At 38.7% G+C, this 71,446-nt stretch overlaps 4 protein-coding genes across 9 annotated transcripts in view; 2 read left to right on the top strand and 2 right to left on the bottom strand.

The window, feature by feature from the left end:
- The window catches only part of rab34b (RAB34, member RAS oncogene family b), an 8,578-nt gene extending 7,318 nt beyond the window's left edge, over positions 1 to 1,260 (top strand). For all 4 annotated transcript variants that reach the window (XM_007554215.2, XM_007554223.2, XM_007554231.2 and 1 more), the window contains one exon: positions 327 to 1,260. In XM_007554215.2, coding sequence (XP_007554277.1) covers positions 327 to 385 — 59 coding nt within the window. In that variant the 3' untranslated portion in view covers positions 386 to 1,260. The remainder of the gene's footprint in view (positions 1 to 326) is intronic.
- A 552-nt stretch (positions 1,261 to 1,812) lies between these two features.
- supt6h (SPT6 homolog, histone chaperone and transcription elongation factor) lies at positions 1,813 to 18,511 on the bottom strand. 2 transcript variants are annotated; one of them, XM_016672667.1, is made up of 38 exons: positions 18,374 to 18,511; positions 18,071 to 18,195; positions 15,764 to 15,918; positions 15,520 to 15,693; positions 14,295 to 14,368; positions 14,016 to 14,193; positions 13,851 to 13,932; positions 13,438 to 13,693; positions 13,247 to 13,348; positions 12,823 to 12,936; positions 12,633 to 12,722; positions 12,270 to 12,412; positions 11,996 to 12,141; positions 11,800 to 11,907; positions 11,435 to 11,715; positions 11,196 to 11,350; positions 10,277 to 10,472; positions 9,998 to 10,137; positions 9,756 to 9,873; positions 9,583 to 9,659; positions 9,067 to 9,202; positions 8,801 to 8,938; positions 8,390 to 8,557; positions 8,176 to 8,303; positions 7,847 to 8,054; positions 7,601 to 7,748; positions 7,350 to 7,492; positions 7,127 to 7,267; positions 6,799 to 6,994; positions 6,576 to 6,721; positions 6,332 to 6,424; positions 6,130 to 6,243; positions 5,909 to 6,033; positions 5,490 to 5,602; positions 5,327 to 5,404; positions 4,438 to 4,616; positions 3,812 to 4,089; positions 1,813 to 3,405 (listed from the first exon to the last, which is right to left on the bottom strand). In XM_016672667.1, the coding sequence occupies exons 1-38, from the start codon at positions 18,407 to 18,409 to the stop codon at positions 3,210 to 3,212; spliced, it is 5,478 nt and encodes a 1,825-aa protein (XP_016528153.1). In that variant the 5' UTR covers positions 18,410 to 18,511; the 3' UTR covers positions 1,813 to 3,209. The 2 variants fall into 2 exon arrangements, with proteins under 2 accessions (XP_016528153.1, XP_007554258.1); XM_007554196.2 differs by lacking the exons at positions 18,071 to 18,195; positions 18,374 to 18,511 and adding an exon at positions 17,402 to 17,531.
- sdf2 (stromal cell-derived factor 2) lies at positions 18,423 to 23,766 on the top strand. The gene is made up of 3 exons (XM_007554185.2): positions 18,423 to 18,697; positions 20,583 to 20,779; positions 22,877 to 23,766. Exons 1-3 carry the CDS (start codon positions 18,514 to 18,516, stop codon positions 23,174 to 23,176), a joined length of 681 nt encoding a protein of 226 aa, XP_007554247.1. The 5' UTR covers positions 18,423 to 18,513; the 3' UTR covers positions 23,177 to 23,766.
- Positions 23,767 to 30,299: 6,533 nt separating this feature from the next.
- Positions 30,300 to 68,005, bottom strand: caln2 (calneuron 2). Of its 2 annotated transcripts, none has more exons than XM_016672659.1 (6): positions 67,173 to 68,005; positions 57,681 to 57,805; positions 48,163 to 48,306; positions 45,727 to 45,839; positions 36,817 to 36,970; positions 30,300 to 30,709 (listed from the first exon to the last, which is right to left on the bottom strand). In XM_016672659.1, the coding sequence occupies exons 2-6, from the start codon at positions 57,796 to 57,798 to the stop codon at positions 30,582 to 30,584; spliced, it is 657 nt and encodes a 218-aa protein (XP_016528145.1). In that variant the 5' UTR covers positions 57,799 to 57,805; positions 67,173 to 68,005; the 3' UTR covers positions 30,300 to 30,581. The 2 variants fall into 2 exon arrangements, with proteins under 2 accessions (XP_016528145.1, XP_007554226.1); XM_007554164.2 differs by lacking the exon at positions 67,173 to 68,005 and adding an exon at positions 65,450 to 65,689.
- Between the last annotated feature and the right edge of the window lie 3,441 nt (positions 68,006 to 71,446).

Here is a 71,446-nt window from a genome sequence, read left to right as displayed (position 1 = left end):
ATATCTTCCACTTTAAGCTCTAAAGTGGAAGATATTTTAAATATTCAAAATAAAATGACAACAAAAAACTATAAATTAAATTGCAATTCAAAAAATATTAATCATCAGATTGGAAATGATCTATTATTTTAGGTTGAAGTCATTTTCTTCCACGTCATCCATTATTATTTCCATTTCCTGTGCAACTGATTGTGTTTTTCCATCTATTTGTTGTCGGTAACCTGGCATTAACATGCATGCAGCTGGAAAACAAATTCTTGATTTGATTCATTTGATATTTGTGAGAAATTTGAAGATTTTCTGATGTGTATTTCTGTTGCACACAGGGATCACAGACAGCTCAGAAACCAATCATAAACAAAAGAAGAAGGCCAACTGTTGCTGAGAAAGCCTGATCTCACTGGTTCCTAAGCTGGAGCCAAACTGGTGTGGATCCCCTGAGCTGGGCTGTCAGAAGTAGCGGCAGCTCAGCAGGCTGTCTCTGCAGGATCCAGGAAACCGCTTGAGAAAATATTTGTCATGATCCAAGTTGTAGCTCCAACATAATGCCTCCTATTGAGCCTGTAAACAAGTCTGTTAGCAGAATGACTCAAACTGTGTTTCTCAGGAATGTTTAGTGCTGACCAGATCTGCAACAAGTAATTCTTTGTCGTATTCAGGATTATAAAGATAATTTTCCCAAAGCCGCAGCAGCACTTCACAAGAACATCGTCTGTGTGAACCAACATTTTATCCCGTTAGGAGAGGATTTGTCTGAATATCGTTCTCTGTATCTCTTCCTCCCTGCTGACCTCTGGTCATGTGTCTCTGCTCTTGCTAATGTGATGCATACATCGGATCAAATGACCACCGTCATTCCCATCATGCCTCTCTCCGCTCCGAGACAAGCGCTCATATGATCTGGGAGTGGAAGGATTGTTTGGTGGGAGAGTCTCAGAAAGCGGAAAGGAAAGCTTCATCTTCATCTTCATAAACTATCCTGCTGGACATTTAATTCCAAAATGATTCAAACTTCTGGTTGATTTAGAGGTTGGAAGGCCTCCTTGCCATTACCCTAATCTACAGAGTTTCTCTTCCAGGCTTTGACTGAGCCACTCCCATGTTAATATTTCTTCCAGGTAAAATTATCAACTCATAATACAGCAGGAGTATGAATAATTTTGGGCTTAACTGGATATCTTTGGAGAAAGTATTGAAATGTTTTTGTAATTCATTGAACACTTAAAAATGTAAGTTAATAAATCACTTGATAACATGAAATGTCAGATTTAAGGATTTATTATATTTAAAATGTCTTATACCAGAGATATTAAAGGGGAAAATGTTGTGCCTCCCCCAATCAGTCCCTCTAGAGACTAGCGGCAGCAACAATGGATCCGTGTATCTGCTGAGCTCATCACAGGAGCTACTTCTCAATCCAACGAAGGTAAAAATGTTGCTAAAGGCTTAACGGAGAAACGTTGTTGTGTTGGAAAAAGCAGGCGCTTCTTAAAGAGAGAACCCCAATTATAAGTCAAAATTATTTGAAATTAACTTCATGATTGAAAAAAATGGTACTTTGTGCCTGGAAAAATTCATTTAAATTTTGTTTCGGCTCATTGGTTTTACGCTAAGAATTACTAACACCGATAAGTTAATATTTGCAAACCCCAAGAATCAAGTGTGTTTGCTCTTCTGCTAATATTTCCATTACTGGTTCCATGAAAGTATCACTGAATACTTCAGTTAAAATGATTGCACCAAACGTATTGAAACTTTAATCCCATCTCCAGAGGTTCTGTGTTTTTAATTAGGCATGAACAAGACAGAGAGTTTACTATGAACACTTTTATTAAAGAGATATCAGGTAGAAAAGGTCATCAGCAGAATCAAAGACGACATTTCTCTACCAGAACCAACTGCTGCTGACAACCAACCAGTCCCTCAGGTTCAGTGTCGTAACCTGGCAACTCAAACCAAGTCTGCTTACTTAAAAACATTATTTTAAAAGAAAATGCATCTCATGAAACCATGATACGTTGCACAACGCAGATTTAAGCACACCATTACAAACCAGTGCTGCTTGCTTGTACTGTGGGACACAGACACGAGTCAAGAGGGAAGCAGAGCGGCCTTGAAATGCCAAAAAGACGATCACAGAATGTGTTTTTTTTTTATATTATATTCATTCTACTGAAATAAATGCGTGCAGTTCTGAATATCACAGAGTTGGGAATACGAACAGAGTAGGCAGGAATCTGTCTGATCGGATCTTCTTCCAGTAGTGTTGCAAAAACTAAATCATCCGCTGAAGCATCGTGACTTCACAGCTGCAGGTGTGAAACATTTTGCTGATGCCGTCTCGTGACGGGTTAGAGTGGAAAACGTAACTCTGGGTAAAGTGAAACCGCAAACATTTAAAATGCATCGAGTTTGGGTAAACTTGAAGACGTGTCACTGACAAAACTAGGATTTTGTCAAACATCTCAGTTTCCTATTAAAAAAATCAACAAGTTTTAAAACAAAAAGGTAACTAAGGGGAGCCACTGCTTCCAGAGGCGTGTTGCTCATGTTCACATCAGGGGATTTCTGCCAAAGTCAGCTGATAACACAATTAGCATTAGCCCACGTCTGTCCTTCAGAAACCACGCTCTGCTAACTCGCTATCAGTCTGTTCAGTTATGTTTGTGTTTATTTTGACAGATGTGACGAGCAGAGTCTTAAAGTTCAAAGAAAAAAATAAGTCTTTATTCATACTGACGCATTTCCGTACAAATATTAAATTTCCTGATTGGCTTGGCAAAGCGTTGTTTTGGCAACTGCTTTCAAAACTCCACATGTCGACGCTTCCCTTCTGCCAAAACCGCTCAAAGATCAAACTAAAAGCAGAACCAAAGATAGGACAGCTTGTCTGTCAGTGTCTGTGCAGGTCCATTTCCCAAATGTAACTCAAACTTCAAGTATTTCTTTTTTTATATATATATTTTTGTACTACTTTTCTGCATGACATGCAAAAACGCTTTGCAGCCAGAGGAGATTGGCAAAAGGAGAGGACATAAACACCTGGCATGAGATGACAGCAGGAAATGAGGTGGCATGAATGTTGACACCATGTCGACTGCTGCATGAATACATGAACGGAATAAAGGGTGAAAGGTCATCCAGGTGAGGCAGTACAAAGGGTGAAGTAGAGGGGGGTGAGGGGGTGCAGCAACGCCCCCCTCTGTGTCCTATCGGTCCATTTCGTCCAGCAGGGGCGTGGCGTCTCCGGCGAGCGACATGGGCGTGCTCTCGATCATGGGGCTGGGCGAAGGCCGCGGCGTCATCCTCTGGGTCTTCTTCCTGTCCTCTGCTTCCTTCTCCTTCAGCCACTGTTCGGCCATCTTGCCCCAGTCGACCGCCGAGGAGGAGGCGCTGCTGCTCGGCCTGTAGGGGAGGAGAGAGAGGGATGTCAGGACTGGAGGTTCCCCACCGCCACCTAGTGGCAGAACGCCAACACAGTCAGAAAAGCATCCGTTCAGAACAGGGACGCAAGGTATCGATTAATGATTTAATCTAAAGTTCATTGATGTATAGATCAACTAATGATTAATTGCCAAGCTGAGTTTTCTCTTGAATGAAGACGGTGTGTACGTGTGAGTAATTTCCTAGACGGCTACTTTTTACTTTTACTTGAGTAACAAAATGTTGATGTAGTGCTACTCTTGAATGACTGCTTCGCCTCTGGTTATTAATTCATCAGTTGGGAAAAATTTTAATCTAACAAACCACTGATTGATAATCATTGATTAACTGTTGAGGACAAAATAAGTGTTTCAGCAGATGAGCTCACTTTGGCTGCTGTGGCGTCGTCGGCGGCTGCTGCTGCTGCGGCGTTCCTCTGCGGGACGAGGAGGAGGACGACGGCGTAACGGAGGCGTGGCCGTGGTGGCTGCTGGCGGAGCCGTGGTGGCTGGGATGTGGCAGGTGTGGGTGGGCATGTACGTGTGAGGACTGGGGGGTGGAGCCCGGATACTGGGGGGTGCCGAGGGGCTGCTGGCTCGGCGTTGTGTAGGAGTAACTGGGCGTCATCATGGGCGTCGCCATGGGCTGCTGCGGCGTAGCAAACACCTGCGAGGAAACAAAGGCCTCAGAATTAAATGCTTTGATATGTGTGGCTGAAGTGCAGCTGTAATTGACTCAAAATGACTTGGCTTCAGTCTGAAATAAAGTCTTAGCTTCCACAACTGATCACTGATGTCTTACTGCTAATGTTTCACTTACTCTTGGTAATGCTGTACCTAAACAGAAGGTGACATTTATCCTGAGCTGCAGCGATTTTCTCTAAGTCTCCTGTTTCACTAACACCACAAGAGCTCAGGTCGTCTTGTATCTTTCATCACCACAAATAGACTGCTGCGTCCTCTAGAAATCATGAAATGAAGCTTTATTCGGTCTGATTTAAGCCCCAACAGTTACATGATAAGCAGAGGAGCTGCCTCCCCCTCCTCCTGTGCTGCCGCCGTAGCCATACTGGCTGGAGCCCCACTGTGCAGGGGTGGCGTTGGGGTTCTGGCCCTGGCCCGTCACCGCGGCGATGGCGTTGAACATCTGGGAAGTCATGTTGCGTGGGAGGGCGTTGACGGCTCGCGTTAAGTCTGAGGAGGAAGGAGGGACAGAGTTCGTAAAATTCAATCACTTCTTCGAGCTTTTCCAGCATCATTCTCTGGAGGAAATACAAATGAATTATTCGCTATTATATGGTTTTATTTATTATTGTTATTGTGATAGTATTCTATATTCTAGGGTAAACAAAAACAAAAAGAATAGTTTGGAAAAGTCTATTCCACTTGCATCGTATAGATCTGACTGAACTAAGAACTAATTCAACAAATAAAATCCCCTAATTTCAGTAACGTTGTTTAACGTTAAAATATAAACCAACTTTTATCCCGATTACACAAATCAATTGAGCCATTAGAAATAATAAATATTCATGATGTTACAATAAACAACCTTCGTGCTCAAATTAGATGCTTAGCAAAGTATTTAAAGTTAAAAAAGAAAATGTAGCTTCTATTCAATCTGCTAGTTCTGTCAAAACAAGAAAAGACAGATTTAACTCTAGAAAGCATTAAAAAATGTATCCATGTATCATTAGTGTATGAAAATGTTTCCAAATTTAGGCTTTTAATCAAACTGTACAGTTTGAATATCAAGCACTTTCAAGGACTTCACGCAGAAATCAAGCACTTTCCAACCCTTGAAAACATTTTCAAGGATTTCAAGCACCTGCCCGAACCCTGGGGGGAATATGTTGCACTAAAAAAATGCACCAGGATTTTAGTGTGGAGGAATCTGGACTCACCTGCGATGTTAATATTGGCTGGCGTTGCGTTGAGAGATGCAGGGGTTCTGGTTCTGCTGCTGTTGGTGGGAGTGATACCTTTGAAGGGGGAGAAAATGTCAGACCTCTGCGGTGCTTTAACGGAGTTATGAGGCTCTTTCAGTGGAAGTTACTGCTTTAATACCTGGCACCGGCTCCTGATAGTGGTCCTTGAACCATCGAAAGAGTCCGTTCACCGTGGGAAATATCTGGGAACGGTAGCGGAAACCATCTGGGGTGATGGTCACATACTCAACCCTACAGGCAGAAGGGAAAAACAAGGACATTTAGCTTGTTAACAGTTTATTTCACATGATTTTTTTCCATTTTCTTTTCTTTTGCCCCAATTAAAATAGTTCAGATTATTGTTTTATTTCTTATTACTAAAAGATGACTTAATTTAGAGGTAAAGTTAAAAGCTGCTTTCTGCCTGAAGTTCTGTGGAGGAGAATCCACCTCAAACAGTAACTTTTTATCAGAATCTGCCCGTCTCTAAAAGAAAACTCAGTGTTCTTCGTAAAACCATTTCACTAAGCCGTTATTACAACGAGACATTCGACCTACCGAGGTTTTCCACGAGGCTGGTAGCCCAAAATAAACTTTCCTGGCAGTTCTTTGCAGGCTGAAATAAAGTAAGGAATGAAAGTCGGCTTCTCTCGCTTCGTCCTGATCAATAATTCCTCCATTTTCTATCAAAGACACAACAAAACAAACGGCATGAGAAGACAGAGGACTACAAATGAATGGCAATCTAAAGACAACAGAAAAAAGAAATGGATGTACACCTCCTTATTTCCTCCGTTGCAGTCCTGGAAGTATTTATGTCCCAACAGATCTCGTGCAAACGAGGCCATCGGCTGAATGTACCGAGCTGTAATTTCATCTAGATCTTCAAACTCCTGCAGAGCGGAGCAACAAGTCGTCTTTAAAAGACGTGGCAACCGCAGAAATATTTCCGAACGTTAAATGTGAAGTAAAATAACTCACTTCAGTATTGATCCAGAGTGTGTGGCCCAAGCTGAAAGCATTTTCTTTACCTTCTTCCCTCACATCCACGTGCTGGTAGATGCCGTCAGCCACCTAAAAAAAAAACACAAACATGCAGAGTGGAGACAAATTAAACAATAATGGATTAATAACAGTAATCCGAAGTTTATTTTGAGTTTTATGTTTTCTTTTTGTACCAGCTGAATTATTTCCCCCTCCCCATGTTCCTGCCTGTCTCGCTTACTTTCCAGGTGACGGTCAGGTGGTTCTCCCCTTTGCTGCTGGGCCTGATGATCAGGTCTCCCTGGTCCAGCGTCTCCATCATCTTCTCTGCTTGGCTGAAACTGATGTTGTGGAAGTTGGGGTGGGCGATCACACGCTTTATGTAAGCTGAGGGGAGAAACCAGAAGTGCATTCGTAAGGAGCTCGACTGCACGTGTGTTTGAACTGTTTTTGTTTATACTGACGTGTGCGCTGCTGCTTCTTTTTGAGCTCCTCATCCAGCTTCTGGTCCTCGGCCTCCGTGTCAAAGTCGTAGTAGCTGTCCTTGGGAAGCTTCCACTCGTTGTTCTTGTCCATCAGATCTGAGGTGCGGCATGTGAGGTCAACGCTGAACTTCTCGATGTCGATCTTCATGATCCTGCAGTGAACCGTCATGCCCACCTGAGGCAACAGACAAACATTTTTTTTTTTAATCACAGAAGTTAAAGGTTTATAGGACTGGGAGAGGAGTTCTTTTTTTGCAGGTGAAGTAAACAAAAGAAAAAAAAGTCAGCAAATCAAGCACGGATTCACCTTGACCCTCTCCTCGGGGTGTTTCACCACTTTGTCGCTCAGAAATTTGGTGGGAATGAATCCCTGGACGCCGTTATCTAACCTGCTCCGAACCCCGATGGCCTGACCGGGACAGGAGCCGCTGTCAAAGTGGTTCCACACCTAAACAAAGACAAAATGTCAGGAATAAAGACGACTCTCAGCTCTGAGAGTTCATTCTGTTTCCTTTTAGCGGCTCTGGTACCTCACTCAGCTCGGGGAAATTGTCCTGCTGGCAGAAGGGACACTGCCACAGGCCTGTGGCGTCGTTCCGGATGGCCTGGTCGTAGCTCTCCCCCTGAGGCCGCCGGTGAGCTATACCGGTCACTATACTCGTTATTAGCTTACCTGAAAGAAAAAGGGTGCAGAAATGTGAACAATGCAACATATTTTCACCTGTGGGGTTTAGGATTTCTACTGCAAAGAGGTCTGTGAATGTTGGGAGTCTATGTATACCGATATAAAAGGTCTCTGGGGTTTCCTTGGTGAGCAGATTGAAGACCTCCTCTGTGTTGGGAACTCTGTAAGGAACCCGAAGGTCTTTGTACCTGCAGCTCAGCTCTGCTCGGATGTCATACAGTGTGATTCCCTTGTTGCCGTAGCCCTACAGGGAGAGGAAAGAAGCAGAAAGAGACCGCCCGCCTCCTCAGCTTCATTTCACTCTGACGTCTTCACCGTCTGAGCATCTTCTCTCACACTGACCTGTCTCTCCAGCTCCTCAGCGAAGGCGTCCAGGTCCAGATCCTTGAGGCGTTCCGGGTTTTCCAGGATCTCCTCCAGAGCTCCGGCCGGGTTCGCATCTTCTGCAGACTCGTCGTACTCGAGGGCATCGACGGCCATCTTGCGAGCCCACTCGTACGTCTCGGGGTGGACCCGAGAGCCGTCCAGCACTTCTATGTAGGAGTCCGTACTGCCGTGAGTTTCAGAGAGAAGATGTCGATTAAAAAAAAGAAAAACTGGTGCAACGATATGCCGTAGATGTCAACGTTTCAAACAGTTTATTGTTATAAATCCCACGTTTATGCACCGACCTGTCGCCCAGTGATGCCGTGTCGATCTTGATGAAACCAGCGCAGTTGATGAAAACTTTGGGTCCCATGTGGCACATCGTGACCAGCTGCGTTCTGTTCTCCAGACGAGTGTTGTTCTGCTTTAAGATCTGCTCAGATAAACACAGATGGTCCGCGGACAGAAAATGATGAAGAAATGTTTGATTTTAATCGAGATGACCAGTGAAATCCTGACCTTGAGGAGGTGGGCTCCCTTCCTTGGCCCCAGACCGCAGACATACTGGACCAGGCTCTGAGTGTGGGGATGGGCAATCGCTCGGTTCACATCCACACCGACCTCGTTGACCCGGTTGATGAATTCACAGTAGAGAGCGTTAAGCAAATCCTCCTTCACCACATGTTCCTAAGGAAGAGCAAACATTCACCAATATGTGCTTTAGGTGTTTGACATAAAATGATGAGCATAAAAAATGCTTGATCATAAATCTGGTTTTATTTGGAAGTAAATAAAAACCAAAACCAAAATGAAAACAACTTTTAGAAAGCTTGAAGTCAGTGCTGTCCAACCGAGTTGAAATGAGTATTTTTGTCACTTTAATCCTTTAATGTGATTAAAGTTCATGAATCAGCCTCCGGGGCGTCTCACCTGCAGCGGGTGTAACTTGAGGCAGAGAATGTCTTCATCGGTGCTGCAGACCTGAGCGTATTCTATCAGGGGATCCTGGATCTTCCTGGCGACGGAGACAGCTTGTCGCAGTAAGGGAGGGTAATCTCTGAAATCATTCTGCAAAAATAAGAAGGTTCTGATGAAAACCAGCAATACAACTGTAAAAAAAAACAACAAAAAAACCTGATGGTTAAAATGTTGCATAAAACTCAGTCTACAGGATTAATCAAGAATCAAGAATTTACCTCCGACTTCTTGCTGTTCATGTACAGCGTGGCCAGTTCGTTGTCCACCAGCTCCACCCCGACGGCCGGCAGAGAAGACTCCTGCTCCAGCTCACTGATGGTCCTCTTGATGTCCTCCATGATCATCTGAGCATCTCTGCACAGGAGGCTCATATTTAGCCTCTTAGATCCGTCATAACTTCTAATAAATCTGATAATTTCCTAAAGTGCACTCAGTGTTTCCTGCTCAGTTATGTTTAGCTGGCGTGGGTAAAATAAACATCACAGTGTAGAAGAGATGTGGAGCTGCTATGACTTATAACTGCAGATCCACATAAAGGATGTGAAATTAAACTACTATGGAGGATGCAGTTGAACAAAACTCTGTACTGAAATGTTAGGAACAACAATTTATTTGGCCACAAAAGCATGTTAAGTGTTGAAAATGATAAATCTTTAATACTTTGTTGAAAATCCTTCATCCCTATAATATCAGTATCAATAGACACCGATATAATAAAATAACCAATTTCTCACCGATTCTCCCCAGCAACAGCCACCACATGAGGTTTCTTGCTGGAAAGAAACCTCTTCAGATTTTCAACGTCATGAGCCTGTAGGTGATGGAGACAACAGAAAAAATATTTCAAAAAGACACTCAGAGACCAAATCTGAACATCTAAAACCGACACTAATTTCTATTTATGAACCTTTTTCTCTCTCTCATCCTCCCTGAAGGCATTCCTCCTCTTCATGAAGTATGGCAAGCGCAGGAAGTCCACCACCTCTCCATCCCCGTTGATCAAAGCACAGAATACTGGAGTGTCTCTGTCAGAGGAAGCAGAAATCTTTAAAGCTCTTCCAAAAGCAAACGCTACATGATTTTCTATCTTCAAACTTGACTTGCATTGTATGAATTTCAGCAAAAGATAAGTAACTGTCGGACACCGACCTGCTGGGAGCGTAGGCCACACCCAGCACACGGATGCCTTTCCCCTGGCTCTCGTCCATCAGGTCATCATCCTCCTCCACCTGCTGGTCGGGCCGGTAAGGAGCCACTTTCAGCCAGTTATACAACCGGCGGCAGCAGGACTTTAAAAACAAATGAGAAACAAGTTATTTAACAATCATTTCAGAAAAATAGATCAGCAAGAAGTTTGCCTTGGTGGCAATCGGATGTAAAACTGTGGTGAATGTTAAAAAGCTTATTGTGGATTGTCTGAGGCGTTACCTTGACGATGCTCTCTTTAGCCTCAGCGATCAGTTTGCTCTTGAGCTCCTTGGCCATCTGGGGGTAAAGGAACTGGTTGAGCGCTCGCTCGATGGCGAGCGTTCGCTGCCTGTTCCACTCCTGCACCTGGTGGCTGAACTCGTCCCTGTAGTAAAACTGCTTGATCTCATCGAAGTAGGTCTGGTCTCCAGCATAACTACAAAACAGAAGAAACACGGGCGTGGGGAGAGAACGTGAGCTTCAGCTCATCGTTACCGAGCTTCAGCTCATCGTTACCGAGCTCCAGCTCATCGTTACCGAGCTCCAGCTCATCGTTACCGAGCTCCAGCTCATCGTTACCGAGCTTCAGCTCATCGTTATCGAGCTTCAGCTCATCGTTACCGAGCTTCAGCTCATCGTTAACGAACTTCAGCTCATCCATACTGAGCTTCAGCTCATCCATACTGAGCTTCAGCTCATCCATACTGAGCTTCAGCTCATCGTTACTGACTTTAAAGCTATGAAGTTTACCAGGAGAGATGAGTTAGGAAACCAACTGCTGCTTAAAAACTCAGAGTTTAGAATTTTATTAACCTCTGTATTTCCCTCTATAAGTTCAGTAACGTTGCAGGTAATGTACAAAAAACTGAAGTAGAGCTAATAAACCGATGTCAAAGTAGTGTATGTTTTTAAAACAAAAGGAAAAAGATAAAGTTCTCCATTTTTTTCAAATGAAAAGTCATAAATGTGTAACATGAAAGTCAGAAACATTTGGTTGAGCAGATTCTTCAGCTCTGACGCCTTCACACAACGCTCACATTTAAACAGAGAGTAAGTTACATAAAAACAAACGCTGTTTGCTAACTCTGATAAGGTGAATTTATTAAACTGGATTTTAAGTAGGGGTATCAGAGTAAAGGGGAAGTTATGGTTAACTTACCCTTTGACCCCTATTAGATCTATGCAGATATCAATGGAAAGAAGACCCTCGTCCTCTGCCAGGCACATCTTCAGGAACTGATCCCCATTCAGCTCTTTCACAGGTTTATTCTTCAGATATTTAAAGGAATATGCAAAATGAGCTTCGTCTACCTCCTGTTGGACAGAAAACAAGACGAGTTAGGAAACTGTTTTTCCCCACATGTCCACATCTAGAGCTCATTCTGCTCGTTCTCGTACCTTTTTGCCTTTCTTTGTAGGCTTGGTGTTGATCTTGGCTCTCTCCTGGAACGTCTGACGGAGAACGTGCCTGACCAGCGGCTCTCGGGCAATCTGCATGGCCACCATGTACCGGGTCCCTTCCAGCACCGCCTCGGGAGTCGAGAACTGACTGCAGAGGTAATCTTTGGCCAGCTCCAGCGGCTCGGCGGGGAACTGCTCCGTCTCGTGGCGTTGGTAACTGTCTCGCAGATTCTCTCCGAACTGCTCTGGGGTCAATCCGAACTTTTTAGCCAGGCCGTCTGGTGGAAATACGGACACAGAAATATAACGGTGTTGCTCTGACTTAACACTTGGTGGGATGTGTAGCAGGAAAAGTGACGAACCGAGTCCAACACTTTGACAGATGCTGTACATATCCCTACGAGACGCCAGCTTCAGGTCTGGACCTTTCTGCTCCTCCTCCTCTTCGACCTCATACTCCTCTTCCTCTCCTAAAATTATAGAAGGTCAGAACATGGCCAAAAAGGTTTTAACTCACCAGGAAATAATAAATTGGTTTTCTCGCGTAATCCTGCTTACCGTCTTCTGACACTTCTTTGATTTTCTTGAGCTTCTTCTTCTTGGATTTTGCTGCGTTCTGCATCTTCGGGATGTCTCGGCCGTAGTAGAGCAAAAAGTGATTGTAAACGTCGCTCAGCTCTTCCAGAGTCTGCACGTCCTTCAGCCTTTAAAATGTGATAAAAGATGTTTGAGTTTACCAGAACTGAGAGGCAGACACAAATACATTTAAAACATAAACTTTATTGTGCCGCTGCGTGTTTTCCTGTGCAGTCCAGTCAGAAACAAGCCGTACCGCTCCATGTCGGCTGTGTCCAGAGGGCGGATGCCGTCTGCCAGCGGTTTGTCCGGGTCTGCAGATATCTGCTCAAACTGGAAGGACTGCATCTTCTGGAACAGACGGGTCAGGTTCTGCTTCCGGGTTTTCAGCTGCGTCCACTGATCAGAGGAAGGAAAATTAAAAAGTCAATAACAGATTGAAGACTTTCTTCATCCAGTTTTTGGTAGAGAGAGAAAAGAGAAAAACAATAAAGCATGCAAACGGAAATTAAAAATTATATTTATAATCAAGCTTATTTAGAAGCAACGTGTACAGTATAGTTGTTTAAGTGTTGAACTTGTGATAAATTGCTTTGAGAGAAGCTGGTTGTTAGAATACCTTCTCATCCCACTGCCACACCTTCCACAGGTCGTTGATGTTCAGCTCTGGCTCTACATATTCCTTTCTGTAGAAAGCTATGAATGGAACCTGGAGAAAAGGTTTCAATATAAAACACATCTGTCAGGTTCTAGATTCAAACATGGAAACAACTCATTAATGAGTTGAAGTTTCATGAAACCCACCGCACCTCAAACTGCTGATTTCTCATGAAGTTCAGGGCCTCTTTGATTTTGGCAATGGTGCTGGGTCCTTTCCTGCTGAAGTTTGTTGTGGTTCCTCTATCAAGGTAGTCGGTGCTTTCCTTTAATGGTCATCAAAACAGAAAGAACATTAATATTTTTGTGATCAAGAAGCTTGAAAGTGAGACCCAAAAAGTGGACTAAACAGGGATGAAGTCTTTAGATTCTGACTCTATGATAATTTTGAATAAAAATACCACAACATCACAAAATGTAAAAATAAAATCTACAACAAAAAATGCAGGTTCTGTCTTCCAGCTTTTCTGTTTATATAACTTGTTGGATTTAATCAAATAGAGGTAGCAGAGCTCCTCTACATCTTGATTCCGATAACCAGTCTGTGCTTAATGAGGCCTGGAACGAAACCAGTACCTGCATGGAGATGGTCAGAGTGGAGAACCCGTGTCTGAAGATCCACTCTGCTTCTTCCTCCAACTCATCATCCTCAGCAGGTTTAACAGGGATTGAACGCAACTGCAGAGCAGAGCAGCAGCAGATCCAGCAACAGCGCCAAGCTCAACATGGAAAACCGGGTTTACACAAACAGAACCGGCAGCACAGACCTGGAACCTCTCTGGCATGTCAGTGGAGCGGATCTCGTTGTCCTGGTCGGTCATGTGACTGCTCTCCAGCTCGCTGGGCTCATACAGCTCAAAGATGCTCTTCCTCCCCGGCCTCCTCTTGGTCTGCTTCTTGGGCCGGTCCCAGCCCTCTTCGTCTTGATCCTCCTCTTCCTCTTCACCCTGGTCATAGGCGTCTGCGTCAAAGTCGGCAAAGTCAAAGTCTCCGCCAAAAATCTCCTGGGCCTCCTGGAGGGCTCTGGAAAACAAAAAGAGGAATCTGTTTTTAGGGATTCCTGACGTCGACCTTCCACACTGATGGATTCATTTCTTAGAGAAAACATAAAAAGACACAAAAGTGTCTTGCTGGAAACATTTTCAGGACAATAAATTTCAGCAGAAATCTGGGAACTCACGCGTCTGTGTATCCTGAGAACTTCTTTCCCCTCTTCTTGGTGATGGGCTGTCCATCATCATCCACAATAAAATCATCTATATCTGTGGGTCAAGCACACACTCGCATTAACACATCGAGAGTTACAACATTAATTACAGGATTTCTTTTAGATCTTTTTGCCAACCTGACTCTTCATCTTCGCCCTCTTCTTCCTCGTCTGCTTGTTGAATGGGTTCGTCGACGGCTTCGCCGTCCTCCAGCTCTCCCTCACCGTCAACATGGAAAATCTCATCCGCGATCAAGTCTTTCTCATCATCATCTTCGTCGTCGTCCAGCATTTTAACGCGGTCATATTTCTTCTTCTATAAAACAAGCCGATAAGAGATTGAAAAAGGAGGCAACGAATGAGCGGAAACGTCATGTGTTCGACGCTGAACAGGAGGAAAATATTTAATTTTCTTACCCTCCTTTTCACTTTGACACCAAGATTTTCCTCAATCAAGTCAAGATCATCGTCGTCCAGGCAGTCATCGTAAGCTAGGACAAAAAAAACAAGAAAAAGGTTTGGCAACAGAGACGAGATGAATTTACAGAGCTATGACAATAAATAAACAAATTATTTGTACTTCAACATCTTGTGTTTATTGTGACATAAAAATATTGTCATTTCAGCTGGAAAACTAAAAAACATCTTCAACGTTTTTAATTTGTTGTTCGGCCACAAACTAAGAATCATTTTTAGCCATTCCTACCCTGAACCTTACTGCGCAAACTTCCCAATAAATCCCATCTGAATATATATTTGGATCCATTTCTGAAAAAGGAAAACATGAAGGTAGATTTTTTTAAAATCCATTTAAGCAAACCTTTGTTTCTCTGGATTTAAAGTAGAAGAAACTTGAGCAAAGAGAGAAGATTTAAAGGAAGAGATTTAATTTTTTTCCCTCAAGATGATAAATTTTTCCAAAACAATATTAAAACTTTTGTCAATTTCTGTGCAGGTTTCATTTGAAGTTTACATCATGTAATAAAAAAAAAACAAAAAACATTTGGTTAGTGAACGCTTGTTCATTAAAGCAAAGGATTCATCAGCAGCCAAAAAATATTTCTAACATGAAGTGAAAAGCTCGGCCCTTTCTGCTTGACTCTCACATGCAGGGTGTGTGACTTTGCCACTTTTAAATAAATAACGACCATTGTCAACAGAATGTGTAAAATTACACATTATTAAGTCATTTTAGACTTTTACCAACATTTGCCACTCCAAAACAGCTCTAAAGTCTGGAGCAGCAGTTTTTTTAATGATCTGATTTGTGTTGTATTTTCTTTCAGCAGTGTATTCAGAACTGGCAGCTCAAAACTGGAAAGAACAAGTTGCTCAAACACTTACTGTATGTCATTCTCAATCTAAATACATCTGATGATATTTGCAGCAGTATAGCTAACAATGCCTTTGTGGTTTAATCACTGTACCAAATCGAACACAATGATAAAAAAACAGAGCTAAATAGTAAAGTATATTTCCATTCAAATATCAGAATCGGAACCACAAAATCTTGATCAGACCATCTCTGCTGTAATCCATGTAATAACACAGTTAGAAGACATTTATTACATCTACAAAAAATTTAATAATAGTTTCATTAGAGATATTAGACACCGTTACAATAAACATCAAGTAAACTTACTCCGCTTTTTCCGCCAATGTTTTACTTCCTCCTCTGAGTCGCTTCCTCCACCACTGTTGCTTTTCTCGGCCTCTTCTTCCCCCTCTCCCTCCTCATCATCGTCGTCGTCAATTAGTCCACGTAAATTTCCGTGCTCATCCTGCTCCTCTGGGTTCTCAACATCCTCTTCTTCATCTGTTGTGAAATGAGGAATGAGAAAACCGAAAGCCCTCAAAGGTTTCGAGCAAAAGCTTTCACATCTTACCATCTTCCTCCAAGAACCTCTGGGTCTTCTTAGGTTTCAGGTCGCTCTCTTCAAACTCCTCCTCTGATTCCTCGGCCTCGCTATCAATGAAGTCTGACATGGCTGCGGTGGCTGGGAAAACGCACAACGCTGTGGGACGACGACTTCCCTGACACCTAAACGTGCATCAGAGTCGACAAGAGGTTCTCATGTCATGTTTCAATGATTTTATTTGAACATTTTAACACATTAATGTGTAACACAATCCAACTGCTTTTATGTGAAACAGGAATGCAACAATTATCCCTACCGCAGTGATAATATAATTAATTGCAGAATTTATTGGCAAAGTTTAAGAGGTTTTGCTTTAAATTTGACATTATGGCTGACGTTTGATGTTTTTGAGCCTGAAAATAACAGATAAATTAATCAGATAACTTTGAGCCAGAGGACCAGTTGTGTGTTGCTACAGACGTGGAAGGGTTTGTACTATATAATCCTTTCACCCCCCAAAAAACTGTTTACTGCAGGATATTCTCCGGGATCTTATTAAAATAACTTAGACTCAGGAAAAGGCCAGCAACTGCTGGTTATATTGAAAATGGCTCAAAAAGATAGTTTCAAAACTACTAAAATGTTCACTGTTAAAATCCGTTTTGGTAAGATGTGAGATAATCTTACAGCGTAATGAAGAGTTTTCTTTGACTGCATCAAGCAGAGTCCTGCACATTTATCTTTCATGTAGGAAAGAAAATCACCTGTTTGGAAAGTCATGGTTCGGGTAATAAAGAAGCACAACCCATAAATGTAATATTATGTTTATGTCACTGCTTGGGACAGAAAAAGAACATAATCCTTTTTTTTTATTAAACATTTATTTAGCTAAAAAGAAAAAGCAGCAGCAGTGAGAGGATAATCTCGCTGCAATGGAGGACTGAGATTCAAGTCCTTTCCTCCCTCAAAGCCCTTAGACTTTTACATAATGATTGTTCATTTGTGGAACAGAGAATTAACATTAATAGAGATTAAATTATTTAGGCCAGGGATAAAACCGGGATTGCTTTGAGTTTGAGTCGTTATTTTCAGTCAATAAATTATAACACTTGCGTTACAACAAGAAAACTACAACAACGCTTTTAAAAATATGTGCAATACCAGTATGTCGCAGTGCGTAGATCCAATATAGTCGGATTTAACCACAAGGCAAACTGCCTCCAATACAATAACTAGCTACATATGGAAATACTGCTACCTGGTGAGAATTAAATATTTCCTTTTTACGAATGATAAGTAGTACAACTGGCATGTTACAACCCGTTTGAACAACAAAATTAAATTACGCTAACATTACTAGCAAAGTTAGCAAGTTAGCTAACGACAAATCGGTCTACACTGGGGTGATTTTATGCTAAACGGTTTTATTGACATTTTAATGACTAAAGGTAACAGTAGAAATCCAGCTGCAACAAGTTCGCGGTAGTGGAAAAATAAACCGTTGCTTCTGAAACCAAGCTTGGAGGCAACCATTAGCAAGCTTGCGCGTTAGCGTAGCGGTGCGTTAGCTTGAACAAAAACAAGCAGCGTTAGATTTAACGACCGTTACCAATACGTCATCATGTTGACATCTTTCTAAAAAGTCAACAATAAATTTCAACTTACACGTCTCAGCGTGGTGATATAGCCCGAATATGATTTTAATAAAAACTGTTTAATGCTGTGTTTTGCGTTTCTGAGCTTACACTACTAAAAATGGCCGAGAACAAACGGCGTGATGACAATTCCGGTGTAATGTAAAATTGTGCGTCCCGGAAAAGATTCACTTTCTTCTTTTGGGTAAGTAGTACACCAACTCTATGGCGAATTACCGCCACCTAGTGGACACTCATTTGGAACCAACAAACGTGCAAACAATATAATCAAGGCTCTTGCTTCTTGCTTGAGTCTAGAGAGGATGTGGAATAATTCAAATAAATTCAACTAGACGTGTACTTAAATATTTTGTATCACTATAACTGAGCAACAATAATAATCATCATCGTAAAAATCATAGTATGATTGATTTGATTGCTTTATTCAACACACTCATGGTCCACAGTCTGTTATCTACCAATTTGGTGATGGTAGTCAGATAACTGAAAGTAAAAATCAGGATTTACATCCCTGCTGTTATTTGCAGTTTCATTTTTTTTGTAGTCTGTTGTTTTTATGCACTTTTTATTGTTATTGTTATCATCTGCATATGAGATACAGCAATAAATGCATAAGCAACCAAAACTGAACGACATAAATCATAAAACATTCACCGCCTCACGAGAAAATGGGTCTTACATTACGCAACGGAACTTCCTCCAGGAGTTGAGGCACAGACTTAGATGGGTGACTAAATATTTTGTAGCACCCATATGGAACTTCTGCCTTCCATGATGGAAAAACGATGCCCCCTGCTGGTTTATCTTAAAGTCCACAAGAAAAGATAAAGAAAAAGAAAAGATAGCAGTACATATAATCTGCGCTCTGTAATCTTATATTTTGAAGTAAGCTGAAAATGTGTTCAGTTTAATCAATTGTATCAAAGTATTACCAAGGGACAGTTAGTAGGCAAAAACAACGGGAAGCACAGAAAGTACCTACCTTAGTATTCCAAGTCGCTAGAGGCGCTAGTTCCATGTTTTCAGATGGATACTGTACAATTGTAATGACGTAGCGAAAACTGATACAAATCTGAAAAGAAGCATAGACCGGTGACAGCTCGATTTTGTGGTGTTGTCGGAATGGATACCTCAAACTGTCTGAATTTTCTAGGCTTTTTACTCCGAATTTTCGTGCTACTCTCCAGCATCTGTGGGCTGTCCGTTGGCTCCGAACTCAGCTTTGTTACGTGCGGATCAGTTATTAAACTTTTGAATGTAAAGCACAACGTCAGGCTGCACTCGCACGACGTTCGCTACGGATCTGGTGAGTTTAAACGTCAACGAATTATTTAATGTAAAAATTATATTATCGTGCTTTCAAACACCAGCAACGGCTTTATTGATCAATCACATCTGTAAACGTGTCTTTACTGAATAGGATATCACCGGTTTCTGTGTTCAAAGGTTGTCAGTGGGTTAGTGTAACATATTTCACTTCATATTGGCTCCATATCGCATATATTGTCGGTTATTTGTGTCCACAACTGAACATAATGCCGATTTAAATGTTTCCTACACAATCATGGGTAATTTTGAGCCTTTTTGAGTCGTTTCTTACTATCCCTTCTATGGGTTGTCACCTTTCTTTCACTTAAATTAAGTTTTACTGTTTAATCAGGCATTTTGTATTGTTAAAAATGAAAATACCCTGAAAATAAAAATACTTAAGTCAAAAACAAAGTGCACATATAATGCTCAAACGTGTACTTTTAGGTCAGAGGTACACAGTGCATTGCAAACAGATCCATTCGTCTTAAATTATTTTAACATTTTGTCTTGTTATAGCCTGTAACTCCTACTGGGATTTTATGTAACAGACTAAAATAACATAGCGCTTATTTATGAATTAAAGAAAATTAAAATGGTTTTTAATATTTTATAAGAATTTATAATAAAAAATCTAAAACAAGTGGCATGCATTTATATTCAGTGTTCTGTCCTCTGAAATGATATGTAAAACCTCAGAGCCCATCTGTGTGTAATACTATCTCAGGATAAATCCAACCATTTGTGAAGGCTACAGAGGTTTATAATAGAAAATTAATTAACAGACAGCTTTTATAAAACCAAAAACACACTGGAAGTGTCAGGCATAATGTTTTGGAAAAATTTAAAGCGGAGAAATCGCTAAATCGCGGATTTAACGCCTCACAGAGCACGGTTTAACACATCATCTGAAAATGGATATGTTAAGGCACAAAATAAAACTTAAGCTGGCAGGCTGGGTAAGAGAGTATTAATCAGAAAAGCAGCCAAGAAATGAACAATAAATCTGGAGGAGCAGCAGTGATCCATGGCTCAGATGAGATAAGCTGCTGACAGAGGAACCTCACACATCTTTTAAAGAAGAAATAGTCTTGTTAATGTCGAAAGGAAACCATAACAAGACAATAGATATGAAACTGGGTGAATGTTTCCACCAACCACCAAGAAAATAAACACCAACATAGAGAAAGAGCTGCAATGAACCCATTTAGAGCAAATCATAGTCAAAGTCCAGATCTAAATCCAATGATGAATCAATAGCATAAGTTAACATTATCTGTTCATAGATCTCTGTGCCATTATTGGTCCCAATTTCCTTAACTTTGGGAGACTGGTAATCGGCCAATACTGACATGTGAAACCGATCTTATCAACCTCAGCAAACGTCTAAAAATCACTCGCTGTCCTCTTCTGCTCTCTTGTGATTTGGCTGTTAGTCCCACCCACCATGTCCACACACTTCTGCTATATTTAGCAGAAGTGTTTCAAACAAACAAATTGGTACCAGTGAAAATCTAAATAGGCAGATTTTGCACTTCTAGATGAGATCCATTCAATCTGATGTAATAAAGTTATATTTAATTCTGCAAAGAACTCAGAGGATTCCTAGGGAGACTAAAGAATAATGTAGATCACACTGCTCAGGTTTTAACTTGTTAAAAATAAAAAATAAAACATGGTTCCTAGTTAAGCATTACTTGGTCTATCTAAAAATAATCCAGATAAAACACAAATGTTTGTAAGTAGACAAACCTAAAGTAAACTATCAAGATTAATTCCCAGTAAATGTTGAAACATCTAAAATGTAAATAGACTTGCTTTTTATTTCCTAAAGTAGTCGGTTTGATCTCTTTGAAATAAAAGCCATAAACTCTGTGCGGCAGGCAGTGGGCAGCAGTCTGTGACAGGCGTCTCTGCGGTGGAAGACAGCAACAGCTACTGGAGCATCCGAGGGACGAGCGGCGCCTCCTGCACTCGGGGAACGCCGGTCAAATGCGGGCAGACGATTCGCCTCACTCATGTCAACACGGGCCGCAACCTGCACAGCCACTACTTCGCCTCGCCGCTGTCCTCCAATCAGGTGATTTATTCATTTATTTATTTTTGATTTAACCTTCACCAGGTAAGTTCTCCTTTTCAACAACAGCAGAATATCATAACACAAACAAACAAAAATACAATCATATTCATACTGACTAAACACACTATATTAGGGATGTCATGATTATAAATTTTGCTGGACAATAAATTGCTAAACAATAATGTTCTTGTTTGTGACCATTATCAATTAATATAATGATAATGGCTTAATACACTGAAAAAACACTAAATCTTAACAAGTATTTTTGTTGTGTTTCTAGTGCAAATATCTTAGTAAACTGGAAATAAGACAAAACTAACTGAGAAGTAACCTTTCAGCAAGACATAGCAGCCTGTTTTAAGTAAATAATTCCTTAATACTGATTTTAAAAAAAGCATTAGCTCCATTGGCAGATTATTTCACTTATAACATGGGAAAATGTCTTGTTATAAGTGAATTTATCTGCCAGTGGAACTAGTAATTGTTGTTGGAAATGTTGAGTGTAGGTATGGAGGGTTTTTTAGATTAATTTATAGAAGAATTATTGATGTGCGAGAATAGAGTGAGTGTTGGTTTACAGGTGAGTGTAGACGTGTGTGTTGTGATGTGGAGGGATTTCAGAGTTATGAGAAGGATTACACAGAAAGCTCCCCGCTGAGGTTGGTTAAAATCGCTCGCATGTAAAAAAACAGCCTTGTAATTTGTAGGCTTATTTAAAAAAAATAAAGCGGATTATTAAAATGTTTCAGGAATGTACCAGAATTCACCAGCATGCGGTAATGTTTAAGCCTCTTGACTAATCACAGTAACTGAGTCTAAATTAAATATGTGCAAATGTAAAAAAATGATAATAATAAGCTGCCCTTCGAGTTTATTTATGCTCTGGGCCAAATTTATATTATTAAACTGAACTAACTGAAAGCAGATTCAGATCAAAGTATGAAAAAACTGTTTAGCTTCAATAATAATTAGGAATAAACTTTTGCTAAACGATATATTTTGATTTTATATGTTATTTGGTAGCCATTATTATTACCCTTTCTGCATTTCAATCCAAACAGATCACACTGCAGATCACACTTGGTACCGATACGTATCCGATTCAAATGTGGCCTAACATCCAGGTCGCATTCCGACCTGAACGTCAGTGATACTCGACAAACGTCACTATTCTGCGTCCTGAAACGTGCAAACGGGAAGAAAAACAACAAGCATGACGGACTATAATGATTATTAAGTTGTTAATATGCTGGATCCGGTTGGACAACAACCTCAAATGTGTAAGCTATGCTCTACCGTTAGCCTCCATGTTTACTTCCGCAAACACGGAGCACTTCTTCTTCTTATGGCGGTTGGCAGAACACTGAGAATGCTGACGTTGTTGCGCCCTCTACTACGCATCCGGGAAACATTCAGGTCGTTTCTGGTTCACACTGGAGATCACATACAGGTCGCGTTTATTTGGAAGTATGAACGGCCCCGGCAAAAACATCCGATTTGACAAAAAGTCGGAATTGGGTCACTTCAGGCTGCAGTGTGAACGCAGCCAAAAATACATATAAAATGTATAAATCAGGTAAAAACAAGACAATAAAACAATGAGAACCTCTAAAAATAATGGGGATTAAATCTAATAAAAATGTTACATTGAAAAGTAAAATATCCAAACAGCTAAAAGTGGAAATGAGATAATTATAAATAAATAAAATGTTAGCCAGAAACAGCCAACATCATCCCCTTGAAAACATATTCAGTATATGTTACTCAAATTCGACCTTGTTGTGGTGTCTTAAAATAGGATTTTGTTGTCACTACTCTAAGCAAAGAATATGGATTATTTGGGGCAGAACCAGAACTTTCTGGTCGAGTAACACCTTGGATCAGCTGGATGAACGCTCATAAAGATCTTCAGACAAAAATGTTGATCAAACATTACAAAGAAGCTGAGCTGCTTGAACATAAAATGAAATAAATGAAGGGTGACTCAATACTTTTGCACAGGGTACTTTTGGTGCATGCAAACAAAAAAAAAAAAGACGAGAAGCAGTACCAGAATCAACATGTCTCATCCTCTCATGGTGGCGTTCGTGTCTGCAGGAAGTGAGTGCGTTTGGCGAAGAAGGGGAGGGCGACCACCTTGACGAGTGGACAGTCCAGTGCAGTGGATCTGTGTGGAAGCGTGAGGAATCCGTCCGCTTCCGCCATAAATCCACCGACGGCCTGCTGTCCGTGACGGGGGAGCAGTACGGGCGGCCAATCCACGGGCAGATGGAGGTCCACGCCATGTCGAATCCCAGCCAGCACAGCTTGTGGAAGGTGATGGAGGGCGTCTTCATGAAGCCGAGCGAGAGCCCAGCAGGCGGCCGGGACTTCGCTCACACACACACAGAGTTCTGACTTTCCTCTGTTCATCCTCAGCTACATCTGTACCAACAGCCACCTTCACTGTCCCAAAATGTTTAAGTCTGTGGATAAGAACCGTGAAAGATCCAGCAGCCACACTCGGTTGGAAAAATTAGTAAGCCAGACATATTTGAACCTTCTTTGTACCTTCCATGTTTGTTGTGTTAGGTCCAGATGGGGGTTTCTTCTCTGCTGTTGGTTGTTACTCTGCAGCTCAGGAAGCCTTCTAGGTGAACATATTGTTACACTTGTGCCTTTATCTGCCAATAAAAGAAGTAGGTGTTTACATTACAATGAAAGCATTTTATATATTAATCTTTTATGGCATTTAGGCCACACACCTCCAAGATCAAAACTCAAACAGTATTCCTGTCTAAAATCACCCTTTTTTCTTATAAATTATTCCACATGCCAGAACAAACTTTGTTTAGGATTTCTTTTCTCTTTAATGATGATGTTACTTGTCAGTGTTCAGTTGGTTCTTAAGTCTCGGGAGAGTGCAGTGTTACAAACGCAGACGTTTTACTACGACATCAAACTGACAATGAATACCTCATAATAAAGATTTTTTTATGCAAACAGTCTTCAGCATGACTTTCTTTTCTTTAATTTGATGTCAAGCAGTTTTCATCACCTCATAAATCCTTTAATTAATAAAGGATTTGCCAGTGAGGCAAGCTGCTAATGTCTGTCTGGACCATTAGACGAGCCTAATGCCTTGTTTGTCCAGATAATGGCATGTTTGGGTTCATTATCTGACAGATAATGGGGTTTGAGGGGATGAGGGAATCAGTTAGGAGGATAATCTAACTTGTATTTGACCTGCACATTTACAATGAGTCCCGATGCTGAAGCTGCTCTGCAGGATGTGCAGCGAAGCGTTAGTTCACTTTAGTTCACAGACTTCATTGTTTTTTTACGCAGCAGTTCTTGGTAATGGGTTCTTTTTTGCGTCTTTTCACGCCCACGTGAGTTAATTCATGACCTGCATGGACTTTATGACTCAGTCCATGAAAGAACTACTGAACATTTCTCTCCGTTTTACAGGTTTGCATTTAAAACAACACCAATGATGAACTTCTGTACTGTTCTTCTGATTGCTCTGCATGAACACATTTAGATTAATAGATTAGTAAATGGAGCTCACTTTTCTAATAACTTTAATTTGAATGATGCTGCTTTACACGTAAGAATATTAACTTAAAGTTGATGTTTAATCTTTAAAACTACAAATTAAACCGAGTTTTTGTCACCCTGGATTTCCTTAGTTATGGGTGTCAAACAAACGTCTTAAGGCCTTAAATGTACGTAGGCTACCTTTTAATCTGATTCAGATTTCATTTTAGATTTATCAAAACATTCCCATGCGTAATTGGCATAGGTCTCACAAAATCAACATAAGACTCAATAACGTCTCTTAACCTCCTTGCTATGCAGACTGTGATGTTTCTGCACATGGTGGATTGTTCAAATGTTTTTCAGGCTAATTTCTGAAACTGCAGCTGGTCAACAAAGACTAAAAACTGCTTGCTTTTGTCTCGACTCCAGGCTGACTACCCAGTTCCTTTAGTTTTGTCTTCACTTGGAAGTTTTAATCTTTTAGTTTCCAGTTGAAAATAAGTTCAGCTTCTTAAGTCAAATAAATTAGCATTTGTTTTCTGACTTGCAACCACAACAGGGTAAACACTGCTGCTCCATCATTCCATAATCTGATTTCCAAGATTAATCCAACTCAACAGAAACCTAAAATCAGCATAAATAAAGTAAGATATTCATCTTTTTCAGATGAAATATTAACCCTTTCACCGAACCAAATATTCGTTAACATGTAGACAACTAAACACAGGTACACCAGTTTCTATCAAAACAAGGTTTTATTGCATAAACATATATAGATATACTTTTTTAGAATACTCAGATTAAACTTTGCATTTTAAATATCCATTCAGTTGGTAACTATTGCTGTTTTCGTTCTCCTTTTCTAAGCAGCATGCCGAGGTTGTATTAGCTATCGGTGTTTAATTTTATCTCTGTACAATATACAACTGGTAAAAACATGTTTTGGTAAAAACAAACTTCAAAAACATGGAAACCATAAACCGGTTCTTGTCCTGTTACAGAAGCACGGGTACAATAATGTGAACCTTAAACGGGTTTCCCTTGCACAGTCATGCAATGATCTCAAAATGAAACATTTTTATTTCGGTAAACTGCAGGGATAAAGTGAGTAATGCTGGTTTCGAAAGGGCCGTGATGCTGACAGAAAAAGGAAAACATTAAGTCAAATGTGCCGGGAATCTCAAAGACAAACGGACGTACAAGGATAAACGTAAGATGCTTTACGCAGAAGTTTGTAGAGGACAATGAGGATGTTATATTAGACTCTCAAGTGATTAAAATACATGACATATTGGATCAGTGTGTAGAACCATCCACAGTGAGACTCTTCTACAGATGATGCGACACGTAGATGATGATGATGGTGTGACCTTGTATTTGCATATTTATGAAAATGCCCTCTTCTGCTCTCTGATTTGATTAATAGCTGGTAGAAACTATAAAAATGGCTATTACAGTATAAATAGGAAAGTCAAATATGTGACAGTAATACATACATAATTACATTTAAACCAACAGGAAAGAGGAACTGGATCCCTTTTCTTTAACAACATGACAACAACATGCTCACTGATTTACAGTATTATACAGTTTAGCTGTGATACTTGACCTTGTTTTGAAAGAAAAAGTCCTCTCGCTGATTTCTTTTCTTTACATTTTCACAAAGTCGTCCTGTAAACCCACATGGATGCACTCCAGCTTGACTGGAACTTCTGCCTCAGGTTTAATCCACATGGGCAACAGTCCAACCCCCCCAGCAGAATATTGTAAGAGATTTGTCCAAAGGGAACCATTAGTCTCCGGTCCGATGTTTGTCCCACAGGGAGCACCATGCAGTTAGGGAATCCACACAGAGTAGAAACCAGATATTTATATACCCTGTATAAAAAGATACAGTTTGTTCATTGTGCAGTGAAACAAAACACTCCCTATAGCGCCAGGGTTTCTCCCAGTGTATTATAAGCCTGGCGGGCCACCAGGCTTTATTTGTGCCTTCACCAGACTTAGCATTACTTATTTATTTAAGCTTTTTTTAATGTTTGCATTTTTAAGACTTTATAGTTGGTGTTCAGATATTAATCTTCCAATAACACATAATTATCAAGTGATGTTTTCAAATTTCCTGTCAACTTTAAACAAAAACACGACAAATGGCTGCCAACGCCCCAACCACCAGGCTTAGCAAGTTTTCTGGGGGCAAACTTGAACGCTGAATTTTAACACTACTGGAAGTCATCTCATCATATCATGTCATATCATGTCATATCATATGCCTTCATAGCCTTTGATTATTTCACAGCTTCTCAGTTAATAAATGAACCTGTTGATAAATTGAGACCAAAAACACACTCCCTTCTCGTTTGACATCATGGAAAATCTAAAGAAATCAGGAAAAATGCACTGTAAAAACTCCTCTAAAATTCTAGCAGCTGTGGTTCCCAGAATTTTGTCGTATTTACACGAGTTTAAATCCGTATAAATATGAGTTGTACCATATTTATGTGTTTTGCCGTATAAAAATAGATGTTACCGTATAAATACGGCCTTTACCGTATTTATAAAAATTCTTTCAACCACAGCTGACGTATATTAGACTTTTCTTTTTTTTACAGTGCACTTTTTCTGATTTCTTTAGATGTTCCATAATATCAAAAAAGGAGACAATGTGTTTTTGGAAGCAACCTGTATTGATAAATATAAATGCAATAAAATCGATATTTATACGGTAAAACTCTGGCCACCACAGCTGCCATTATTTTACTGTAAATTAGGAATGCTTTGGTTTTTTTTACAGTGTGCAATAGCCAGATGTCTGAAAATACAGGGTTCATCTTTTTTTAAACAATAATTTCCAAGTATGAACAAAATAGGAACGTCCATCTGTGTTTTGTTCAGGAAAGAGAAGTTTTCTGTGCGCCAGAGGTTTGGTGTAAAATGTGCTTATCAACCACAGATCAAAAACAAAAAAGTGAAAATCCTGGCTGAAGTCAGGAAATGAGTCCTGGACTGACATGGGCAGGAAAGCTACTTAGAGAGGAAGAAGACATTTACTCTAAAAGCAGCATAAAATGTCAGATTACAGTTTGTAAACACAAGAACCAAGACCTTAAATTTTATAAAAAATTCCTGTCTTCTAATGAATCTAAACTGAAATGTTTGACCACAATGATCAACATCATACTTGTTATTTAAAATACTTTTTGTCAGATTTTGATCAAAGTGGTAACGTGTCTTTTTGTATAGTGTATTTAAATATCTGGTTTCAAATGCACATGAATATAATGAAGTCAAAGTCAGGAGCAATGATCTACACAGGGCTGGACAGGTTAGCTGAAGTGACATTTATGATACAAGATACTTTATATTCACATAATTATCTTATAAAAACTAATTTATTGATTAGACATGGGCTGGTTAGCAGTACCAGGGTACCATAATTTAAAAAAAATGTGGTTTAATTCTGTTCCTCCAGATTAAAGTTATGTTAATGGGCTGCCAGAGAAAGTCCCATGTTGAGCAGAATTTTCTCTGGCTGTGTGGTGCTGCACACTGCTGTCAGCTGGCTGAAATGAAGCTACCACATTTCCCAGAGTGATGACGTTAAAGCTAAAAGTAGTGCCATCCTTCAATCTCATTTAGGCTGCTGTATAGGAAAAACAGTGACTTTTCTGTTAAATAAAAACAACTACACTCTAAAATATATTAAGATAATCTTAATTCAAACGTTTGTGTTAATACCCTGCTACTGTAAAAATGGAGGCCAGCCCATGCCTATTAACCATGTTTTTGTTACTACGTCCCACATATTCTTTACATCTGTCCCACATATTCTTTATATCTGTTTGTAAATAAATAACTTATAATCTGGAGCAGACATTTAAGAATTATTTGGTCATTTTCATCCTTAAATTACATTTGTGTGTGTGTGAAGTGATCTTGTGTGTTTTTAAAGTGTCTCAAGGTTCATTTTCTTGTAAGACGGCAGTTTTTTTTGGTTTTTTTTTAAAGAGCTAAACCAAAAAAATGTGTCTGAAAAATATTACAGTTTTCCATTTAGTCCTGAGCAAAACAAAAAAAGAATAATGGGTTGAATTCATACATTTTTTACAGACATCCAACAACACATCTGAAGGCTCAGATTAAGCTTTAGTTCCCATTTTGACCACTAGAGGGAAACCTTTTCCAAGAACCTAACTACACGTCACACGTCTCCTGTTTATCCAGACTCACCTTCCACTTTATTAGGTACACCTGGTTAGTTTTGATTCAGACTTTAGAACCGCCTGGATTCTCCGTAGCATAGATTCAGAAACGGTCCTCTGGTCCGTCTTCACATGCTTGATTTAGATTTGTTGGCTGCAAATCCATGATATGAAGGTGCTCTGTTGAATTGACACCTGGAGGACTGCAATGAACTAATTCTCAATTTGAGAAGATTTTTAGCTTCCTCACGTGGACCATGATCCTGCGGGAAGTATCCTTCAGGAAATGGGTCCACTGAGGCCATAAAGGAAGAGACATTATCAGATTAGTACCAAGAGGCCGAAATTTAAAGTATTCCTCTACATCATTACATCACCAGCAACCTGTGCTGTGCTTTCATGTTTTATACACCAAATTCTGTTTCCAAAAGCTGAATATTGCAGTTGAAGACATGTTTTACTGGCCCACCTTGGTTTTAACAAATGGTTATTTGAGCTACACTTGTCTTATATCATCTCAAACCAGCCTGATCATCCTCCTCTGATGTCAACAGATTTTTCTCCACAGAGCTGCTCCTCAGGGGATATTTTCTCTTATTTGGGCCATTCATTCTCTGTGGACCTGAGAGATGGTCTGCATGAAACTGTAGATCTGCAACAATCCTGCCAGGTTCAAAGTCACCAAATTGCAGCGACTTGCTACCATGTTATTGTTGTTTGTGTTTACAGAGGAGTCTAATAAAGTGGCCAGTGGGAAAATGTTAAAGCTTAGTAGTTTTTCTTATTTTGTACAATGTAAAAACACAAAATCTTAGCAGGTAGTTTTGGTCTAGTTTCTAGTGCAGATTTTAGTTCACTTGAAATGAGACAGAACTAACAAGTAACTTTTCAGCAAGAAATAAGAGCTTGTTTTAAGTGAATCATTCCTTAATACTGATGAAATAGTTCTAGCTCCATTGGAAGATTATGTCATTTATAACAAGACATTTCCCCCATGTTATACTGAGAAATTATTGACTCCAAAAAGCTCCGATATGTTGCTGAAAAGTTACTTATGAGTTAGCTTTGTCTTATTTTAAGTGTACTTAGACAATTCCACTAGAACTAAACCAAAATTACTTGATAATATTTTGTGTTTTTGCAGTGTACTTTCTGCTGCTGAGAGGAGTAAAAGATTACATAAGCTAGATAGCAGAAATCTATGGGGAAATCTTTAGTTAATGGCAATATATACTGGCATGCTGTCAGGGGGTTTCTACAGATGAGCTGTATAACAATGAAATGCAAATATGAGGCCTTTTCCCCACAAATGCATACCTGATAACTGAATCCAGTTTGGTCTATTTTTACAACGCTCATGAGGTTTTTGCAAATTATCTATATACATTGTCTTTTCCACGCCACAAAAACATTGGACTAAAACGTGATGGGAATCAAGTGGTCCCTTTCTGAGAGTTGAGTTGTGCTTCCTCTAGATACACATAAAGATTTGACACAGTAGCACAAACAGCAGACTGAGCTGAGGATGCAAATGCTTCACGCTAAACGTGACGTTGATGCACGGCTACATGAGATGTGAGGAAACTGGTATGAATTTCAATGCTGTGGCCAGGATAGAGTGCTCACATTCACTCACTTCACATTCCCTGCACATTTTCAAGAGTAAATATGCAGCTTTTTGATGTATTCACTGTTTTGAAAACCAAGAATGGCTCAAAGCACCTGATAAGCATTTCTGGTAATTGTAAAATTAAGTTTAAAGGGTCGTTTTCACCTTGAAAACAGCAAAGTAATTAGTTTAGTGTCACAATTTATAGAAAAACCATAACTGTTTTGCATTTAAAATTCAAGTGACTTCACCTGGTGACATCTTCATTGCAAAACAAGCAAACCTCTCCATGTTTAATCCACACTGTCTGTTTTCTAAGAATAATTCACACAAAAACAAAGAAAACCAAGGTCAACTGATTGTTTTGAGAAGTGCTTGGGTTGTGGCTGGTCCAGCTTTGGCTGCAAAGAGAAAATGTGAGGTCATGGCTGTTTCTGTCCCACTCCCCATGCTCACAGTGCAACTGGTTTCACTCCATGCCGTTCCGCAGCATCTGATTGGCTGCGATAAGCATGACACTGATGATGAAAGCCATGGCAAAGGCGCAGATCAGGCTCTTCCTGACACAGGTCTGCCGATTCTTCTTCTTAGGATGAACTGGAAGGAATGAAAAGAATAAGAAAGAAAAACATGAGCATGTCATTGTTTTGTAATTCCTGGTGATTCATAATTAGACTATTATATAAACCCGTCAAACCCCAAATCCTATCAGCTAATCAGATTTTAACAAGAAATCAGAGAAAATATCCACAGGAGAATAACAGAAATCTATTAAAGTTTCATATTTGCAACATACAAACGCATGAACAAAAATAAATGTTAAAAGGTTGAAGGACTGGGAGCACACACTCAAGAAATCCCTGTTTGAGGAACAGCTATATGCAGTAATGTGAACATACAACACGGAAAAATAAGTTAAATTTATTTTCATGATGCCCAACAGGAAAATCCACTGCATTAAGAATAAAAACATTTACATTCGTTGGACTTTCTACCTTCTAAAATCAAAACGGATGGGAAAAACAAACGAATACAACTTCTGTAGCTGTCAATTTGTGTTGTGAAGTCTGAGTGTGATTCTACTGTTTCACGGCCAGTTATTAAAACTGTTAAATCTCTGCCCAATGCTCCCCAAAAAAGAGAAGAAGAAGCTGAATTAAAAATAATTTTGTTGTCATCTCACCCTAAACCAGTCTTTTTCAAACTATGGTCGCAATCCTTTGGTAAGCTTACTGTAGCTTAGAGCTGACGTCACAGCAAATAAACGGTTGTTTACATGCATTACCTCGCGGGCCACCAGGGGGCGTGACGTCCTGCATGTAAATAACCGTTTATTTGCCGTTACATTAGCTCTAAGCACGATGCTACAGTTAGCTTACCAAAGGATTAAGTTTAAAATTAATAGATAAATGCCTTAAGTTTAAGTGGCAAGTGAGAGTTTATTAAATGGGATAATTGGTCTTCGGCCTGAAAAGGTTTGAAAAACTGTCCAATACTTATCTGACCACAGGGATTATTGTAGCGCCTCATATGACTTTATTGCATTCTCTATATTAATGACTCAATTCCCCTTAGGACTTGAGAATCTGATGATAACATTTATGCACTTGTATTTAAAGTTATAAAGGATTCGTTCATCTAATTTGGGCACAGTTGTGCAACCATTGAGTTCATAACACCAGCCATAAAATCTTAAATACAGACTTCTGAGAATGTCAACTATAATCATGCTAAAAGATTTTAGAGTTGCCGAAGTAATAAATTAATTCCTATGTGTCTTCTGTTGAACCAAGATTAAAATTTTAGGTTTGAGGATTTCTCCTTTGCTCCCCAGGGATCCACCGATTCTTTGACTGAAACAAATATAGATGACACAGCAGCTAAGATTTCCTGCTGCCTTGTTTTGCTTCTCATGTCTGTGACCCAGATTATGAGCGCATCATCTCTGATGTAAAAAGAATGGTACATAACAGGCACAGACTGGTTACAAACTTGTACAGCAGCAGCAAAAACAAAGAAAGGCAGACGGAGGTGGAAGTTTTGCTCCGCTGCTGTTTGGGCTGAGAGAGCTTTTGTTCTCCAAAGACAGAGCCTCCCAGAGATTAAAAATGAGAGCGATAGGAAGAGGCAGATGTGTTCTCCAACAGGCCGAAGTAAAAAGCCAAAAGTTTCCTCTCTGTCAGGTCCCATGTCTCAGCCTGTTAGAATCACACACTGCATCAATAAATCAGCGTCAAAGCTCCGACTGCTGGATCTAAGGGAAACTGTCAAAGGTACAGAGGTCCCACTGGTCGGAGGGGAAAGAAGCCGGCATGAAAGAGGGAAGAGGAGGATTTGAGATCAGGGTTAATGTGGGGGAAAAGACGGCTGATTTTCTATTTCCTCTTTTCAAAACTCCTAATTTTCCTCCTCCAATAACTCCATGGTACAGCCAGCCCTTATCACCTCCTCAACCAACACTTCTGCATTAATTTCTAATCCCTTCTCTTTTTTGAGGGATACCTCAGTCTGCACACCAAGACCAGGAGGATCCAGTCAGTTCTGAAAAGTGAGAGAATTTTATTTTAATTCTCCATTTGCATGCATCTAAAACACATGTGTCAAACTCAAGGTCCGCGGGCCACATGTGGCCCGCCTTGTCATTTTATGTGGCCCGCCCCAGCATATTATAGGCCGATGATTGATTTAAAATAGGTTTTGAGCACGAATTGACTACAAACTACATCTCCCACAATGCATTCCGATTGTTACCAGCCAACAATTATGGCTTCTTGCCACTAGAGAGCAGCAGAGTCACCTCAAGCTGCTTATTGATTTCCCCAGTGAATAAAACTGAGACATGGACAAGCTAACATTATTTCTTGGACTTGGTCTTACTTATAAATGGATCTATTTATAAGTAAGACTGTGAATGAAGATGTGTGTGAGTTGGTGTCAGGGCGGCAGGTGGCGCTAGACTCTTTTTGCTATCCGTTATCTTGACTGACAACATTTTTTTTTTTTTAAATCGGTCATGTACTATTTTTATCCGTGAAATTACAATCATATTAACATCGGCTATTTAGCCGCATTTTATGCGGTTTAGTTAATATTCACCGTGAATCCAGATCCCATCACAGATTAAGCAGATAAATGTATCTACATTTTTCTCGTAGTGACAAAAACCACTGACTGGCCCCAATAACTTATAATAAATTAAATTAAGCGACTTCACTTAAATTAGCAGCATTTCACCCGCTGGGGTCTGAACGCACTTCCTCCTGGTCCCCATCCGCAGAAAAATCTGCGCTAATTAATCAGTCAGTTGGATCTGTCTGATCCAAACAGATCAACTGAACTCTGAGTGTCTTACCCTGCACGGTCCGGTGTGTGCTTTTACCAGGATTTTTTTTTTTTTGCTGCGTGGTTTCGCTTCTCTGAAACGGACAGATGTTACGTCTGCAGCTCCTCCAGAGCGCCGATCTCCTAGGTAACGTGAACCCAGAAGGCTCCATTTGTTAAATCCACTGGATGAGTTACTTCCAGCAGTTTCTTTCTAATTCCGCAGTGGTTGAGCAGCAGACTGCGCATGTTACAGTCTAATTAACTTTTGCATCGTCATTTATTTCCTCAAGATAAACTACCGGCTCCTCAAATGGATTAACACAACGTTGCATTCTCTTTAGTTTTCTCTGGTCTGTAATGGAGACTTGACTTTAACGCGCCATTTCAACAAAAGGTTTGTAATGCACTTCCTAACCATTTTTTATTTGTAAGTATTGATTTTATGGACTGAACAGACAGAAACAGTTACCATTATACATTTGAATTGTTGATTTTATTTTTGAACCATTTTTAATGTGTTGATTTTATTTTTGAACCCTTATTTATTTTGAAATGTTGATTTTATTTTTGAACCCTTATTTATTTTTGAAGTGTTGATTTTATTTTTGAACCCTTATCTATTTTGAAGTGTTGATTTTATTTTTGAACCCTTATTTATTTTGAAGTGTTGATTGTATGAAAGACCTTATACAGGGTTTGAACTGACAACCTCAGCATTACCAGCACCGTGCTCTAACCTGCTGAGCTAACTCATCTACCTTACAAACTGTTGAGTTTCTATGGATTTAAGAAGAACTTACATGATCTTACCACAATGAAGATTTGATAAAAGTGCTTATATTCTAATGTTTTTCAAAACAACATACATAATATTTTATTTTCCAGAGATTTTGTATTTTGAAGTGTTGATATTATTTTTGAACCATTTTTAATTTTCAAGTGTTGATTGTATTTCAGAGATATTTTTTATTTTATTTTAATGTGTTAATTTTATTTTTGAACCATATTTTATTTGTAACGATTGATTTTATTTTATAGCCATTTAGCCAAGTCTCTGTAGAACCATTTGTCTCTGCTAATGACATTTTTAATACAATTTTTTGATCCCAGGCTTAGTTTATGGACTGTAATGTGAAATTAGGCACAAGTATAAGTCTGACAGTTTGTTCACCAAGTTACTGTGCTCTCTGAGACGATCTGTGGTATAAGAATTTGACATTGTTCCATGCCCATCGTTGACATTAGTCTCTAACAAAATTTGGATCATCTACCAGGAACACTGCAAAGAGCCTGAGGTTCTGTAGTGTAGTGGTTATCACGTTTGCTTCACATGCAAAAAGTCTCTGGTTCAAAACCAGACAGAAACAGATTTTGCAAAGGTCAACAAGGGTTCTGTGGTGTCATGGTCTGTACTCTGAATCCAGGCATCTGTGTGCAAGCCTCGGTTGAAATTTTCATGTTGCATCTCACATCACCAACTTTGGAACCTCAAACTGAAACAAAGCAGAGAAGTTCAGTTCCTGTAGTGTAGTGGTTATCATGTTTGCTTTACACGCAAAAGGTCTCTGGTTCGAAACCAGACAGAAATGGTTTTTGTAGGTTATGCATCTTTTGGGGTGCAGTGAGACAACAAGAGCCTTCCTCTTTTGTGATGTTTCATTTGCCAATCGACTTCAATGTTGGTTTCTTTGAAATCGAAGTTACTTTACTTCAATTACCAATTGGCAGTTCTATGGCGTAATGCACATGTGTCAAACTCAAGGCCCGCCGGCCACATGTGGCCCCCCAGCATTTTATAGGCCATGGAAACTCAAATGCAATATTTAAAACTTCACTACATAAAATCAGTTATTTAACAATAGGAGGTGGTGTTTAATTTATTTTTAACATTGTATTTTTATACATTAATGCTAGTGGTGCCCAAGTCTAGTTTTCCAGAGCTACCATCTGCAACTTTAGATGGATTCCTTCTCTAACACACCTGGACCATTGGCTCATTATAAGCCTCTACAGAACTGAATGAGGGAAGTCTGCCTTTTGTCTGGGGTGAGTTTTAGCAGGGATGAACTCCTGATTTGTACCATCAATGTGGCCCGTTGAGGGGGGCCAATATGCTGAAGTGGCCCTCGGTGAAATTGAGTTTGACACCCCTGATCTAAAACCTGCAGAGGACTAAGGTTGAAGAACCTTGAACTATTTCTGTATGCAAAAATGCCAGAATAATAACAGAAAATTAATTCTTAAAGGATTTGTATTACTTTTCTAAAATGTACATAAATAAATATATATGTGTATGCATCAGGGTTTCTCACATATATATTTATAAGCCTGGCGGGCCCCCAGGCTTTGCTTGTGTCCCCACCAGGCTTAGCATTGTTTATTTATTTTGTTGGCTTTTTTTTTATTACTATTGCATTTTTTAAGACTTTATAGTTGGTGTTTAGGTATTAATTTTCCAGTCTCCCAATAACATATAACTGTCACGTGATATTTTCAAATTTCTTGTAAATTTTAAACATTTTTTAACACGAAAACACGACAAATGACTGTCGACAGCCCAACCACTGCCTCAGCAAGTTTTCTGGGGGCAACACCTTGAACGCCATATTTTAACACTATTGGAAGTCATCATATCAAATCTTATTTATACGGTTTTTACCATGAAATCCATATTTACGCTGTAAAATTCTGGCAACCACAGCTGACGGTATTTACCGTAAATTAGAGACGTTTGTTGTTTTACAGTGTGGAGGAGAATCAATGTAGCTCCAGCACATTGGTCCTCATGTGACATCATGGAAAAGAAAATAAATCAACAAAGATAAAAGAAAGATCACTTTGAATCTGAACATGTTTGGTTCATATTTGGGTAAAATATTCAGATTCCTAGCATGTGCTGCATTCATCTCATCTAACAATTACTGATTTGTTCCCCTTTTTTAGAAACGACTTTGTGTTCATTCAAGTAGCAGATTGCTGATGTTTTTGATTTTGGAAGTAAAATCAGTAGCAGGTGCTATTGATTTACTGATCGGTGTATTTTCTTCTACAAACAGCAACATTAACTTTCAAAATGTTCATGAATGCAAAGTATCGACACAGAAAAACATAAATATTTATTCTGATTCTTCAGGTAAAGCACTTTTAGATCTGTGGTCTCTCTTAGAGGACGAGGACTTAGAGTCTAGTTTTCTAATCAGCCAACCGGGAAAAGAGCAAAACAATATTTCACTCTATTTTCCGATCATATAAATTGATAAGTCCATTAGTGTTGACCTTGTGAAATAACAGCAACAACAACAGAGCACAATATTTCCTGTGAGAAACTTTCCAAGTCTTCATTAGAGGACCAAGACTTTCCCTGAGAGCAGCTTCCTCACCTCCTTCGTACTCAGGGCAGTTCCCTGAGGTTTCGTTGAGGCTCTCCTCCTCCGTGATGATGATGTTCTCTATGTCCTTCATCGTCAGGTGGTCCCGGAAGGCGTGAAACAGAACCTGCTTGAGCTCATCCAGAGACAGCTGCTGCATGTCAAACTGCAGGGGCACAAAGTGATCAACGCAGAGAAACAGAAACATCAGCAAAATTAGAAAATATGTTGTCATGCAAAGGAACACTGGCGCTACTTTTAGTCTAAGTCTGTGTGAAATTCTGATTGTATTTAAAGAAGTTCCTAAAATAATGGTCTAAGTTATTTTGATATTTGATATCAACATGCACAACCACACCAGCCCTTTAATAGCTTCAATAATCACAGTAAAAACTGACACATGTTTGCATCTCTGTTTGTAGACGTTCAAGATGATTTATGAGGCCGTCACCTGCTTCTCATTTAACATCAGACTCTTATTCCGCCTCCACTGATCCAAAAAATTCACCTGCTTTCCGAAACCCTCAGCAGACTCCACTAATACGCGAGCGCCCAGCGTCCTGAAACCTGCTAGCATGTCTGGAATATTTACATCCCTGGCTTCCTGGAATACCATCAGCCGCATGGTTTAGCACAACAGATGGCCTCTTTGAGGCAGGCATGGCGAAAAACGAGCAGAAAGAGGGAGGCTGAGAAAGGGAAAGTATGATGAAGTTCAAGAAAAGCCAGATGAATGAAGTAGTGAGAGGCAGATGGAGAAAACAGAACTGGCAGACAATAGTGGTAGAGATGAGGAAGAGTTGTAACAGGAGAAGATGCTCATTTTAGCAAGGGAATGATAGCCTTGCTCATCTTGTGCTGTAAAAATAAATAGATTTTTTCTTTTAGGAAACGTAACCTCCAAGTTTAATTTGTGGTTCTGAATTATTCTTTGTCCCCAAACACAGCAGCTCACTTGGAGGCTGGATGTTTTCCAAACTGGAGAGGGGATTTGTTCCCAAATCCTTCCTCTGGTGGCTGAATGATATTAAAAAGGACGACATATCCAGAGTGCAAATACATAATAGAAAGGCTGTCTATGGATGAGAAACGCATTGTGAAGTGCTTTGTGGAACCTCCACTAGATTAGAAAAGGATTATATAAGTGCACAACATTTGTCTTGGTATTTAATTCTTTCCTGTTCAATAATTTGTGTCTTTGGAAATGTATATTATTTATCATCCTGAGTGCTTTTGCTGGAAACACAGTTGACTTTAAAAATGTGCCCAGCTAATAGAAGTTGGGTATTGATTTAACACAAATCAAATCAACCAGGTGAGCATTATTAAAATGTCTACATATTAGTTAAAAAGTGATATTTTTCTCAGATCGTGATGTACCTGTAAGCATCACTCTCTGTGCAGAAGTCTTAATTTACAGTTTCTATTGCCTTTTTGAGTGATTTGCACTGTAATTATGGAAACTCCCACACAAACACAGAAATGGGAACAGAAGAAAACAAAAATACTATCAATTTAAAACCCAGGAGGCGTCACAAACAAACAGCAATTTCAATGCAGAGTCCAACAATCTAGTGTTCATTCTGAGCCTCTTTTCCCTTTCTGAGCAAAGAAAAGCAACACAGACAATGACATCGACTTCAACCAGACATGGCAACTTGAAACAGCTTTTTTCTTTTTTTTTTTTTTTATCTCTGCAACCTTAAAAAAGTGTAAAAATGTGCAAGAAACAGTAAGAATAATAAGGTTAAAACAGGCAAGAAAAGGCAATTTTCAGAAACTATGTCTTTGTGATGAGCTCCGCCAGGGTTTGATCAGGAATGATCCGCATCCTTTTCAAATCAAAACTACATGAAAACTACATGATTGCACACTTTGAAAAACACTAAAGTGCAATTTGGCATTTCAGTAAGAGGCAGGTATTCAGTTTCATTTTGTGTTTTTGACTGTCACAGAACACTTTAAAAACACAAAATAAAAAACCTGCAACGCTAGTAAACATTGTCTGACATAAGCATTTTTTGGGGTGACAAGTAAAGGGTTAAACTCCTGAGAGCTCAAGAAATATGTCACAAAAGTTTTATTTTAATCAGATATCCCTAAAGCTTCTCATTTGTGCTGTAGAGTATTTGGAGAGTTGATTTTGTTTTATTTAATTTATTTTTGTTTCTTTTTACGCAGCAGAGAGACATTAGGCTGATTAATGATAACATTAATTCTGATTATCAGTTGCAATTGTTTGTGCTTTTTGTCCCTTAATTGAAGTGAAATCATTTTTGATTTATGCCAAATAGATATTAATGTGCGAAACACAGAGAGATCAGCTTGCTCCTCTGAATGGATGGTTTAATGTAGATGCATTAATTCTGCAAACTGATTTTCGGCTAATTAAAACACTTACTTGTTTCTATTAATATATAAATATAATCATTGTTGCATGAAACAAGAGTTAGAAGCAAAAGCAAAACAATGATGTCCTCTGCACTGAAAAAATGTTTCTTTGGACCAACTTAAAATAATTTGTTACAGCTAATCTTCTGATTTGATTTCAGAATGATAGCTTAAGCAAAACTAATGAAATTATCTTTACTTCTGATTGTTCAGAAGATGCTCAATATGAATTAGATCTCTCAGGTTTTCACATTTGTCTTGTTGTGCAGCAGTGCAACTCTGCTGAAGAAGGTATTTTACAAAACACAGGACAGGAAGCACTCAAAAACTACCCTGAGGGCACAGGAACAGTTAGTGGCAACAACAGTTAGAGGGGCAGCTTGATTCCTGTCTCAGCCCGAAACACGAGCAACGAAAAAGAGGAACAAGTCTTTGAACAGCAGCAGCAGGACAGATGACATGACAGCTGAAGGCAGAGAGAAAACGCACAATGTTCCTGTCTGTCTGCGCGGAGACCCGCTACCTGCAACTACCCAGCAGAATGTTTTATTTTCCTCCTCTGCTGTCTCTGAAGGACAAACACAGAGTGACGAACGGGGCAGACAAAAATATTGAGTTTTCTTGTCTTTGTCTTTTCTGAATCATTTCTAACGGTGTGTTTGTGCGTGCATATGATCGAGCGGCTACCAGGAGCCCAGCAGGGGACTCGGCGACATGCAGAAGGAGCCAAGACACATCAATCAGAGGAACAGGTGCTAACACGGCGTCCTTCCTGTCTAATCCTCCCGGCCTTCAAGCAGCACAAGCTTGTTTCCTCAGACCCTCCACCTGCTCTGCTTGCTGACCCTTCTCCGAAAAGCCACCAACACTGACTGGATGCAGTCACGTTTTGTTTTACTCTGCGCTATTTTCACTTAAGTTTAAGTAAAGTTTATGTTGTGTGGTGTCAGCAGGCCACACAGGCACAGTAAAAGTCTCAATCTACAGAAATAAAATCAGATTTTGTCAGCATAACACAACATTCTGAAGATGAAAAGCCCCACTCAGTGTTTGGATGCCACATTGAAAGCATTTCCACACAAAGAGCCGCACTGCAGATCAAAGCATCCACCAAACGGCTGATATTACATAACATGCATCATAACATGCATGTAATGTTTTTTTAAAAAGATTCATTAGAAATAGCTTTTCGTACTGCTTCAACAGATGAAAACGGAAGAGATTCTTTTCACTCTATCGCCCACGTTTTATTTAGTTTTTTACTTATTTTTCCACTTTTGTGTCAGAAATTTGCATACCCTGATCATCAGCATGGCTTTTTCTGAACCATTTTTCTTCCACAGCTGAATGATGATACAACAAAGAACTTCAAAAAATAATTGGATGCACACATTTGAAGACATTGTGAACTTTGTCAGATCTGCATGAGTCAAACTTTTTGTAATGAACAAAAAGTGTTCCTAGGAAAGCTGCAGAAATCCTCCTTCATCTTGTATGATGTTTTAAAAACATTTAGTTTTTTCAGAAGTGATTAGAGTCACTACATAAATCCAGATTTTAGGAACTGAACGTACATTTTCATTAGACTTTAGGTTACGACGTGTTTATGCAGTGTTTTCACTGCATAAACACAAAATCTTACAAAGTAGTTTTAGTTCCTAGTGCAAATATCTTTATCCACTTAAAATAAGACAAAACTAACTTAGAAGTAAGCATTCAGCAAGATACACACTGCAAAAATAAAAAATCTTGCCAGGTGTTTTTGTTTAGTTTCTACTGCAAATATCTTTGTTCATTTGAGATAAGAAAAAAAATACAAGTAACATTTCAGCAAGGTATATGAGCTTCTTTTAAGTAAATAATTCCTTTATATTGATTAAACATTATTAGTTGCATTGGCAGATAAATTCACTTACAATAACACATTTTCCCAAAGTTATAAGTGAAATAATCTGCCAATAGAACTAGTACTTTTTATCTTAATATTAAGAAATTATTGGTTTAAAATAAGCTCCTATATCTTACTGAAAAGTTACTTATAAGTTAGTTTTGTCTTATTTCAAGTGAACTAAGATATTTGTTCTAGAAACAATACAAAAATAATTGGTAAGACTTTGTGTTTTTGCAGTGTAGGAGCTTGATTTAACTCCTTAATATTGATGAGAAAGTCCTTGTTTCATTGGCAGATTATTTCACTTATAATATGGAAAAATGTCTTATTAGTAAATTTATCTTCCATTGGAAATAGTACTTTGTCACTGATATTAAGGAACTATTTACTTAAAACAAACCCCTATATCTTGCTGAAAAGTTACTTACATGTTTGTTTCTCTTAATTCCAATTGAAATGGTTTTAATGTGTATTAATAATCATGAACCTGTTTGACTTTCTCTAACATCTCAGAAAAACATTCATCATACATTCAAACTTGTGTATCTACTTTTTCTTTATAAAAAAATCACTGAAGTCCTTTGTTGTAAAATAATTTAACCCTGAAAAAAAAAACACATTAAAAGCTCAACAATATTAATGTCAGACTCTCTAGACAAGTCATCATTCAAGAAGCTGTAACTTTGACTTAACTTTGGAAATGTTTTCTAAATTCAGTTCATAAGGTGCCAGTTCAAAGCAGAATCCATCTCAGAGCACACTACATAAAGAAACCATTTAATTTATTGGCTCAAGTAACTTTGATCAATAGTCTGGCTGGCAGGAAGGCATTTTCCCATTCTGAATCAGATTTGACAAACTGCCAACCAAAACAACTATGAACAGTCAGGACCAGAGGGCCGGGCTGCTGGGATGAACTGGGATGTTTTACACTGAGCTTCTATGAATCAGGCTTGATTCAATGTTTACGTCGGGATCAGGGAAGCTAGGAGGAAAAGTTTCCTGTGTAGTTTAGCCCCTCAAAGTGCAATTTTCTGCAAAAACAAGCGTAGTTGGGAGCATCGGCCAGGAGGGGAGGGTGAATGAGCCGTTAGTGAAAAAAATAACAGCTTTTTTACTTCTCATGTTCTCCCTTAATTTGTTTACATATGGAGTCAGAGAGGAGGCGAAAGATTGTTGGGTTAATTTTAGCACCTATCCAGGTCTGGGGGTCTGATTTTCTGACGCTAACCCAGAATTTCACTCAGGGCACCAAATTGATGAAAACAGACTTTGTTTACTCTTCAGCTTCCAGATTTATAACGTTCAGAAAGAGCCAAAAGTCTTGGGGGGTTTTAGCAATGGAGACCAGAAAAAATGAGCAAAAAGAAAAAGTTTCTTTTAATCACATGCCAGAACATAGATCCCACTGGAAAGCTTTGGAGGGAGTTAAAATACGCCTTTGACAAAAAGGAAAACTTTTAAAAAGGGGCATAAATGAAGAGAGCCAGCACAAGACGCTACAAGAAAACAACTGATTACAACACAAACGTGCTGTAATCAGATGTGGATTTGAAACTTATTGCTCTATAAGATCTGCTTTCCTCCAAAGCCATTTAAAATGAATTCATATCCCACCGGTCGCTTCCTATAAACAACAAAGTATGAATTTATTTTACCTAAAAGTGCTATAACTCTACTGGCTGAATGTCTTTCTCAACACGTGTCAAAGTTTCTGATCCATGAATGACCTTGTTTTGCTAATTTGAAATAATCCATGACCAATTAACACTAAAGGTTGATTGTGTTAAACTGAATGTGAATTTTACTTTTTCATCTTAAAATCTGCGATGGAAAAAATAGATGTCGCGTCTACAAAAGACCACAAACTGAAAACCTCAAAGTTGTTCCACCAGACATTGATTCCTGAACTCTTCCTGAGTTAAAACATTAATATTGTCGTTTCTAAACAAATATGAACTTGTTTTATTTGCATTATTTGATGTCTGAAATCACTGCATCTTTTTTGTCATTTTGTCCATTTCTCATTTTCTGCAAATGAATACTAAATATTTGCCTGTAATTTCAGAGACATGTTGTCAGTAGTTCATAGAATGAAAGAACAATGTTCATTTTACTCAAACCTATAAAAAGTAAATTCAGATAAGCTGATCATTTTAAGTGCTGTCTTGATTTTTCCAGAGCTGTATTTTATTCACCAAACCACAAAATGATCACAGAAATTTTCACGAGTTTGGATATAGGATGCATACGTCAAAACTTATTTATCTCATGTCACATAATAAACAAAATGACAACAAATAGCAGGTGTGCATCAGCTGCTCAGGTAGCAGACATGTTGTGCTCATACAGGTATCATTGCAAGATGGTACCTATCAGATAATAAAATGCAAATATACCATAAAGCTGTATTTTATGCAACACCATCTTGAGTATCCTTAAAAGATAATAAAATGCAACAAAATCTGTTTATTTCTGTTATTTCCAGCGGCCCTCTAAGGCATGCCCACCTAATAATTCAGATAATTCTGTCCAGCGCCGAACAAAACAAGCCAATTCCCCAAAGAACCGCATCATCTGAACACGCTGAACTGAGTCATTATGGCTCAGCGTGCCATATCCATCATGGAGAGCCTCTTCCATCTCTCCCTTTTTTAACACAATGACTCCGCTGTCTCCCTCTGAGCTCTGTGAAATATAAACAGACACTTGCAAAATGCAGCTCTCACAATCCTCAGAGACACTCTTCCTCCCACCATTTCATCCCCCCCTCCCGCCTCCTCTCCACTTATATATTCTTTTGCTTTATGCTTTTATTTTACGCTTCCTCCATCTTTTCCTGCTCTCCTCTACTTTTCTTCCTGTTTGCCTTCAGTCTGCCGTTTCCCTTTGTGGGAGGTGAGCGTTTTAAATCACCCCAGAGATGCTCACTGTCTGTGACCTTCGTGAATCACAGTCTCTTGTACTTCTTTAATTTTCTCCCCCTCTTCTCCTTTGTGGTTTTCCTTTATGTTCCCAAATCTTTATGTGGGGCATCCTCTCCTCTCCTCCATCATTCCCACCTCTTTCCTCTCTCATCCCTGTTCATTGTCCAGCTTACCTCTCTTCCCCCCCGCCCTCTCTCAGTCCGTCTGGCTGCTTCATTCTTCCACTTTCTGTCTCATTTACAAAAGGTGTTCTAAATCTGCATATTTTTACATTAAATTAGTTTATTGTTCCCTGATGGAATGAACACACTGTTGTTTCTTCAATTATATTTTTTGAAGAGATTTCACAATGAAATCTGGAATTGGGGGAATCTTTGTGGATGTCCTGGTGGCTAAATGTAATTCTCTAAATTAGAGATTATGAATGTTCTCAAGGTTGTGCCAGATTAAATCTATTAAACTGTTAAAACGTTAATAAATACCTGTCGATAACTACTTCTTAAAACAAAATAATATTGATCATTTTCTCCAGCATTTAATGATTGTTTTTTGCAAATTTTTTCTTTTGCGATCAAAATAACAGATTTTGTGGTGCTAATTTAGAAATATCTATGACGTTAAATGTGACTTTTTGACTATAATTTGACATCCAGTAAGGCTAAGGCAGAAGTCGTAAAAGCAAGAAACACTGCCACCTGCAGGTGGGAGGTAGCGGCCACTTAAACTCGACATTTTTGACATTTTTTCTGGAAAATTTGCAATAAACTGCAAGAATTTTCACATAATTATAAAACATTATGTGAAAATGTTATGTGAAACAATATGTGAAAATGTTATGTGAAACAATATGTGAAAATGTTACTCATTGATGTAATTTTGTGTCTGGAGCCTAGAGGGCCACATAAAAAGCTCTGGCGGGCCAGATTTGGCCCACGGCCCTTAGGTTTGACACTTGTGCTCTAATTACTTATCTCGTTTAACTTCAGGAAAGCAGAGTGCAGCTTCCTAGGAGCTGAGACTCAACTAGTCCTTGCTTTTAAAACACACACACACACACACACACACACACGCACGCACACGCACACACACACACACACACACATTTCCATAACGTCATATGCTTTTACCCATGAGGCACAGAATGCATGTTCTTTGTCTGGAGCTGATTTCATAAACAAAGTCAGGATGTAAAAAGAGCTTGTTCATGAGCCGCAGCACTAATGCCCAGTTCGGATTCTCAAACGCAAACATGCTCTGACATTTTGAGACAGTGCTGCATCTCTAAAATCCTTATTTTGGCAATGCCTCCTTCAACACTGTGAATGGTAAATACACACACACACACGCACACACACACACACAAACCCAGAATCACTCCCGCATACAAAAACCCAAGTAAATTCTCTGCAGGTCTCCTTTCCTTCAAGTCTCTAAGTAAAAACAATTTCTGGCAGGCAGGTAGCAGAAGCAGGTAGGGGGGACTGGAGCGTGTGTGTGTGTGTGTGTGTGTGTGTTTTCTTATTTGTGTCAGTGCAGAGTCCCTGCAGGAACCAGAGCCGAGCTTAAGCATGTAAGCACTCCTCTGAATGCTGAAATGCGCAGCCAGAGGTGAGCTAGATGAGGTGAAAAAGATGGAGCCGGTAAGTAACAGGGCGCCTGAGTGATGAGGAGCAGACTGTCTGCCCGCAGGTAGGAGGAAGGTTTGTCTCTCACCTGCCAGAAGATGTTGTCAATGGTGTTGCCCAGGAATCCTTCTCTGTTGTCGGACGACAGCAGCTTAGGCCCCAGTATCGTCATGAACTCCTCGAAGTCCACCTGGCCATCCCCTGCAGGAGGAAACGCATCAGAGGCTGCTGCAGCATGGACCATGTTGGCTGAACATGTTCAAAGCAATAAAAAATGTGACAGAACAACAACTAAATATGCTTTGATTTGTGACACCATCGACACACATAAAGAGCTGCAGCAAACTTTCGCCAACTCAGACGTGTATCTTTAAGATTTTGGGCGTAGGTGTTCTTATGACAGATCAGGGAATATTTGGCTAATTTAAATTCACAAGACACGACTCGTAAAAATGTTTGCATTATGTATTCTGCTGCTGCATGTAGTTAATGATACCCATCAGCAGCATGAACAGCTTCATTACAGGAACTTGTAAACACCATCATTTTCACCCAGATTTATAGATGTTAACCTGAAGATGCTGCGATCACGACTGTCAGCTTTATTTAACTTTTAATTCATTAAGCTACACCGTGGAGCATAAAAAATCTTAGCAGTAAAGCAACAGCATTGGAAACAGTTCAGTAAATTACCTTGCAAAAGTATTCAAACCCTTTGAACACAATGCAAATACAAACTACAGAGTATTTTACTAAGATTTTATGTGACACAATAAATGATGACACTAGGTTTTCAAAATTAATTACAGTAATTTAGTAATTACTTGCATATATATATCATAAACATGCTTTATTTAAGCAATTTTAAAATAACTCTGGTTGTATATTTAAGGTTGTTGGCCTGAAAATAAATAACCTGTAAGTAATGGCAAAATAATAAAAAAAAAAATGCAGTGCTTTCAGAGCTCAAATGATGCAAATAAAATAAGTTTATATTCATTTATTAACAATAATAATAATGTTTTAACTCAGGAAGAGTTCAGAAATCAGTATTTGGTGGAATAACCAGGAGGTTTTCTATGATGTTCACTGCAGTGGGCTCTTCATGTAAAGAAGCATAAAAAGTCACAACATTAAAACCTTGTTGAAAAAAAAACAGGTTTCAAATGGTTTTTAATAATGTTTACAAAGCTCCATCCATCTACCTCATAAGGATTTCCCAGTACCTGTGAATAAATATAATATTCATATCAAAGTAAGAGGTTTCTGAGTACATGACACAGCACACTTTAAATTTTTATCTGTAACAAAGCAGAAAAACATCAAATTTGAAATAGGTACAACTTTGTTTTGGTCAATGCCACGTTTTTAGAACAAAACACAAAAGTTTGTAGCTAAGGTTCAATGGATATTATTACTTTTGTAAGTCATTAATAATTATATCAGGGGAATTCCTAATATCCTTTGCCTAAGCATAAAAAAACAAACTTTTATTAAGTACCATTTGCACAAACACAACCTGGCAACAAATACTAATTCTGTGTAAGTTCTCTCCAGCTTGGAGAGTCTTTTGTTTTGGCCACATCTACAAAAGGTAAGGTTTACTTTGAACAGCGGTTTCAAAGAGATTGGATTTTGCCTTGAGTTGTTGCCCAATTACCCAGCCTCGACTGGAAAGCTCCAGGAAAGATGAAAACTGACAGCAGAGAGATCACAGACCTATCTGTGTGTTTAATGCTGCACAGTGTCTAACATTATGTTCATCACTGCAAAGCCGGATTAAATGATGCTCTGAAAGAACATCATTTAATCTGAAATAATTGAGGCTTACAGAAGGATAGTTCAAGATATACTGTTAATTCTTACGCTGATATTTAATAACATAAAATGAGCATAAAAGACAGTGCAGGTTGTGATGTGTTGACTGTGAAAGTCAAAGGTAGACAGGATTTTAGGAAAGATAGCATCTCGCCTCAGGACAAATGGTAGTGCTGCTTTCAGGTGGTCGGTTACTCACAGGCGCAAAAGCAAAAAGCTTTTAGCTTTGACCTTTGATATTTATGGCAAACTGTGAAATCAAGAGCCGAGAGCAGTCAGAGAAGAAACCGCTGAAAGACTGAATGGGATTTTCCTGATGCAAGTTCTGCCTTGGAGTAATTGCAATCTGCTGTGAATTTACAAGTAGAGCGCAACTTTTAAGTACGAGGAACAGATAGGCTCGTTCTTTATTGTCTCGGGGGAAATTTGTCCTTTGAATCTGGCTTTCTGCTGCACTTTAGGTCATTTACAAGGTGTTTTAGTGAAGCCTTTCTGAAGAAAACATGTTCGATCCAAAGCAAGTGAAAGAGGTATTCTAATTCTAATTCAACACTCCATACCTCTGCTCAAGCAAATTACTCCTCCCTGTACCATGCAGAAGTACAGAAAACAAAGATCCACAAGCAGAAACACATTAAAACAGGATGAGGATGTTCTGCACGCCCTGCAAATGCCCCCGAGTGTGTGTCCTTATGTAGCGCCTCACCGTCCATGTCCAGTCTCTGCATAATGATGGCCAGCTCCACTTCGCTGGGCATGTAACCCAGGGAGCGCATGGCCATGCCCAGCTCCTGCTTGGAGATGAAGCCATTCCCATCTCGGTCCAAAACCCGGAATGCCTCACGGATCTCTGCGCAGCATAAAAACACAACATGTCACCGCAAAGTGCGCACACTGTCTGTGCTTCTTTTCATTCTACGAATTTGTGAAAATACACATTATTCATTTAATATGGAAAAATGTGAAATGCTGCAATTTTTCTGTCATGGAGCATCTGGTGTGAGAGAGTCTGGTTGATCTTTCTCACACGTCTAATCGCTTACTGTGTTTTATAAGGCGTCTTATTACAGGGGATGAAAATATCTTTTCTTTATTGGTGTTCTCCTTTGCACTTGTTGCAGAGGTTAATGGTACACATCTTTCCCGTTTATCATAATTTAAATCTAATCTAGTTTCTAATTATCTAAAGCACATCCCTTCTTGCAGTCGTTTAATATATGTTCTTGTTTTGTTTGTAATTTTAAAGTGTGTCTTTATGAGATTGTCAAATCCTTTTTTATCTTGTTGCTGGTGCGTGATGCGTTTTCTTTGTCAGTGACGCACGACCGATTTTCAGAAGACTGAAGAATTGTGAGTCTTTGTTTCTCTTAGAGATCAATAAATGTTGTGTTCAGCTCGTCTCGGTGAGGAGTTTTATTTAAAAGAATACCGCTGTTATCTGTGTCTCAGAAATAAAAGCAGGGCTTAGAAAAGCAGATATCATTCAAATTATTGTATTTATCCAATTACTTTTAAACTCAACCACAACAAATTCTCATCTCAATTGCTCATGTTTTATCACCCAATGTTGCTTGAAAAATTGTAAATGTAAGTTAAAGTGCTCTTGCAAGAATTATTCATCTAACTTTTGTAATTTATCAATTGAGACTCCATAAATAAGCCCTGATTGCATTACTGTATCAAACTGGAAATAGTAGCTCATCTTTTCATTCAACAGAGTTTTATCTTCTAAGATGGATTCTTTATATTCTTGGTTTCTCTCTTGTCTGAAAAATATTGCAGAATCCATTTTCTTATCTTTCTTCATTGGCTGATCTCTACCTCCTGATGGCTCCTCCCCCATAATCTCCAGATACAGAGTAGCTTTGTTCTGGTCAACAAAAAATGTAAAAAAATAAAAACACAAAACAGCAAAAGGTTTGAAAGGTGTTATTTACTACTTTGTTAAAGTTACAGCAAGTTTCATTACAAGGTTTGTTTAATTTTTTAATTTCATACTTCGTAAGCCTAAACTGAAAGTGTTTTATTGAAATATACTTAGAAACTATTTACATGGTACTTACAAATATAAAGGTTTACTAAAATATACACAGAACCTATTTAAAAATATTACCAAAAGTACAATGTCAGAAAAATATTGTTTATATATATCTGTAATATATGTTTAAAATGTACATTTAAAATATACATTTTTACAAATACATGCAAAGTTTATTTTTAAAAGGATTATCCAACATATAATTTTAGTAATATATTTAATTAGAACTTAAAATGTATTTCAGAAAAGATATACTTTTAGAAAGTGTACCAAAATAAGTTTCTAAAAGCGTACTTATTTTACATTTTTTATATAATCTCAATGAGTATTTTCACTTGATAACATTCTAAAATGTATTTTGGAGAAATGCAGCACAGTACATTACATCTACAAAAGGTGATGTTTACTTTGAACAGCGGCTTCAAAGAGATTTTGAAAATTAAAAACAAAAAATCAGCAAAAGGTTTAACCAAGTCAAGTCAGCAGAATACTGTTTGTAATTTTTGTTGCAACTGTTTATTTTTTATTGTAACTGTATTTTTTTATTGTAATTGTAATTTTTATCTTTTGCATCCTATCTTTAGCTGCGTTTGCCTAATGTGGTGCATAATTGTTTTATTTATATCACCAGTTTCTGAATCCAAAATGAGTAACAACCAAGAGAAACAACAATCTGAATCTTGAAGAACGTTATAAAACTTTGTACACTTACTGTCCCCCTGACCTCTTCAATGAGATTAGAGTAAGGTTCTTATTTAGAAGATTTTCTCTCGCAGCAGTAGTTTCCAGAGAATTTTAATTATCTTTGCTTATATTTTTGTTTTTGATGTTACTTTTTATCCAATTAAAGCATTTTAAAATAGACGTCAGTGGAATGATTAATACCATTAATTCTTGATGATGTTAATTACCAGCTCCCACTGATTTTCCTCATAATCCATAACTTGGGTATAAATATCGTTGATTAATGCTAAATAAATCTGGGAAATACACAGCATTTGTTTTGTTTTAGAGATCATGCAGCGGGAGGTGAAATTATTCATCTTTGTCTAATTCTGCTAGATTATGAAACAAATTCACTTTTAGCTTATCATAGACAGCTTTTAAACACAGCTTTTACATGCTATGAAGAGTTTGTCATTATGACAAAGTAAACAGTCTTACAGAATAATTTGCATGTTTTTATTGACTTCAGTTTTGGTTGTGCCTCCTTTATGGTTTATTTTTATGCCCAGCTACTACAGCTACTGCAAAAGCGTGAATGGGTTTTGATCAATACTCTTCTGTAAGAGTTGATGACTCAATTCTTGTGTCCTTAAAACATTTCCTAATCAGAAAGTTATACCTTTAACTTTCCAGAGTTCCAGCTCACCATTTAATTTTTCAGTAAATATCTGGGTTCAGTCTCGCTGCTCTTAAAGTTGTTGTGGGATGCAACACGCTTTCTGTGATAAAACTCCCATAACCAGCAGCTTCTCTGGGACCAAACAGCAGACAGACAATTAGCTTTGGAGCGGGACTGATTCCTGCGGGAAATGGAGTTGGTAGACAGAAAAACAAGCCCTAAATCACAGCAGCAGTTAACCTCAAGTGTAAAAACACTTCAAGTGGTCTGCAGCGTCTGCAGAGCTGCTGCCCTGCTAGTGGCCAGAGCTGAAACCCCTGCGGAGCTAGAAAAAAAAAAAGAAAACAACGACCCACAAAAATATTTGGTACAAATGTTTTCGATTAGTGTTATCACCAACATGGTGTGTGGAATTATTTTAATCTTTTTGCATTTCACAATTTTCACAAAATCAAACTGCTTTTCAGCAATAGAGAAAAAGACATTATACTTCTCTGCTTGTGGGCATTAAAAATTTAGAGATTGTTGAATTACAAATAAACTTCAACTTTTCAGCAGCCGCCACAGTGTAACTGTAGCCACTAAGACGTCTTTGTAAACAAAGACGCTCATAAAAATGACCTTAGTAGCAGCATTTTCACATAAAAAAGTTATTGCTCTCCTTTATTTACAAGCAAGTACTGCTTGCTTGTCAGTTGACTGCGGCACAGTCAACTGACACAGGAAGCAAGAAAAGCAGTAGTTGAGAAACATCTCATTATATTATCTTTTTATAGATGTATTCCTGTTTTTCGATGCTGAATTTTTGTCCTGTGAAATTATGCATATGATTTTTTTATTTTTTACTTTGAATTTGATAGTAAAATACTTGCAATTAGCTGCAGAAATTTGGATGACATTTTTTTAGGAAAATTTTTGCAGGTGAAATATTTACTGATAAATTTTAATTTTTTTTAAAAATCAAGCACATAATTTCACAGGATAAAAATGTAGTGTCAATTCAAAAACTACAAAAAAGTCCAAATCTAATGAAACTAAGGGAAGGAGAAAATAAACAGAGCAAAGACAAAAAAAGAAAAAGAAAACGGCTAATCTAAGTGAAAACAACCCAAACGGCAAAAAAAAAATATTAAAAAAAATAAAAATAAATGAAGTATCACAAACGGAAAACTATTTTACAGACTTTTTAATTTGTATTGGATTTGGAGAGAATGTAGCTGTGGCTAACAAAGAGTTATTTACTTAATTTTGTCTCAATACTTTTTTATTTATCTTAGGGAAATGTCTAAATGGCACAGAAGTATTTTTCCAAGTGGGGATTTTTGTACAGTACATAAAAAATGTAAAAGGTTTGTTTTAAAAGCACACCTTTTCAATTTTGGTCTTTTCACTATAAAAATTACAACTCTAATAAAACTACAAAATAAAATACAAAAGGCAACATTTTTCAAGCAATTCTTTTTAAGTTTAAAACACTTTTGGCTTTTATAAAACCTAAAATAAAATAAGTTGAAAAAAAAATTAAGTTGAAAATTAAAAGAAAGAAAAATTGTTACACTAAACTGAAAATAATTAGCATTTTAAATGTAATTAAAATGAGTAACTTATGATATTTATATTAATTATACTCTATTATTTAAAATGTTTTCAATTTGCTTAATTTCACCATAATTAATCTTTTATTCTAGCAGATTGACTGACACAAAATCTTGGTTTTACCTAAAAGAAATGCTGCTTGTTTTGTAAAACCATGGCTTTGGAGCGTCGTAAATTTTTGCAATAAAATTTATTTATTGCAATAAATGTTATTGCCTCTCCAGCTAACGTTCCAGACGAGAGGCGGGGTCACACTGGACAAATTACACTACAAATTACATTTGTAGTGAATCAACAATATCACAAAACTGAACTGAATTTAAAATTATACAAGAGAATCAAATCAAATCTTCAGAAAGTCTTAGATACTCAATTTTTTTTCTCTACTAATGTTTGCAGCCATTTTGTACTGAGAGTTATAAAACAAAGCACCTGCTGTGGTTCAGGAGCTTGTTGAACTATTTCAGTATCTATATCTGAACTTATTCATTACTGTTCTAATGTTCAGTCTTAAATGATTTCCACATATAAAAATGTCCAAACTTCAAGCAGCTTGAACACTGATTGATTGACAGCCATAATTGCTTCTCTAAAGTTATTTATATTTTCACTTCTTGGCACTGTGTTAGCTTACACATGAATGTTTCAGACCAGCAAACTGCCTAGATTGATGTTTTTATGAGGGCACACGATTAATAACGACTGCTACATTCCTCTTATTCACCATGGAAGCAGAAAAGGGAAACTCAGTTTTATGAGTGGTTGTTTTGACTCTCATTGTTCTCCTTTGCATTTCTTTCTGATAAGTGATCAGTTATCTTCACCACTGACTCATAATTTCATCTCATAACTGTCATGGTGGGTTTTGGAGAGCTAAACTGGAGACAACTGCTGAGGTGTGGCATTAGATAGATTCATTTTCTCCAAAAACAAAAACCTGAAAGAACCTAAATAGCTAGTGACACAGGAGAGTGGCATAACAAAGATGTAAGGTGGGTTCAGTGGGTTTGATTGCTGGACTGAGGAACTGGAACCAAAAGGAAACAATTTAAGAAAATACATACAAATACACAAGAACTGTAACTAAGAAAACCAAAATACAGGTAGAAGAATAAGAAGAAACTGGTAATCAGAGCTAAAACTAGACATGGAGTAGAATGACAAAACCTGATTAGCCAGGAGTAAAATAAACTGATAGAAACCGAATTAACTAAACCCAACAGAAGCTATTCGGGCAGGTTACCACCAGCATAGAATGCAAATAAAAAACCTATGAGCCATAACAAAACCACAAACCAAAACATAAGCCAATACACCAGAACATGTTCTATCAGCTTTATAACATTTAATTCAAAGCTTTAATGTGACACTGAGACAAACTAATCTACCAATTAGTGACTGGTGGATTTTAGCAGGTCTGCATGGAGATGAAAGGTGCTTCCCTGGAGTAGATAAGAGGCTTCCCCATTACCTGTAAGTGCAGGAGCTTTTCTCACAGACAAACCAAGGTGAGAGTCGACTCCCTCCTCCTCTCCTGCACACTGCCTGTCTAAGTCCCTTTTCTTGTCTCCCTCGCATCTTTTTTATACTCGCCATATCTTACAAACCCCGAGGGGCCTCCACAAAGAACAATCACCACCATCTCTGCCAAGAGCGCTTCCGACTCCATGTTCCCACGCAAAATGAGGATTCTTCCTAACAAGAAGTTGTGATTAAATGCACACAGCCCAGAGGGAATGAGTGTGTTTGTGCAGCAGAAACACTCTGAGCATTCTCACAGAATGGCCACAGTTTGCAACATATAACCTGTCAATCACTGCAAAAACACAAAATCTCAAACAGTATCATCAGTCTAGTTTCTAGTGCAAATATCCCTTTACTTGAAATAAGACAAAACTAAAACTAAGTCAACAATTCTTTTATATTGAAGTAACAGTTCTTGTTCCACTGGGAGATTATTTCACTCATTACAGTGAAAATAAACTATGAGTGAAATAAACAACCAACAAACACTTTTTATCAATATTACTGACTGGAAAGTCATATTGATGAAATATACCTTATTTCAAGACAAACTACATGTCCTTCCATCAGTCCATCCTTCCATCCGTCCATCCACCCATCCATCCCTCCATCTGAGCTCTGTCTGTCTGTATTTTCTGTCTGTCTGAATGTTGGAGCGTAAAGCTGAATTTCAGTCGCACTTTGTAAACATCCCCCACGGCTCATAACTGGACTTGTCCTCCATGCCGCCGCCTCTCGTTTTTTTTGGCTTTCTTCAAAGGGTGAGAATCACAGGCAAGGTGAACGAGGCCGAGTGTGCAGCCTCCCAGAACACGCTGAGGTCCATTTGTATGCAGCCCAACAGAGGGGACCAAGTTTTCAATAGGGTACAAATGAGCTGGTCCCTGATGTGTTGCTCTACAGTGATGTGTGATGTGTGTGCGTGCGTGCCAGTCTGCAGCATCTACCAACGGTTGGGTGTTGCAAAGGAAGCCCCCAGGTCTGCACATGTTCACATATGAAAAGCAGAGATGCTTTAAAAGTACAGAAAAGGTTTGAGGCGGTTCGTTCAAGGCGTTATTAACAATTCATCTGTCTATACAAACAGATAAACCTGCAAGAAACTTCTGAATCTCACTGAAGTGGGATTAGACGTTTCATATGCAGGCAACAGCTTCCAGCCTGGATATTATGTCCACATCAAACAAACTTGTTGTTTACTCAGGATCTCCGGCTCACTGCAGCTTCACCTCAGAGTTTAAGAAACTGAATTTAGTTTGTGCAGTTCTTTGCATAAAGAAAACTTTTATCGTCTTGTTTTGTACATTTTATTGCTTCACAACCACAAACTGCAATGTTTTTATCGGGACTTTGTGAGGTAAACAAACACAAACTGTTGCACAACCGTGAATCTGCACTGCCTCGTTTACTCTGATTCTCCTAAATTAAAACAAGTGCAAACATATGTCTTCAGAAGTCAACTAATTAGTAAAAAGTCAGACTGTGTGCAGTTTAGGTAAGGCAATTTTATTTATCTTGCACATTTTCAGTAACAAGGCAACTCAAAGTGCTTTACATAAATCAGAAGAAAATACAAACAAAACAACAAACCAAAAGAAAGACAAAAAGATAAAAGTAGAAAACTACATATTGGTTCCTCATGTTTAATAAGAATAAGTAGTCTGTAATTTATAAACTAGTAAGGGTTTCTCTGGATTCTGATAAAACTAATGTTGGTTCTCCATGTTTGGTTCTATAAAGTAGATGGTACTTTCTAAGTTTGTTCTAGATTTGTAAACTAACAGGAGTTTCTCTAGATATTAAAAGTTTGAAGCTAAATGTTGATCTAAGTTCATGAGAACTCCACAATCTCTAAAAGTAATAAACCAAACAGACAGAGTTTAATTTTAGTGCAACTAAAAATAGCTAATAAAATCTGAAAAATGGAAAGCCACTGCTGCATGAAAAGTTCTGTTTAAATGTGTTTTGCTCAGACGTAACTAAATTTGAACTTCCTGCAAAATAGTATATATAGCAGAAAACTCAAAACTCAAGATCTGCTGTGAAACATGGTGAAACAGCATAATGGAGCTGCAACGGACTGGTTTAGATCAGTGCATATTCATGTGTTAAAATGGCCTAGTCAAACTCCAGACATAAACCAATCCATAAGCTGTGACGAGACAAAAAAAAAAAATCTGTAGTTTTTCAAAGCTGGTGCATATAAATGTTGAAGTGATTATAGTGGCTGAATAAAAAACACGTTTCAGGTTTTTATGAAAAAGTGTTTCCTTTCACCTCACAGTATGTGGGACTTGGTGTAAAAACAAATGAAATACACCGATGTTTGTGGTTGTGACAGAAAATATGCAGAAAAATTCAAAGAGATGTGGGCATTTCGGGATGGAGCTCTCCACATGACCAGGCCCCCTCAAAACAGACCAGTCATGATGACACATTTTAGTCAGTGGTGCAGTTTGGCTTTCGGTGCAGAAAAAATGTCTCTGCAGACTGGGCTGAGTCAATTCATGCAACAGGGACACTGGATTAAAAGATTTGTACAACAAAGTACTTCATAGCAAAGCGCAGAGTGCGTTCATTCAAACTGCAGCAGGGCTTCGTGTAGGAACACAAACAACAAACAGCCAGACACACTTTCATGCTCAGTCCTCACTCTGTGGCAGGATTAGCTGTTTGAGCAACCCCCTAACAGAGACACTCACTGCATGCTGCAACTCTTTGTTTTGATCAAGAAGCACAAAATGAACAGCGAATCTCCAATCAAACTGATTTTAAGAGAAACTACAGCTCGTTTTTCCTAAAAAATGTTATATTAGGCCATTAATTATTATAATTATTAACCACTCACCAACGTAATCACAGAGAGCCATTACAGAAAACACCATCACGTCTTCTCATCAGCTACAATTTTATGTGATATTGATGCTGAATGTCAATGTAATGATGCGGTTGTACTTAATGCTCAGGCAGAGTCAAACTGTGAGGCCAATCAGCTCCTGCAGGAAACGTTAATCAAAGCAGAACCAGAGAGTCCGTCTTCATTTTGTGCTGGATGTTTATATCCAGACTGAGCTTTAATTTTACTCAACTGTTTTCTAGCAAACCTTCAGATTTGTTCGCAGCCTGCTTGTGAGCCAGTATGTGCTTGTTGCACCGTTTGACCTAATTTTAGAGACGACACTGAGCTCCACAGTAAATCAAAATTGGCTTTGTTGAGTTTAACGTCACCGTGACTGATTGTACACGAACAGCAAGAGCCATAAGAAATAAAGCCCCGGAAGTCATATTTGGTTGGTTAAGTGCAGAGCAAATGGCTCCACTTTAGCGCCGATTATTGATGTTCGCAGTTACTCTGCCGTAATATTTATTACATCCAAACCAACTTTTGTGGGGACTAGTAACATCAATTTTCACGCAAGATAAAATATGAATGGGAAACTAATTAGGGTACCACCATAGATACACTAGTGTTCTGTCAAGCTCCACTTCCTTCTGAGTCGTCTGACTGATTTTATTTCCTAAGCTCCATAATTGGAAACCAATGCATCTAGTCAAGCTCTGACAGAATGGCTAAATGGAAAATCTTCACCTCTAGAGAATTGGAGCGTTGTAACTGCATTGTTCCACCAGCGACCCATTAATTGTCTGTACCTCACACTTTGTTCTGCATCCACACATTCCTCCTCCTCCTCCTCCTCCGCTGCTGGGTTGGCACACTCACCTCCCAGCTCCTCAGTGGAGAGGCTGGTGAGCTGGAAGGCTTCGCTGCCCTCGGTCAGGGAGCTGCTCAGGTAGTTGTCCGGATAGAGCAGGCCTGCCCGCACATGGTGGAATGGCATCTTTTCCCTGCAAAACAAATCCACCTTGTTGTTCAGAAATGTTACATGTGACTGTATTACAGGGGAATTTTTCTGCCATAAGCGAGCAGAGAGGTCTGCAAGCGGAGATTTGATCTGAGCAGAGACGAGTTTCGAGTGCGAGGAGGACGGTTTGAGAAAGCACAGAGAATATTTGAAAGAGAGCACAAGTTTTGAGTACAAGTTCGGAGAAGAAAGACATGAAGTCCAGCTTTCAAACTGAAATGTAAGCACAATTTGTAAACGTTTAGAAATACTGCTTTCGGACTGAAAATGTGTGCTCTTGAATTATGGCAGAAAAATTCCCCCATAATGTATAATATTTATAATAATTATTTATCATTTGGAAGGCATTGTATGCTTTCTTAGACTTTAGGGCCCGTGACCAGAATTCAAGAATAAATTAAACAAATTAGGACAATAATACAAGTTTTAAATTAAGATAATTACAAAAAAAATATTTTTCTACATTTTTTTTATTGAAAGAAACTGATTTGGAAACATTTTATTTTACCTGATTTTGTTATTTTTTGTTACCAATATGAATTATTGTCATTTCTGTCCAAAATTTCCACTTAACTTTATATTTTGGTCCTTCTGATTATGTAATTTTTAAATATTAAATGATTGATAATTTCATCAGGTACTCAGTAGATGAGTAGATGTTTTACCAGAGACTGTTTTTTACTCTTGAGAAATTTCTTGGACAGCTACTTTTTACTTTGTACAATTTTTGGGTATTCTATTTAAAAATGATCTTTTTTCAAAAAGTCATGTGACATTTGCGGCTTTAATGCATTTTATTTGGCCGTCCTTAGAGCAAAATGGCTCCTTAGGTTGTAAAAGTTGCAGCTTAGTGTCAAACATTGAGTTAGTTTTCAGAAACGTCTCTCCGGCTCTCTTTCTCCTCCTTGTTCTGCTTCTTGCTCAGCAGAGGAGAAAATCATGTCAGCTGTTGTTTCTTCTAACCTTCCCTGTCAAACCCGCAGACTCCCCGTCCCGCAGGACAATCCCACCACCAGACACCTCGACATGAGGCCTCAGGCCTGGTGACAGCACGCCACAGCTGCAGCAGCTGCTGCATGATCAGAGCGGCTCTTCTTTGATTTGTCAGCGCTGTCCTGTTCCACGTGTCACAGTCTGACATTTTGGTGATACGCTTCATGTCACATTCATCCTAAGTTTAGATTTCGAGGTAAGGGGTAGAAAGAAATCCCGACGGAGCCAGGACAGAAAGGATAGGGATGGAAGTGGGCATTTCTACGGTAACTAAAACAGCCGCTTCTACGTTCTTGCAAGAGAAGATTTTGACCTGAATGTTGGTGTGGATCTTAGAATCAAAGCTGCAGCGAGTGTGAAACAAAAAGTGGGATTGTCAGCTCTGCTGATCTGCAAAGGGTACCAGGTGTGAAAGCTAAGTCTCTCAATGAGACAGTGACAGACAGCGGCGTGTGTGTTACTGTGTGTGAGAAGTGGTATTAATGTGTACACGGCTCGTAAACTCAGAGGAAATTTGCTCTTCAGTCCATCTGCTGCTGATTCTAAACATGCCTCACCTGCACACTGAACTCGCCCAGGTCACCACAGAAACATGCGTCTCTTCAAGACAAAAGCATCTGCCAGGAAGGTGGAAACACACATCCACTAATATACCCAAGGCTTTTAATTCAATATTTTACATACTAGCAGTTGGATTCCTCTTGGATGAGCAGACAGGCAGATGAAGAGCATAAACAACATTAAACAAAACTAATGTTTTCAGCAGCTCAGTTATTTGTAAATGCATACAAATTGACCAAAATACCCAAAACATTTTGTCACCCCATAAAATACGAAGTTCATGGATGATGATACAATGATGATAGCTGGAAGATTTTGTTCAAAAAAATTTACATTTTTAAAAGAAAAAATTCAAATGGACAAACACAGGAAATGCATGGAGTGAGCACTCTTGTTACAAAGATCATCTGTGCAATTGAATGAAAACTAAAGTGACTCTTGCAGGGGTTTTTGTGAGTATAAAGTTTTTAATTTAAAAAGCAGGTTTTATGTTTTTGTGTTCCCTGTCATTTCAAAACATCTGCTGATGCCTGTGGAGCGAGTTTAATGACTTTCCGCCCTCTCCAAGCGGTCCTCCGAGTTTGGCATAATTAGCTTCAGCAGTGACTTTCTCCATGTTTGAGCCAGATGACAAAGAGCGTTTGACTCCAAATTTATTCACACCCCAGTCAGGTCTTGATTACAAAATGTTCATTCAACATGTTTGTTTTTGAAAGAAAATGAGATGCTCAAAAGATTATAAAACAATGTGGAAGTTAAAATAAGACCTTTGCTCTGAGTATATTGTATTAGGTTAAATTTGTAGCTTCAGTCTGCTTTCTAAAACAGTCATCACTTTTTATTGCTCCACTATCTTTCCAACTTTCTGTATCTACCAAGTTTTATGTTGTGCAGCATTTTTGCATTTTGCTGTTTTGCAGAATTTAGCTGTAAGATTTTTTTTACCGTCTATGCCAACAGCTATTCTGCCTTTGTTTGTCACTACCAACCGACGATTACATAACTAGAAAAACAGGAAATTATGCCACAGTTGCTTTTTGATGTTTATGTAAATGTGCTTGCAGACATATAATGTTTGGTTGAACTGTTCAAGCACATCTAGGTATCAGAACCAAATTAAAAATGGTAAAAATCTTCCTCAAATTTCAAAAAGGGAGTAAACAAACATAACAACTACTTTGCAAAACAAAAAGAAGCAGTTCAAATATTTTTATGAGCGACCTTTAAGGGATTTTTTTAGTATGTTTGTGTTTTAGCAGGTTATAGAGAGTGCAGTGTTTATTTCACCTAAGAAAAGCATGGGTTTTTTTATTTGTCATATTCAGAATGTTAAAAGGTAAATGACCTGCAGTTGTAAAGTGTTTTTCCAAGCCTGAGGACTCCAAAACAAACCATAGATTTGTAAGTGAATTATTTACAACTGTGACAATGATGTGCAAAAAGCTTAAATAAAAATATAACTTTAACTGCAGGAGCATTAATATGTCCAACCTTTATTTTGCACACATTAATTCAATGGGAAGAGTCACAGTCACTGTTTGCACAGCACACAATTATTGTAAAATAATATATAAAAATAAATAAACCCGTTTGTTTTTGATTTACACTGCACTTTTAAGTTAATATAACTCATGACTTTCTCTTTGCTATAATACAGAAATGGTGAGACAGAAGTTTATTTTCTTGTCTTAAAATGACATAACTATTTAAAAAGTTTCAACTTCCTGGCTGATTTCTTAAGCTACCGTTTCAATATTTTCACATGTAACTCAAAAGATTAAAAGTTTTTTTGTTTCTGAGTGTATTTGCAAACTATAACCTGGACTTTTCTGTTATTTTTGAAGTAGCAGCTGTGAAGAATGACACTCTCTTATAGGATAAAGACAATTAATTGGATAAATCATGATTAATCGATTATTGAAATAATTGCCAGCTAATTTAGCAATAGCATTTAATCAAAATATTAATATGTAACAACACACCATGTGAATTGCTTTTTTATTATTTTGCATGTATTCTTTTCTCATCTGAAAACATAACTTTGCTGTACATTAAGAAATAACTACCGAAGAATTAAACACATGCATGAAAACTGCTAATTTACGCATATGAGGTTTCACATGTTTCATCCGTAGTGAATCCATTTCTCGACACTAAATTAATAACATAAACTGGTGGATTATTTCCATCAGTATGCTGCAATTGCCAAATTACTCAGCTACCTTAAATTAAACAGTATGCGCAAATTAATTATAATTAATATACAAATTAATTAGACATATGACATAAAAGTAATTTGGGTATTTCAGCGTCCATCTGTTCTCATAATTGTTCCCCCGAACAGAAAACACCCACTCAGCCACTGCAAAATCCAGCTCACACACACACGCATCCACACATACGCACCTACACACACACACACAAATCTGTCCCATTTGTATCATTTCTCCTTTATCTGTCAATGCCTGTTATCTTTCTTTCTATTCTGATTTTTTTTTTAAACCAATTTGTGAAATCATTGAATGTTGTCAAAGAGATGGACATCGGAGCTGACAGACACAGTCTTTAGCAGAAAGCCTCCATCTGATAAGCTCCATTGCCTCCATTGCCTGAGTGTAGGAAGAAGAGTGGCGTAAAGATAGACGGGTATGCGGGTTGATAGGTGGGATGGGATGGAGGCAGCGGGGTGAAGAGAGCGAATGAAAGTGGGCTGGCTGACGGTGTTTGAACTGTGGGGTTACCTGAACGCCAGGGAGCCCAGTTTCCAGCCTGCAGTAAGAACAAATTTACACCCAACGGAGAGGCTCAAATTAAGGAAAAAAGACTGAGAACAGGCTTTGAGTGGGAGAATCAGCCCTTTTCCCCCTCCACATTCCTCATATTATTCCCCAGAGAGACAAATGCATTACCAGAATGGCAGAAAGGGGTCAGAACTGTGTTTTTTTCAGCTGCAGATCCACAGGCCATCACAGCCAGACAGCACTAATAGGATAACATAGAGGAATCAAACCGGACCTGCATTTGGGCTCAACGTGCATTCGATATGCAGAATATTGCAAAAGTAAAAATACCTGTAAAACCTTTCCTCACACATCCACAAACTTCAAAATGTTGCTGGGATTTTCTCATGAAGCTCCTTTTTTATCTGATACTCCAAAATAAAAACCAGAGCAACCAACTGACTCAGAAGAAAAATGTCTAGATAATTAAGAAACAAAAAAAATCATAATAATAATCAAACCTAAACAACAAAACGTCCAGGTCCAGCTTGAAAAGGAATAGACAGAAGACTAATAAATCCTACCCCCAATTGTCTCATTCAAATTTGTCCCACATTATACATAAATATACATCTAATTTTTAGATATGAAGAAATTCTTGGGAAAGATCAAGAATAAAGATGTGGAAATGTTTAAATCTGGCTTATGGAAGAGTGGAAAGAAGAAAATACTTGTCAAAATCCAAGAATGAGAAAGTGCGCCTGTTAGTTGAAATCAAAATTAGATATTTTAGCCTATCTGGAAACTGCCAAACAGCACTTCACTTTGCTCTGAATGCTTCATTCCTACTGGGAAACATGGTGGTGGAAGGAGAAATATTCTCTATTTCTGTCTCACTTCAGATGGAACCTTTTAAAATCCTCAGTAAAGGTGAAAGAGGCATTTTTCTCTGAAACTGCAGGTCGGTTTAGATTAAGACATGTTCATGTGTTAGAAGAGAAAAGCCAAAATTTGTGGCTTAAAAACATGTTGCTCACAAATGTCCTTCATCTCATCTGACTGAGCAATTCTGCATCAGTCTTTAGATCTGAAGATGGTGGAAACAAACTCCAAAGACTTTTAAAAGCAGCTAGAGACAAGTTCAGATTTTTACTTTTAAAAATGTTGGAAAACATGCATTATTTTTCTGCTGCATCATAATTATGCACTATGTTGTGCTTTTCCTACATTGAAGGTTTAAAGCAGGTTTACATTGAATCCTGTAATATTTAAATCAACAAGCCACTAAAACAGTATGTTACTCTGCATGTCTTTACCAATAAGAGCTCAAGCAAAGTGATGAAAACAATGAAACATAAGTTGAAGCACCAATGCTGTGATTTATCATTTGCCACAGACCACAAAGCCAAACAAATGAGGGAGTGTCAATTTATGGATCAAAGGAGGACATGTGCAACATCAACTAACCACCTACAAGAAAAGTGCTTTTTTATTGGATTTACAGAATTTAAACCAATAATGAAATGATAAATGGAAATCAAATTATTCCCAGTGTCCTTGGTTTCCCCCTTCTGCACAACAACACATTGTCAGTGTCCCATACTGATGTCACCTTGGGCATATCCAGGCAGTCACAGCACAGCTGTGATCTCAGCTGTCTTTCTCAAACCCATCAAGCCGCTTTCTAAAACCATTTCCTCAGGAGAGGCGCTGCAGTCGCCTCGCTGCAACTTCAGCTTGGGTCACTCAGATCAATCCAACGTCGGAAATAAGCTGTTGTAACAGTTCATCATTTTGGACAAGACAATCAGTCAATATGGAAATACAGTGATACTTCAAGTCAAAATAAAAGCTAAAAGTTTAGATTTTAAAGGCTGGCTGAAAATTTTAAATGTATTAGTTTATTTTCTAAAAAATGAAACACTCTCAGTCACCTTCAGGCCTTTTGGGAGCTCATTAAAAGATTTTAGATCAGATTTTTTTTGGCATAATTAAATCATTCAACCAGAAGACCTGACTGTTCTGGTATGCCTAAAAAAACTATTCCTGCTTTAGTTTGGGGAAAGGGTCTTAAAATCCTCCCTGAAAGAAACATGTAGCCAGTGAAGGGACTTTAAAATGTGTGAGGTGTTGACTTCATTTCTTGTTAACATTCTCACAGACAAAAGGTCATTCCAGTTTTTTGGGGGGTTGTAAAATCTTATATTAATTGCCAATGTAGCAGGAAATTAGGAGTGCACATAAGGACAAGATTCACATTGGCTAAATTATAACAAATTTTGGTGGGCAGTAAATTGTTCCAGAGGTTATTGCGATAAACAATAATATTGCTTAATTAACTTTAAATTCTGATGAACATTTAACATTGAACTCGAAGATATTTTAAATATCGAAAATAAGTAAAGAAAACAACAGAAACAAATAAAAAAATAATTAAAAAGTAAATAAAAAGTAAATATAATATAAAGTAAACAAAATTGCCCTTCAAACAAAAGGCTTGTTGAGACTGAAGCACCAAACTAAAAACCTTTGTCATCCAGCTTTTGGCAGAAAGAGAAAAAAACAACAACAAATCACACTAATGGAAATTAGAGTTTGATTTAATTTATCATTAAATTAATTGATTTACTGATTGTTGTGACAGGTCTAATTATGAGAGCTGAATGACTCTAAAATTTCACTGTTTGTGGGATGTTTCCAGTCTGGATCAGTAAATCTTTTTTAACAGTCGAGAGAGATTTGTTTTTTTGTTTTTTTCAAAATTCCCTCAATCCAACTGGGACTCTGCTGGATATGCACCATGAACCAGTTTATAATCTGCTTCAGTTTACAGAAAACTGTTGGCATACTGACGCTTTGCAACTACGTCACAAGCGCCAGTATGGACGCCGGAAGTGAGGAACCGGAGTATTGAACTAAAGTTGTTTTCTTAAATTGTTTTTGTCAGTTTATTCATGGCTTCTCCTTGTTCGAGTCAAGCTAATTTGTCTGTGAACCTAACATACCTGGGGCTCAAAGACGGCGGGATTTATAGAAGTTAGAAACAGCTAGTTTACAAACCGACCCATAGCTCCTCCCTCCTGATATGCTGATCAAATTACCGACTTTGCCTGAATTCACACATGATTTATGTCACTATGTCATAAATGGCGGTTCCCCTTAAACCGGAGCAGCCTTAAAAACGTACAGAAGAGACGCTAATCAGTTTTTTTTCGTGCATGCTAGGCTACATGGCGGTGGGGCACTGTTTCCATGGTTACTGACGGTTAGACGCGTGTCTTCTCCATAATACGATATTTGATATGTTTCTAATTATACTTACTTAAAAAACTTATGAACGTTAATCTTCTTACCTTGTAAAACGTGTTCGCTGCAAATCCGCGGCGAACACGGAAGGCTGCCAGTCAGTATGACTAACGGCTGCTATCCATCGCCGCGCATTTTTCCTCATTAGAAGTTATACAATAAACTGACAAGTTTGGTTTTCATCCTTGTCTGTTTGTGCAGCCGGCCGCGCAGCACCCTGTGGCCATTTTTACTGCGAAATCAACTAAATGAAAGCGATTTTAGGCTGCCAGGTGTGCGTTTTTTTGTTTGTTTGTTTGTTTTTGTTTTTTGGACAGGCTTTACAGGAGCGCGTAGGTTGTTTTAACGTCGTCATGGCGGAGTGGGCGGGGTTTCGAAGATAGTGACGTCACGTGGAAAGGATTAATACAGGGCAAGACTTTATGAGTGACGGCTGCAGGTGGTCATAATGTTACGCCTGATCAGTGCAGAGTTAGAGCTTGTTAGTTCATGTTGTAATGTTTTGTGTTGTTTGCTTAGATATTGAAATTAAGGTTGCCTCTACTTAGCATATAAAGCCTAAACAGCGTTGGACCTAAAATTAAGCCATCCGGGACACCGTAGTGAACTCTGAATGCTGACTGACAGAAAAACAATTAAACCAGTTGATCAATTAACATGTTGATTTAAGCCTTCTGTGGATCAAGAAGACCCGACCAAGAAGGGAAACGCAGATAAAACCATCAATGTGCTGCAACAAATGAAATAAAAATAGATAATGTTATCAAAACAAAACAGGTAATCACTGAAAAACTACTGGACCTCAAATCAAACCATGTGGAACAGTACAATTCACTCTGTTGCAACTAAACTTGGTGATCAGCTGAAGCAGCAGTGCTGTATATAAAGGTGAATCAATGTCCTCCTCTCAGGTGGTCTGAAATGACAATGACAGATTTCACCAGATGGGGAGAAAAAAAGACTGGACATCATGGTCTGAGGCGACTAGAAAAGGGGAACACGGCTGGTGCCTCCCAGCTTGAAGCTTCAATCTGCTGCTACATGTCAAATATATATGTGTGTGTGTGTATAAACTAACAACCCCTCCTCCTTCTCTCATACTCACCCACCCACGCATAAAAAAAAGAAAAGAAAAAGCTTGGCTTGCACCAACAAACTCGGTTTCCTGGAGGACAAATGTCCACCAGTTGTCCTCAGGACTGTCTCCTGCTTGGCGTTGATGAGTGTGAGCAGGGCAGGTGACAGATCTGACCATGATGTGACAGAGACTGTGGAGTTGACAGTGAGTGCTGTTGAGGTTTGGACTGCAGTCAGTCTCCATTTATCAGAGCCGAGCTGCTACACGCTGAACATCAGAGCCGCTGATGAAGCCACCAAGCATGATATATGATAGAGAGTTTCAGACCCCGCTGCGCGCAGAGACAATTACACTGTAATTACACTTATGGCTCGTGATGGACCTATAATCACCTAATCACATCGATCAAAACCCACGCAGCGCGTACTGACGCGCGCCGCGCACACCTGCGTCCGTGCAGAGATGGCCAGAAACACGCTGAAATAGTGGGACATATAGACACACGCATCGTGTTTGTCAGCCATTAAGACGAGCATAAGGTGCAGATGCAAGTGATAACACGCACGCATCCACGCATCCACAACAGGTGTAGCCACCAGCTCGGCTCTGCGGGCATCAGGAGGAGCGACCTGTGGGTAATCACCTTCAGCACCTTTAGCACCCTCACTCAGAGGTGACCAGCGCAGCCATACCTGCCAAAGAAGCTGGTCCCCCGGTGTCAGAGTCCCCTCCCGTTCCGCTAGTGAGCCGGTGGCCGAGAGGCTGATGCTGATTTGAGCTGCCGAGGTGTGTTTAGTCCGTTTGCATCCGTCCTGTCCGCTGGAGGAGTCCGACCAACAGCCGAAGATGGACTCATTCAGTCTCGGTGCTGGACCTGGCTTCGGGAATCCACCGGTGTGTCATGTGCCCCCCTCACTTTTCTTCTTTTTTTTTTTCAGACACTTGTTCAGGAAAATATCAACTGGTTAGATGAAAACGCTGGTGACCAACATGAATTAATCAGAGTCTCCTTTTAAAGCCCACTTCTCCTCGCCATGTCTTGAAGATGTGGGGTTGTTGGGATGAAGCAGTGTTGCCCAGACGGACGCACCCGCAGCCGCCCACGGGTCTGTGTCTGAGATGCGCTGCTCCTTCTCCTGCTGCTGCTGCTGGTCCTCCTTCTTCTACAAACACAATCACGATTAAAATTCAGCCTGCACTGTTGAATCAGAGGAGAGAGCCCGGAGCTCAGATCGTCCAAGCGGCGGATTGAAGGGAAGGGATCTCCCGCGGCTCCCGGTGTCAGACTTAACCCATTTAATGTGTCGGTCCAGTCCGATGAAGGAGGGGCCGCATCGGAACCAACCAGGGCAGCTGATTGTCAGAGGGAGCTCATCTCAGGTGTGTCTATGAGAGAGTGAAAGCGAGAGGCAGAGAGAGAGACTGCGAGGTCCGAGCAATTAAGGTTTAAGTGGCTCAGTGAGGCACCGACCTCCTCTCTCTCCTGGACCGAGTGTTGCGTTTATGTTTTCATTTAGCCATTCTGCACAGCTGGATGTTGGCAGTGATGTCCAATTATGGTGTTTAGGAAATGACATCAGCCGCAGTACCCAATGCAGTATGTATACTTCTCCCTTGCTCTCACCAAACCATCCTAATCTTCATCTCTTTCCTCTCCCAAAAAATTACTACAGCTTCTATAAAGTTTAAAAAAACATAAAAATGTATGTTCTGATTAAAAATTAAAACCTTAATTCTCAAATCTCTGTAAAAGATAGAAAGAAAGTAAATCAAACGACATTTCAGTGTCCAAAAAGATCACAATTGTATCTTATAAAGCTTTTATAAGGTAGACTGCCATAGTGCTGGTGAAGTGGAAGGAAAATTATAGTTTATTGAACATTATGGTGGCTATTATGCTGTGGTGATCCTTTTTCTTCAGAACTGATATAAAATTAAAGGGTTGAATCTAAATACACAAGAGAAATCTGCCAGAAGATACAACAGACTTGAGTTTGGGTTGGAGGTGAAACTAAACATTAAGCTAGCGCCAAAACTAAATGTTTCAGAAGGACTCACTCAAAGTCTAGACCTGAATCCATTAAAAAATCTGATCCAAAATCTGAAACTTGATGTTCACAGGTACTCTCTATGCAAGCCAGCTGAACTATATCATAAGAAAAATTGCAAAAAATTCAGTTTCCAGATGTACAAAGGAGACACACCCTAAAAGATTTGCAGCTGTAATTTCAGCAGAAGGTATTTGCAGAAAAGCTAAATACTAATCTACTATCAATTTTTAGATTCTTATGTGTTAAAAAATTGAAAAACATCCTTACTATCCCAATAAATCTGTTTAAATATGAAGTTTATAGATTTAATGTAACAGAATAGTGAAAAAGTCAAAATGTTAAGCCCTTATTTTACCCTCCACAAACTTTACTGTCCCTGAATTTAATATATTTTCACCTTCTTAAAATGATGGCCTAAGTCACGTTTTGCCAAAACACGAATAAAGTTAAAAAAAATAAAAAATCCCCTTTATTTTACTGTAACAATATCAAACATTCAAAAAGGGCTATGTCAGAAAGCGTGTAAAGAAAATAAAAATATATCCTTGTTTCATTTAATCAAATGATCCACTGAGATTTGTAATCTCATCTACGATGACCTGAACAATAAATATTTAAATAAAAAAAAAAGTTGCAGCACAAAGCTTTGCTTTCCTTTCTTAAATTCACACAATAAAAACAAAATGCAAATGTGTGCTCAGGGAGGAAGGACAGTGGCTTCACTGCTCAAACCTCAGTTCAACCTCCAACTTCTGCTTGCCTCCTCATTAACATACCCTACCAGCATCCCATTTGCAGCCAGCATACTAATTACATAATATACCCATCACTGGGACTGCAGCAGCTCTATTGAAGTTCTTCTCGCCTGGAGGTTCAGAACCGTGTTTCCCACTCCTCTGTGTGGTTGTAATTAAACGGAGTAGCTGCACCGCATTCGAGCAGCCGTTCTTGTGCGAAGGGTTAACGTGTTGTGTTTGCACCCGGGGGCCATAACTGTGTGACGGGCCACCAGGCTGCTGTTTCTCACTGGAAGCTGAAGCAACACAAGTGAGCCTGAAAGCACTCTGGGCAAATCCAACGAGCCGCTTAAAGGTTTTAAGCAATTTGTCTCGAGATTAGGCACAAATTAAACCAACTTAATAAATAAAGTGATTTAATTCTCACAGTGATCACGATGAAAAAATGAAAGTTTTTTATTTTGGAAAACCGATCCTCGTTTTGGCACCGTCTGTGGTGCTGAAGGGCTCTCCGAGCACAGCAGAGGCAGGACAAATGAAGGTGAAGCCTCCGCCTCATGTCAGCCTTTAGAAACAGACAGACGGAAATTTATGGTTGTTCAAATGAGATCTGAGTTCCTTCAAAGAGATTGTCCTCAAAGAGAGAGCAAAGGAAGCAATATTGTTTTCCTGCAGCACACTCATTTTATAAAACATTAATAGAAATGGATTGAGAAGCACTAATTTTATGTTTCTCATTCATCAAAATAATATTTTATGATCTCTTCCTTACTATTTTTTTAAGAACCTATTGCTTAGTTGACTTTTTGATCAAAATTAAAGAAGATAAACTACTAAACCAAAGTAGATGAAGTAATATTCTGGGAACCCAGTCAGAAAGAAATTAATTTTAGTGATTTGTGAACCTTTGGAAATGGAAAGGAAATCTTTTTTTTAGATTTAATTTGCTTAGGAGGAAAAAATGTTGCTTTTAACTCAGAAATGAAAGACGGATGTTATTTTAAATATTTCCTGAAACTTAGATCCATTTATGCAACTTAGAGCTCCGGTAGGCAGCATTGGCAGGGATGAGATACGATTTTACAGAAAGTCTGTATGATCATCAGAGTTGTACCTTTTTGAGAACCAAAACACACGTGCTTCAATAACTTTCAACCAACCCTTTGTTTTGACGAAGGTTCTTAGCTACATTTGTGCAAAAACACAACAAAACAGTACTGGCAACTTTAGGAGAGCCTTTAATATTTATTTTCATAGATTTTATCTTCAGTTTGAGTTGTTGGAAATCTCAAGATTCTCATCGACATTTCATTAAATTTTGTTACAGCCCCTTGTTAATTGGACTTTTTATGACTGTCATTGCACCATTTGTTCTTGTATTTCTTTGCAAATTAACTATTAAATCCCCACAACTTCACTGACCTTGGACAAATTCAGCGCATACAGAAAAGCCAGAAATGTCCAAATCCTGATCCAACAAATATATTATTAGAAATTATTACCTTTAATTTTCAAGGACAACAGAATATATATATTTTTTTTATCATTTTAGCATTTAGTAAAACACTGTTTCCCTTACAGTCTTGGCACACTGAAACATGCACTGAAAAAATATTCCCTAAAATCTGAGAACAATTTAGCATTTAATTAATTTACATGAAAAGAATAATTGTATTAAAAAAAACATCATTAAGAAAAAAAAAAAGAATTTCATCACTGCTGTTATATATTTCTGCAGATCTACTTTTGCCAATTAGACAGAAATTAGTTTTCTCCAAACTTTGAGCCATTAATCTTTGTCCAGACTGCTGGGCTCTTCTTCACTCTTCAGCTTTTCTGCAGCATTTAAGTCTGAAGGCTGAGCTGGAAATGAAACCAGGCTGATTCTGTGTCTCATGTATCATTTCTATGTTGTTTGGGATCACAGTGGAAAAAAACTCAAATTCAAAATCTGGAAAAAAAATTAACTTGGAAGAGATTTTATCTTAGTTCAGGATATATCACTCACCTGAAACCATCCAGTGGCTTTTAATCACTTGCATGATTTTTTTTTTTAGATCAGTAGGTTTCATTTGATATTGAATCAGTATTTAATAAAATATAAAATAATGAAATTTGCAGCAGAATAACAGGCTATTACTCAATGTGATGTGCTGCATTGGCTGGTTTATTTCTGTG

The sequence above is a fragment of the Poecilia formosa genome, unplaced genomic scaffold (genome assembly GCF_000485575.1).
Source record: "Poecilia formosa unplaced genomic scaffold, Poecilia_formosa-5.1.2 Scaffold3, whole genome shotgun sequence".
NCBI classification, from domain to species: Eukaryota; Metazoa; Chordata; class Actinopteri; order Cyprinodontiformes; family Poeciliidae; genus Poecilia; species Poecilia formosa.
This window is presented reverse-complemented; position numbering and strand designations above follow the sequence as displayed.

Coding starts and splice junctions, on each gene's coding strand:
- supt6h (XM_016672667.1), bottom strand. CDS start 18,409: ATGGAACTAGCGCCTCTAGCGACTTGGAATACTAAG. Junction 13,933..14,015: donor GGGCGAAGATGAAGAGTCAG/GTTGGCAAAAAG, acceptor CTTGACCCACAG/ATATAGATGATTTTATTGTG. Junction 11,351..11,434: donor CTACAAAGAAAGGCAAAAAG/GTACGAGAACGA, acceptor TCTGTCCAACAG/GAGGTAGACGAAGCTCATTT.
- caln2 (XM_007554164.2), bottom strand. CDS start 65,547: ATGAGGAAAAATGCGCGGCGATGGATAGCAGCCGTTAGTCATACTGAC. Junction 45,840..48,162: donor GCAGAGACTGGACATGGACG/GTGAGGCGCTAC, acceptor TTCCTCCTGCAG/GGGATGGCCAGGTGGACTTC. Junction 30,710..36,816: donor CTGCCCTGAGTACGAAGGAG/GTGAGGAAGCTG, acceptor CATTCCTTCCAG/TTCATCCTAAGAAGAAGAAT.
- sdf2 (XM_007554185.2), top strand. CDS start 18,514: ATGGATACCTCAAACTGTCTGAATTTTCTAGGCTTTTTACTCCGAATT. Junction 18,698..20,582: donor CGACGTTCGCTACGGATCTG/GTGAGTTTAAAC, acceptor TCTGTGCGGCAG/GCAGTGGGCAGCAGTCTGTG. Junction 20,780..22,876: donor CGCCGCTGTCCTCCAATCAG/GTGATTTATTCA, acceptor TCGTGTCTGCAG/GAAGTGAGTGCGTTTGGCGA.